The following is a 56,459-nucleotide window of genomic DNA, read 5'->3' on the forward strand; positions in this document are numbered from 1 at the left end:
TCCGCCAGAGCCGCCCGTCAGTCAGGATCCGCCAGAGCCGCCCGTCAGTCAGGAGCCGCCAGAGCCGCCCGTCAGTCAGGAGCCGCCAGAGCCGCCCGTCAGTCAGGAGCCGCCAGAGCCGCCCGTCAGTCAGGAGCCGCCAGAGCCGCCCGTCAGTCAGGAGCCGCCAGAGCCGCCCGTCAGTCAGGAGCCGCCAGAGCCGCCCGTCAGTCAGGAGCGGCCAGAGCCGCCCGTCAGTCAGGAGCCGCCAGAGAGCCGTCCGTCAGTCAGGAGCCGCCAGAGCCGCCCGTCAGTCAGGAGCCACCAGAGCCGCCCGTCAGTCAGGAGCCGCCAGAGCCGCCCGTCAGTCAGGAGCTGCCAGAGCCTCCCGTCAGTCAGGAACCACCTCCCGCCAGTCCGGAGCTGCCAGAGTCCCCTGCCTGTCCGGCGCCCGCCAGAGTCTCCCGCCTGTCCGGCGCTGCCAGAGCCTCCCGCCTGTCAGGCGCTGCCAGAGCCGCTCCCGCCTCACTCCGGCGCTGCCAGAGTCTCCCGCCTGTCCGGCGCTGCCAGAGTCTCCCGCCTGTCCGGCGCTGCCAGAGTCTCCCGCCTGTCCGGCGCTGCCAGAGTCTCCCGCCTGTCCGGCGCTGCCAGAGTCTCCCGCCTGTCCGGCGCTGCCAGAGTCTCCCGCCTGTCCGGCGCTGCCAGAGTCTCCCGCCTGTCCGGCGCTGCCAGAGTCTCCCGCCTGTCCGGCGCTGCCAGAGTCTCCCGCCTGTCCGGCGCTGCCAGAGTCTCCCGCCTGTCCGGCGCTGCCAGAGTCTCCCGCCTGTCCGGCGCTGCCAGAGTCTCCCGCCTGTCCGGCGCTGCCAGAGTCTCCCGCCTGTCCGGCGCTACCAGAGTCTCCCGCCTATTCGGGGCCCGCTATAAGGGTCCCCAGTCCGGGGTCGGCGGCAAGGGTCGCCGCTCCAAAGGCGCCACCTAAGTGGGCCAAGACTAAGGTGGAGTGGGGTCCACGTCCCGCGCCAGAGCCGCCACCGCGGACAGATGCCCACCCAGACCCTCTCCTATGTGTTTAGGTTTTGCGGCCGGAGTCCGCACCTTTTTTTTGGGGGGGGGGCTGGTGTGTTTGGCCTGGTTCCCAATCAGAGGCAGCTGGCAATCGTTGTCTCTGATTGAGAACTATACTTAGGTAGCCTGTTCCCACCTGGTGTTTGTGGGTAGTTGTTTTCTGTTTTGTGTATCGCACCTTGCAGATCTGTTCGTTTGTCGTTTTTTGTCCAAGTATTCGTATTGATTAAAAGGTATTATGAATACTTACCACGCTGCACCTTGGTCTTCTCCTTCTCCCGACGACATTCGTTACACACTCATCATTCATGATTATCTGTAATCATGGTAGCATCCGTATTAATGTAGAAGTGTTTCGAATCATATTCTATTTTTATTTACAATAAAAGTGGCTCCAAAATTACACAATACATTATTTACCATTAATTGCTATTGGGCACAATAATCTGAAACAATTTGTAGAGTTACAAGCTTGATGTAGTCATTGCATGCTGGGAATATGGGACCAAATACTAAACTTTTGACAACATTAATACACAAGTGAATTTGACCAAATACTTTCGGTTCCCTAAAAGTGGACTATGTGCAAAAAGTGCTGTAATTTCTAAACGGTTCAATCGATATGGATGAAAATACCCTCAAATTAAAGCTCAGTGTGCACTTTAACCTCGTAGTCATTGTATTATTTTAGAAGTGCTGGAGCACAGAGCTTAAACAACCAAAAATGTGTCAATGTCCAACAAACGTTTGGACTTCGCTGTAGGGGTGTTTTGTTGTTGAGAATACAGTGGGGCAAAAAAGTATTTAGTCAGCCACCAATTGTGCAAGTTCTCCCACTTAAAAAGATGAGAGAGGCCTGTAATTGTCATCATTGGTACACAAAATGAGACAAAAAAATCCAGGAAATCACATTGTAGGATTTTTAATTAATTTATTAGCAAATTATCATACCCTGACTCCAACATAACCCAGACTCAGCCAGCTGTCAATCACTCTGCTGCCTTCCTCTTTCTCACTGCAGATGACTCCCACCAAGGGAACTACAACTGTGTTTATGAGATGTATGTTTTTTCTCATAACTTCTCCTCCGAGAGTGATCTCCTCTCCCTCACTGTCACAGGTAACTGAACATGAACCATACTTGGAACTTTGACATTAACAGATTTTCCATAAATGAATCTGATGCTTGGCAATCCACTAATTAAATGTGTTTCTGCTGCAGCCTCTCCTCTGACGGCTTTCATCATCAGACTGGTTGTAGTACTTCAGATGTCACTGACAGCCAACACTGCCATCTATCTGTACATCAAGGTAAAGACATTAAAAAGTGACAAGTCAGGGGAACAAAATTAATATTTTAGAAGTCTTGGTTTAGTCACTGAAAAAATCAGTTGGATTGTATTTTACCTGGGATTTATTTTATATCACTGACTCTTGGTGTGTGTTTTCTTAGACCACCAGGAGGCGAGGGGAAGGGGTGAATTTGGAGATGGTTTCTCTGAGGACCAGAGCTGAAGCCGGACCTGGAGAGAGCAGCCCAGGTGACTGACTAGGGTGAAGTTGAAAAGTCTAAGTGTGGTCCATGGGACATCCAACTCTGACCTCACCCCATTGAAGTTGAAATGTAAAATGTTTGAAATGCAGTTGAAGTCATTTCAAATGTATTAAGGTTAGGATAATGGTTAGGGTAGGGTTTAGGGTAGGGTAAGCGTCCCAAGATTCCCCGATAGCACGAACTAAAGTGACCGTAGAGACGCTGAAGGTCCGTTTTTTGTTTTCCAGATACCATGGGACTGGTGTAGACTTGATGGGATTTTAATCCAAACCCAATCAAATGAAATGAGTGTTAAGTTTCTATTGGTTGTGCTATGGCTGCACTTCCTTGCTCTTTATTTTATTATTATCATCATGTTTTAACGGCGTTATGTGATTCTTCTTGTGTTATTTCATAAACAAATGCTCACTACAGTACTATTATTGTTTGCCTAGAGAGTGCTATTGGTGCAAAATAGAATAATACATTTCATATATAAAGGTTTTGTGTCACTCCAACTGCATTGTTGTCATAATTGGTGCCAGATGTACGAGTTGGCAAGAGCACAGTTAGCATTAGCCTAGCTTAGCTGAGCCATGTGATCATTATGTCAGTGTCGGGCTAGGTTGCCCCGAGGTGCTGCTCTAATATCGGCCATCAGCTGTCTCCACTGCTCCCCTCTAAGCCCCACTCGACTTGAGTGGTCGCTTGTGCTTAACCCTGGGTAGCCAACTGACCCGTTCAAGATACAATACCTAAATCCGAATCTTAGTCAGGTTACATCTGTGTTACTGTAGATATCCGTCTTAGTGTGCCTGTTTTGAATTCAACTCTTCAGATGAATAACAAACACACTTAATTGTATTCGTGTAAAGCATTTTGATTCCATTCATATATAGCTACTAATCAAAAAAACAGAAAAAGTCACATCAACTAATTTGATAAGTGTTTATTTAAGTGAAAGACTTGATAATACATGTAACATGGAAGCTCATAGTTACGAACACAGCATTTATTACAGGACTTGTTTTGAATAACGGGCATTACTTTCCTGTGCTCACTCAAAACTTCCACTCCTTCAGCCTGGGTTAGACCCACATATCGCAGCCAATCTCTCTTCAGGAAATATTAGTGGCTTCATTGACACCAGCTCAGAGCAGCGAAGAGTGAAGAGAAAACCCTCACAAAACGAGTGGTAGAAAGCCCATCAGAGGACACATTCTGTCCACAGAATCCAATCATGGCTTCAGAGAGCTCAATAACCATGGTGATAGTGACTTAACAACTGTGTGTGTGAGTGAGCGAGTAAGTGAGAGAGAGCATTGTGCCCCCGTGTTCCTGTGATTTTTTTGCTATTACAAGCAAAATGTGGTCAATAAGCATCTGCATTCAGAAATTGTGTTATTTGTGTGGGTCAGTGCAAATAGTAAATGTGTGGGTGGGGTTGAATTCGTGTGTGTGTGTGTTCTGTAGTGTTTGCGCGTACATCTCTGTGTGTGTGCGCGGGGGTGTGTGTGAAAGCTCTGCGTTGAGGATTAGCCCCAGTGTGTGTCCACCCGTGATTAGCCTGGTCAGTGGGCCTGTTGTGCATTCACTCAGGCCATTAGCATATTAATGCTGCCTCCCTCTTGATCTCTCTCACTCTCTGCCTCTCTCTTTCCCCCTCGCTCTTTCTCTTTTCTTTCTATACATATTGCCCCGAGTCTCACTCGAACTTCCTCCCTGACCATTTTTCTCTCAACTTCATTATTTTGCACTCTCCCTCTCTCTATGCACTCTTAGAAAAAAAGGTGCTATCTAGAACCAAAAAGGATTCCTGAGCTGTCCCCATAGGAGAATCCTTTGAAGATCCCCTGTTGGTTTCAGGTAGAACCCTTTTTGGTTCCATGTACAACCCTTTCCACAGAGGGTTCAACATGGAACCCAAAAGAGTTCTACCTGGAACCAAAAATAGTTATTGTTTGGGGACAGCTGTAGACCCGTTTTGAACCCTATTTTCTAAGAGTGTGCACTGGGTCTGGGCCTGTCGCGACTTTATCATTTTTTTTCTCTTTCTCTAGTCTTTCCCTCCAAAAAATGTCATCTTGCCCTCTATTCCTCCTTCTTCTTTCTCTTCCGAAATCTCTCCCTCCCTGATAATCCCCCTCTCTCGCCCCAAGCCCCCTCTCTCCCCACCTTCTCCAAATCCTTTACTTTTGCTCTCGTTTTCCCTATTCTTCCGTAGCCTGACCCCTGAACTTTTTCAAACACAGGCAAATGCAAATACACACACACACACACACACACACACACACACACTTCAATTCATTCAATCAAATTTCCTCTCACTCTCTCCCCGTTCCTGCTAGAAGTGCGTATCTTTTTAGGACCTTGTCTAAATAGCTGTGAAAGAAAAAGCAACCTAGAAAACAAGGACCGAAGTGCAAACCGGACACATTCAACTGTACTTAACATGATAAGTGCTATTCATCTCTCCATCTCATGACTTCAGCCTCCAAGTAGACTCAACCTCTTGTTCTGGCTCTTAGCCGCCACCGTGAGCCACATTTAGAAGCTGGAGGATGGTAGAGGTGAAAATAAGTATGCAGAAAAAGCCCAGTGTGGTAAAAAAAAAAATAACACATTGGCCATTTACACCAATGTTTCCTTCTGTCCCTTCCATGTCTGCATTACCGGAGATTTCCGGAGGTCAGGGGCGTGATGTCCATCCACAACTCCTGGTTTCATGGAGGCAGACACAAGAATTGCGTTTGGACAATCAGCTCCGGACCCCCCCTGGGTCAGCACATAGCAGGGATGGATGGGCGGACGTTTGGATAGACACAGAGAAAAGTGTAGGGAAGTTCAGGCCTCTGAACCCCTAACTCATCCACCCTTTCCGTGTGTACGTGACATAATGATGAACGCAGGGCGGCATCCCAAGGCAGCAGTAACGTGACCAATACAAAAGCAGTCCCCATTGTCACACGGATCAAAGAGACAAAAGCTCCCTATGATAACTTAGTGCAGCCGAGTGTTAACACATGAGCAGCCAAGGTAAGAGCCGGAAACAAAAGTGAGAATTTGAAACAAAAGTAGCCCCCAAACTGAATTACTCAATGCAACGTTTGTCTCTCTATGTGAGCCGTCTCAAAACGAATAATATGGGCGGCTTTCGAAAGCCCTCAGTCATTCATTGATGCTCCATGTGCTGCTCACAACTGAAGAGCAGCGCAGCATGCCCCACAAAGAGAATTCAAGTATTTAATATACTTAAACTTTACATTTATTTGTTTGACTAGATACTATTGAACTAAAAAGTCATCTTTAAAAGTCTTATAAAGACTTGTTTTTCTTTTGAATTGAGAAAAAGCCCTTTCATTTTGACATTTGATTCTAGAAAACGGCGGTTAGCCTCTTATCTTTAGACATATCAAGAAGGAAATCAGTACCTTTACAGTTACTTTTTTCCCCACAGAGGATGTTTAGAAGGTTCAATAAAGTTTGTTTCCTTTCCTGAACATCAGCCACTATTGGAAAATATAAGCTAGTCACCCATTTTCACCCATTCATCTTGAGAGGTCTCTTCAAAGTGGTAGTTAGCTGTTGAGTAGCAGGTAGGTTGTTCCACTGTCCCGGCAAGGAATCCAATGAGTCCAACTGCTGCATCTGGTCTATGAAGGGGCTCCATGCCACAGATACGACCTCTAGCCCTGAATTCAACCTTAACTACTGCTCTTGTATCACAACAGGTCATAACAGGTCACTGTAGACCACCTCAAGCATGGTTGCGTTCACATTGGTACAACAATGAAAGTGTACCGATGTGTCCAAGCTATGTTGAGATACATGAATGTACCTTAAAGACAAAAAAAAGCAACAAGACCTAGTTGAGGCCTAGAAACCTTGAAAAGTTTTTTTATTAACTAAAAAAACATTGAAATAAAACCCTGTTGCTCAAAGGCGTAGAAATTCGTCCTGAAATATTTTTTTCTCTTGTCTCCCTCAGATGTGTTCTTGCTTTAGCTGTGTTGCCTTTGACGTCTGGCACACTTGTCCTACTTTAGCATCTTAACTCTTGCCTTCTCTGCTCTTGCATCCTTCTCCCTCGCGTTCTCCAACCCTTTCTGCCGTTCCTCCTTCTGTCTGTCGATTTCCTTCACTCTCCCCCTCCTCCCTCTCCTTCTCCCTCCCCCATCTCTTTATCTCTGTTGCTCTCTCTCTCTCTCTCTCCTCATTTCATGCAGCACTGGGGTTACCTAAGAGACTGGGCCTCAATGAAGAAAATCTCTTTTGGTACAATGAACTGGGCGAGAGGCAGGGGGAGAAGGGGGGGCAGGGTGGAGGGAGGGGTGGAATGAGAGGGGAAGATAGTGATGCAGATGCGGGACAGAGGAATACAAAATCCAAAATGGAATAAGTGGCTGCGCTTGTGTGATTTCACCTCAATGGTCCATTTTTCGAGGGTCACCATTGGCGCCCCTTGGTCAGCCTGTTGGGCTGAGCTGTGCTGGAAACATCTCCCACTTTTGAATGTTATGCTGTATATTTAACTAACCTCTTCCTATATCAGTGTTTGAAAAATATATCTATATATAAAACGCATATAAATAATATAATAATATAAAACTGAGAGAGAATTTCGTTTTTCATAGTGTTGTTTTCGTCTAGGTCTATATGGCGGCATTTATACAGGTGTCCCAATTCTGATCTTTTTTCATTAATTGGTCTTTTGACCAATCAGGTCTGCTCTGAAAAATATCTGACACACAAAGATCTGAGGTGATTGGTCAAAAGACCAATTAGTGGAAAGAATATCAGAATTGGGCTGTCTGTGTAGATGCAGCCTATGAGATTTACTTTCACAAACCTAATTGTACAGATTTGTGAAATATGATGGTTTTGGAGGGATTCGACAGTTTCAATAGGAGTCATTTTGTTTGTTTGTTTACTCTGAGTGTGAGGTAAAACTGCACTGACGATCAGACTGCTTTATTCGTCAACATCAACATGGTCACAGGCCCATTCAACACAACTTAACACATTTGCCCTAGAATTAAGTGAATTTGTCCAGTACATTTAAAAAAAAATTAGTGATGCTTAATTTTCTGCAAGCACCTTATTGGTGATGTTAATGATACTATTGTTCTTTCCATTTGTTTTGGACTAGCATACAAATCCCTATTGCTCCAGTCTGTCTATTTACAACTCTCCTTAAAGCCACCCTTTGCAGAATGTGAGAAAACAATATGGCTAATCAAAGTTGTTTAGCTAATAATTACAACGAACTGTTGAAGTTAGTTACCACTCCCACTCCCGACCATAAATAGCAGCACTGTGAAATAGGATGTTTGCGTATGTAGTTAGTCCCTATTGCGGCTTACTGCATTGACAACATGCTCTTCTTATTCCTATGTGTATTTTCTGTGCACATGCCAGGATAAATCGGAGATTGCCGCGGTAATGCATTTATCTGATCGCATGACCAGAAGCCCTGCATTGAAATAAATCGAAGGAGTTGCGGGGCGAGGAGTGCAGGGGTGGAGTGTGTGTGTGTGTGGATTTGGGGTGTGTGTGGGGGGGTACACAAGTCTGATTTTCAGCAGCTCAAATGAAGTTATTTCCAGAAGCCTGTCCATCTGTTACCGTAGCAGCAGTGACCACGGCGTTGCCATGGCGAGGTCCACACAAAAGGGTGTGGCGTGGGAACGGGTCCAAGGGTCAGGAGTGAGGGTCTCCGGGTCAGAGGTCACAGCCAGCTGGACAGCACACAAGAGGAGGCGAGGGTGAGAAAAGAGGGAAGGAACGGTTTTGCGCGGGAGCTGGCTGACTGGACACTGCTGGACATTAACATTGAACTGAGTGGTGAGACAAAAGGGGAGGGGACAAGGGAGGGGGCGAGGAGGGTGAGGGGTTCAGTGAGGGGGCCCACTGTCCAGGCTCTATAGGAGGCTCGGCGCATTAGGCCCAATATCCACTGATGCCTAATCGTGCATATCATTTGACAGGCAATTGACTCTGGCCAATGTCCACGCAAATGTGGCTATTGAGAGCCACAGAGGGCTGTGTGTGCCAGATCTGTGCCTAGATAAGTGATGCTCAGGGAAAACAATTGGGTATTTGCGACATTTCATTCAGGTCGCGTTTGAATCAAAAATCCTCACAGACAATAGAAAAGAATGAGAAGGCCAATTTATCACCATTTGCTCAACGTAGCAAAGAGTTCCAGGTGTTTCCAACCTGGAACACATGGACTGCATGGAACTGGTTTGAACACCAGACCACCACAGCAAAGCTCGAATCTCCATTCCCCCACAGGCCTTAAGATTCATTCATTTCATATCAACTGCTTCTAAATCTGCAGTTACGTTATCAGGCCAAGCTAAACGTTCAAGTGTTCAAAATGGCACAGATCTCAAGTGCCAAATTTGAAATGTTAATTCAGTCTAAACTAACATGGTGAGAAAAAGATAGAAAATTACCCACTGGCCCAAATAGCAAACCAATTCAGCACTATGATCCAAACGGCAGATTATAACTGAATCAGAGGACAACACATTATGACACAGGGATGGGGTGAATAGCTTACAATGCAATTAAAGCTACACCAACACCCCAATCGTAAACAGCACAGCCCAAAGACCCTAATGAGGAGGGGATGAAAGGCCATGATCCATGCGTCATGGCCGACAGTAATTGGATTAAAGGCAGCCATGGGAGATCATGGCAGACCAGTGTCCAATGCCCCCGTTTGACACCTTTTGTGAATCGCCAGAAACTCTGTTCAGAGCAAGAAGATGAGGGACCAAAGCGTTTACCGTTGCGTTGTAGCTACAGATATGCCCAAAGAGAGAGTGGTGGCTAAGATACGCAACGGACACATTTTTATCAAGAGATTTGATAACTCAATCTTAGATTTCTGTTAGTGTTCGGCTATATCCCATAATTTACAGAATAAATAAGGAAATATGGGAAAGTGTGGATGCATCTTTAACGAAATGTCTTAGTGTAGTTTGATCATTCAATGAACTTGATTTGTTAGAGATAGATTGTGTCACAGATTTTTGTTTCATTATACCAGAATGTGCATCTCCATTCCAATGATTACCATTTGAACGAGTAAAATGTTCAAGTATACCTTTTCAAAATGCTAAAAAAGGTAGGTAATAAAACACACAGTACAACATTTTTGGTGTTAATAACATTAATAATAATAGGAGACCAAGTGAACATTTGACAAGAGTGGAAGTTGGGATTGCCCTTTTACTGACCTTTGTTCATGCTAGATGCAGCAATGCCATGACCACATAAATTGTGCCACTTCCACTTGCTCTTTTGAGTTTCCAGACGTAAAGAGAAGAGTGGTATGTCTCTAGGAAATGGTAAATTCCCTGGGTTCAATCTCTTTAAATCTCTACCCATGTTGATGTGACCCGGAGAGCCATTCTGCCCCTCCGTCCTCTCCCCCAGTGCAGGCTGGGAGAAGGACCAAAAATGGTCATTTTACACCAATGTGATAGTCACTTCCTGCCAAGATACATAGGGACAGAGTTCAAAGTATTCGGTACACAAATATATTTTAGGCCTGCATTTTCAGAGCCCATTTAATGTCTCTGTAGCCAGGAGGATCACTGAGCTGGAGTTGAGTCTCACCTATAGCTTCTAAACATGCTGGCCAGCATCCCGGAGTTGCCTCTTCACTGTTGACGTTGAGACTGTTGTTTTGCTTGTACTTTTAATGAAGCTGCCAGTTGAAGACTTGTGAGGCATCTGTTTCTCAAACTAGAAGCTCTAATGTACTTGTCCTCTTGCTCAGTTGTGCATCGGGGCCTCCCACTCCTCTTTCTATTCTGGTTAGAGCCCGTTTGCACTGTTCTGTGAAGGAAGTAGTACACAGCATTGCTCCAGATACGCAACTAGTCTGTACGAGATCTTCAGTTTCTTGGCAATTTATCGCATGGAATAGCCTTCATTTCTCAGAACAAGACTAGACTGATGAGTTTCAGAACAAAATTATTTGCTTCTGGCCATTTCGAGCCTGTAATGGAACCCACAAATGCTGATGCTCCAGATACTCAACTAGTCTAAAGAAGGTAAGTTTTATTTCTTCTTTAATCAGGACAACAGTTTGCCGCTGTGCTAACATAATTGCAAAAGGGTTTTCTAATGATCAATTAGCCTTTTAAAATGATAAACTTGGGTTAGCCAACACAACGTGCCATTGGAACACAGGAGTGATGGTTGCTGATAATGGGCCTCTGTACGCCTATGTACTGTAGATATTCCATAAAAATCTGCCATTTCCAGCTACAATAGTCATTTACAACATTAACAATGTCTACACTGTATTTCTGATCAATTTGATGTTATTTTAATGGACAGAAAATGTGCTTTTCTTTAAAAAACAAGGACACTTCTAAGTGACCCCAAACTTTTGAACGGTAGTGTACATACAAACTTAGTGTGTGAAATGTATGTGAAAACGATGTTTCTATTATCTGTGGTTAAAAAGACAAGGTCCTAAAAAATCACAGGGTAGGTTTCAATGTAAAAGAAAAATTCAAAACGAGCTTCTAGCCAGAGGGCAGAGGTGGATAGTAATGAGCTTGGATGAACTAGTACTACTCTCTGTAGTTACTCTCTGGGAGCTGTACTTGTACTCTAAAGAAAGTCATTTCTGAAAGAAGTCACTTACTTTTTACTCAGTTACATTTGACCAAATCACTTCAGTTACATAGATTTATATTGTTCAATTGTTGCTCTCAGAGGAAAACCTTGTAACTCCAAATGTGGTGATTATATATATTTTTTTTACATGAATAGTTTCACGACCCCTTGGCTAATGAAGTGGATTCAAAATACACTATATATACAAAAGTATGCAGACATCCCATCATATTATTGTCTGACAGGTGTATAACATCGAGCACACAGCCACACAATCACCATAAACAAACATTGGCAGTAGGATGGCCTTACTGAAGAGCTCCCTGACTTTCAACATGGCACCGTCAGAGGATGCCACCTTTCCAACAAGTCAGTATGTCAAATTTATGTCCTGCTAGAGCTGCCCGGTCAACTGTTAAGTGCTGTTATTGTGAAGTGGAAACATCTAGAAGCAACAACGGCTCAGCCACGAAGTGTTAGGCCACACAAGTTCATAGAACAGGACCATTGAAAGCTGAAGCTCATAGTGCGTAAAAAATTTCTGTCCTTGGTTGCAACACTCACTACCGAGTTCCAAACTGCCTCTGAAAGCAACATCAGCCGAATAACTTTTCTTTGGGAGCTTCATGAAATGGGGTTCCATTGTCTAGCAGCCACACACAAGCCGAAGTTCATCATATGCAATGCGTCGGCTGGAGTAGTGGAAATGGGTTCTCTCTGGAGTGATGAATCACGCTTCACCATCTGGCAGTCCGACGGACAAATCTGTGTCTGGCAGATGCCAGGATACCGCTAACTGCCGCAGTGCATAGTGCCAACTGTAAAGTTTGGTGGAGGAGGAATAATGGTCTTGGGCTGTTTTTCATGGTTCGGGCTTGGCCCCCTGGTTCCAGTGAAGGGAAATCTTAACGCTACAGCATATAATGACATTCTAGATGATTTTGTGCTTCCAATTTTGTGGCAACAGTTTGGGGAAGGCCATTTCCTGTTTAAGCATGACAATGCCCCCGTGCATAAAGACATGTTTTGTTGAGATCAGTGTGGAAGAACTTGACTGGCCTGCACAGAGCCCTGACCTCAGCCCCATCGAACACCTTTGGGATGAATTGGAACGCCGACTGCGAGCCAGGCCTTTGCCCAACATCAATGCCCGGCCTCACTAATGCTCTTGTGGCTGAATGGAAGCAAGTCCCCGCAGCAATGTTCCAACATCTAGTGAAAAGCCTTCCAAGAAGAGTGGAGGCTGTTATAGCAGCAAAGGTGGGACCAACTCCATATTAATGCCCATGATTTTGGAATGAGATGTTCAACAAGCAGGTTTCCACATACTTTTGGTCATATAGTGTATCTGCATTCCCAGTCATGTGAAATCCATAGATTAGGGCCTAATGAATTTATTTCAGTTGACTGATTTCCTTATATGAACTGTAACTAAGTAAAATCTTTGAAATTGTTGCATGTTGCATTTATATTTTTGTTAAGTGTATGTTCAATGTTGTTGATCCATCCTCAGTTTACTTCTATCATAGCCATTAAGCTCTGTAACTGGCTTCCTGGTGAAATCTTTCCTCTCCATCAACTGAGTTAGGAAGGACGCCTGTATCTTTGTAGTGACTGGGTGTATTAATGCACCATCCAAAGTGTAATTAATAACTTCAACATGCTCAAAGGGACATTCAATGTCTGATTTTTTTTACCCATCTGACAACAGATGCACTTCTTTGCAAGGCATTGGAAAATCTCCAAGGTCTTTGAGGCTGAATTTGTGTTTGAAATTCACTTCTCGACTGAGGAACCTTACTGATAATTGTATGTGTGGGGTACAGAGATCAGGTAGTCATTAAAAAATCATGTTAAACACTATTATTGCACAGTGAGTCTATGCAACTTATTATGTGACTTGTTAAGCACATTTTTACTCCTGAACTTATGTAGGCTTGCCGTAACAAAGGGGTTGAACACTTATTGACTCAAGACATTTTCATTCAATTAATTATTTGTAAAAATCTAAAAACATAATTCCACTTTGACATTATGGGGTGTTGTGTGTAGGCCAGTGTAGGCCAGTGACAAAACATATAAATTTAATAAGGGGTGTGAATACTTTCTAAAGGCATTGCATTTGAGTAAAAAGTATCTTTGGGAATGTAGTGGAGTAAAAGTAAAAGTTGTCAAAAATTTGTAATAGTAAAGTCAAGTACAGATACCCTCAAAAATACTTAAGTAGTACTTCAAAGTATTTTACTTTGTTACTTTACACCCCTGCATCCATGAAGTTATACAAAATATTTATTCAAGAGGGAGACTCTCACAGAGACTCTCCTGAACTTGCTTGGAACGCACACTATTATTTTAGGATTTCTTCTTCATCCCAGCCTACTAATACAAAGACGAGGTACTTACATAAGCTGGGTAACTCTGGAGAAAAAATAAAATAATTTGTGGAATTTTAATGCGTTTGAGCCAATCATTTGTGTTGTGGCAAGGTAGGGGTGGTATACAGAAGATATCCCTATTTGGTAAAAGACAAAGTCCATATTATGGCAACAACAGCTCAAATAAGCAAAGACAAACGACAGACCATCATTACTTTAAGACATGAAGGTCAGTCAATCCGGAAAATTTCAAGAACTTTTCAAGTTTCTTCAAATGCAGTCGCAAGAACCATCAAGTGCTATGATGAAACTGGCTCTCGTGAGGACCGCACAGGAAAGGAAGACCCAGAGTTACCTCTGCTGCAGAGGATAAATTCATTAGAGTTAACAGCACCTCAGATTACAGCCCAAATAAATGCTTCACAGAGTTCAAATAACAGACACATCTCAACATCAACTGTTCAGAGGAGACTGTGTGAATCAAGCCTTCATGGTCGAATGTCTGCAAAGAAACCATTACTAAAGGACACCAATAAGAAGAAGAGACTTGCTTGGGCCAAGAAACACGAGCAATGGAGATTAGACCGGTGGAAATCTGTCCAAATTTGAGATTTTTGTTTCCAACCGCCGTGTCTTTGTGAGATGCCTAGTAGGTGAATGGAAGATCTCCGCATGTGTGGTTCTCACTGTGAAGCATGGAGGAGGAGGTGTGGGGGTGCTTTGCTGGTAACACTGTCAGTGATTTATTTAGAATTCAAGGCACACTTAAAACCAGCATGGCTACCACAGCATTATGCAGCAAATGAGCCATCACATCTGGTTTGCACTTAGTGGGACTGTCATTTGTTTTTCAACAGGACAATGACCCAAAATGCACCTCCAGGCTGTGTAAGGGCTATTTGACAAAGGAGAGTGATGGAGTGCTGCATCAGATGACCTGGCCTCCACAATCTCCTGACCTCAACCCAATTGAGATGGTTTGGGATGAGTTGGACTGCAGAGTGAAAAAAAAGCAGCCAACAAGTGCTCAGCATATGTGGGAACTCCTTCAAGACTGTTGGAAAAGCATTCCTCATGAAGCTGGTTGAGAGAATTCCAAGAGTGTGCAAAGCTGTCATCAAGGCAAAGGCTGGCTTTTTTGAAGAATCTAAAATCTACAATATATTTAGATTTGTTTAACACTTGTTTGGTTACTGCATGATTCCATATCTATTATTTCATAGTTTTGATGTCGTCACTATTATTCTACAATGTAGAAAATAGTAAAAATAAAGAAAAAACCTTGAATGACTAGGTGTTTCCAAACTTTTGACTGGTACTGTATATATATTTTTAAAAATCCCACCACTTGAATATTGATTCTCCTATTAACAGCTATTAAAACTGAAGAGATTACCATACAAATCATGTATTAAATTAGTATATTAGACTAGTGTTTGTGAGTAATTGCGTTAACCTTTAAGATGTGAAGGTAGAATTTTAGGTGCATGATGCTGTCAAGTTTTGAAAACGAGTTACAAAAAAAAAGAACTAAACGCCAGCTAGTTTTTCCTGCTTTGTTAAAATAAATTACCATTGCTACCTACAGGTTATTCCTAAGAAATAGAAAAGCTATGTGATCTGCTGTCACTAGCACAAACCATGTATCATTTGTGTAATGTCTTAAAATGTATAAAGGTTTTACATACTGCGTGAATATGTTTTTAGGGTTGTTTTTACCACTTATGCTGTGTGTTGTATGTTGCTTTAAACTTTTGACACACTTTTGTATCATTCCCACCATTGAAAAGCAATCTGTGGGGTCCAAATTAGAAAAGGAAAACGTTTCAGTGAAATGACTGAAAAGCTTCATTTTCAAGACAGTCAAATCTAGTCCAATGGGTGACAACTGTGAGAAAGTGAAAAGAGCGGTGCATATGATTATGGGCAAGGGCAGGACTGGGCAGGCTGCAGACGGACAGAGAAAATAACATTTACCTTGAACTCCGGCTGCTCTGTCTCTAGGGCGGGGTCAACAATTGTGCAAGGGTCTGACAGGGTCAGGGGGAGGGAGGAACCAGGGACCGAGGCTGCCCTGAGGTCGTGGGGGCTACCCGGGGGTGTGGGGGGAGGGGGGGGTATTGGCAGATTTAGGAGGCAGATGCTCAATATGCAGATGTCTAATCGAATTATGGGATGTTAAATTGGTACCACTGATTTGCATCAATACAATAGGCCTCCCATCCCGCCTTGGGTTTAGGGGTCAACCGAGTTCCCTTGCATGGAATAAGCAGCATCTGAAAAGGTGTGAACTTCATAAAGCAAGCAGACTGCTGCTTGGTGGGAAGACACAGAATTAAATATATATGGGATATACTTCCTATAAATGCAATATCTGTCGCTCTTATTTTAAATGTATCTCTATTCCTATAAGCTTGTATTATATCAGATTAAGAGATATTGTATTCAGTGGTTAAAGGCCCAGAGCAGTCAAAAACTAGATTTTTCCATGTTTTATATATATATTTCCACACTATGAGGTTGGAATAATACTGTGTAATTGTGAAAATTATGATAATGGCCTTTTAGTGTCAGTGCTGTTTGAAAAGACCACCTGAAATGTCAACCTGTTTTGACGAGATAGAGTTTTGGCCTGTCTCGTGACATCACCAGGCAGTAAATTAGTAAATTAGACCAATAAGACAAAGAGTTCCAAACCTCTCTGTCAATAATTGTACGTTTTCTCCACCCCACTCAGACCACTCCCAGACCACTCCCAGACCACTCCCAGACCACTCCCAGACAGTCCTATCTAAATTCTTTCTTGAGAAATTGCTCTTTTGCTATGAAGCTATTTTTGTTTCTTTTTGGCCATTTTAATTGAAAACAATCACAGTAAGGTACTCAGAAATAATTTGATATTGAGATTTTTTCAAATCTGTCTGCAATTTGACTTTTAAATTGAACTGGGGCTGGGCCATTCCACCAATTCGATGCCTTTTGAGAAGTGTAACTTCATGAAAAAATGCTGGATTTCACACATTTTTGTAATTCTGTCATAAAGAGCACGTGTTCAACTGATAAAAAAAGATGTTTTCCCATTTAAAAAAAATGCTATAGTAAGTGCCTATTAAGTGCCAAATATAGTAACAGGTTGACTGTAACATGGTTGACGATTTCATCTTAAATCAGCTACAAATCAAATTCATATAGAAAATAAATGTGATTTATTTAATTCCCCAATGTGGTCTATATTAAAGGGCACTTAATTTAACATAGCAGGCTTTTAAAATGCAATATTGGGGCACAATTTCTACTTGAAATATCAAAGGGATGCAAAAGGCACTATTGTCAATGGGAGAGCCAGGCAGAGCTGAGCTCTCGAAACTTGGAAAAGTAGGATAAAAGTATGACAAACTAAGATTAGGGTTAGGGTTGAACATAAGGCTGGGCTAAGGTTAGGGTTATTGCTAGGGTTCGGGTTGAGCCAGGGTGTGGACCACAGGAGGTTGGTGGCAGCTTAATTGGAGAGAACGGGCTCGTGGTAATGGCTGGAGCGGCATTAGTGGAATGGTATCAAATACATCCAACACATGGTTTCCATTCCATATGCGCCGTTCTGTTATTATGAGCTGTTCTCCCCTCATCAGCCACCTGTGGTGTGAACATGAAGGCATGGTTAGGGTTATGGCTGGGGTCAGGGTTGAGCCAAGGTATGGACATGGGACAAGAGTAAAGTGTGCAGAGACATGGCAGATGAATGTAAACATGGCTCAACTGTAATCCTAATCCTTTTTTTCTCAGTCCCTGAATAGAATGATACAGTATTTCCATTCCATCTCAATATAAGTTTTGTTAATTGGAATTCCATTGCTTTTCATAGGGAAACTTCAACATCAAATGCGGTATTCCTGTCCTGATATTGTGAAATATTCCCATTTCTAATAGTACAAGTGTAGAAGGGTAGCCTAGAATGCTTCATTTAATTAGGCCTACATTTTTTCCAGTCTTCATGTGGAATCTCAGAGAGCAATACATGTAAACTGTAATACAACACACTCTCAGTTGAAAGTTAACCTCCCCTAAATAAGATCATTCCATTATTGGTCGTTGTCTTTTCCAAAGTTAACTTTGCAATAATTTCCCTGAAAATAGTAGTCAGAGAGATACAGAAGAGGTTCATACACAGTCAATCAACTAAGCAAAACAGAACCGACTGCTTAATGCACTGGTGCCTATGGGAGAGCTACTCCCTTAAGCAGACCAGTACTGTGACAAAAAAATCACTGGTAAACGGCTTGAGTGGGACGCCTTCATTCATCCACCATATTTGAGTCCGCATCCTGCTTCTATGCAGGATGAGATTACAAAAATATAAGTCTCGCGATATTATGACACGTACTCTTTAGTTACACCAGCGAATGAAATCACGCGAGGTTTCTATTCATTTGACTAAATGCCACGTCTGAGAACGAATAGACACTTGAGATCTTCTGTTGGGAATAATTTATCTGATAAATCGTTATCACTGACCCGCAACATTGCAGACTGCCTATCCGTGCATAATTACAGCAGACAGGTGAGTTTAGGGCAATTCGTTTATACTGCAACATTGTCATTACCGCTAACAACTCCAATTACCTAAGTTAAGTAGGTAACGTTTACCCATTGTTTGCTATTGTACAATGCTAGTTAAGTATCCCGCCAACTGATTTTGCATGCAAATCTAAACTGCGACATCTGCATTCGGTTAATCGCATTCATAGGCAGCTATTGTTAATGTGGCTAACTTAGCTGTTAGCCAAACAGTTAGTGGCTAACTTGCTAGGCGTTAGGTACAACAACAATTAACATACAGTATGTTTCAAACCATCACTTTAATAACACGGCCTAGCTAAGTTAGTTACTCAGCTAGGCTACTAACCCCATTTGGGACCCTGGCCCTCTTCCTTAGTGTTTGACTCCTCATACGCCCCCTGTACGCCTATTGCCTTAGCAGAGGGCCGTTATGCTGTTAGGTATAGCAGATGGGATGTTGATAATGTTAATTGTTGTCTAACTAGCTAGTTAGCCTAATATTTGTTCCATAACTAGCTAGCTAAAGTCATCCACTGTAACTACCCACAATCTAAAAACAATAAGATGTTGCTGTATGAAGCTAGTATTGCTGTACTATAGCAGCCTGTTGTAACCATAGATCTTCCCTTTGGGTGTCTGTCCCAGGTGAGATGATGACCCATCGACGTCTGCTAGCACTGTTCACAGGAGCGGTGCTGTTGCTAGCCGCCCAGCTAACTGTTGCTCACAGTCACTCTCATGACCATGGGCATGCACATTCGCATGGGGGTGGCGGTTGCCATGGTCATTCCCATGGCGGTCAGAAGCTGCACCAGGGGGCGAGCAAGTGGAGTGCTGAGGCCAACCTGCCCCCAGCAGAGGAGTCGCACCACGGTCACGCACATGACCACGGACATGATCACTCACATGACCACGCCCATGACCATGGTCATGCTCACGGACATGACCACGCCCATGACCATGGTCATGCTCATGAGCACAAGGAGGAGAGTGGACACGGGCACACCCAAGGAGGGGAGAGGGTGAAGAGGCAGGTGGAGGGAGAGAAGAGGGACATAGTGGAGCTCTGGATGCAGGTATTGTCAGTGGAGACCTTGGAGCCATACATGAATGGACATGGAATGTGTTCTGGATATTTGATACGTTATTATTGTCCAGAACCTGTGCTACATTTAGATGCCCGTTAGTGGTCATAGCCTACCTTCAATCAAATCATATGCAAAATGTCATATCTTTGTCTGTCGGTATCCCTCCTGTTCGTTCCAACAACCTGACTTTCCCTGTGCAAACATAGGTAGCCTATCTCTCCAGATTCAACGGATCACTGCTGTAGGTACAAAAGCAAACAAAGTTACTGCTTTCACTTTTCAACAGACATTTCCCTTTTGCCAGTGAGTCTGTTGCTAAGTTTGATGTCGAGTTCTATTGACTAGTTTGGCTTTGACAACTGGACTAGAGAACCTCAGCAGTGTACTACCATTAACTTTCTGTTGGTTTTGACTGCAGAGCGAGATGTCTCTGTTATGAAGTTTACATTTTTATTTGCTATGTTCAACAGGATTAGGTTTCTTAGACACCGTTTTACCATTATTTAAATGTGCTGGTCAGCACAACTCAGGTGGTCAACTATTTAGGTACTGTCAATTGAATTGGACTGAAACTGGAATGTATATATTCGGCATTCAATTATTGAAAGGCTTGGAATCCAAGCACTTTTGTAGACAGGAAATAGCTTTTCCTTATTTGATGAAGTTCATTAGATTGGTATGAGACCCTTGGAAACTCGGCACAGCCATCCTTATCAAGTGTGAGATTATTTTACCACACACCAAGCACCCTGTTAAAGTGGTCCTTTATGACCTGCTGTCTATGTTTCTCTCTTATTGTTAGGCCATCGGTGCCACTCTGCTGATCAGTGCTGCTCCCTTCCTCATCCTTTTCCTGATCCCGGTCCAGTCCAATACAGACCAGCACCAGAACCTCTTGAAGGTGCTGCTGAGCTTCGCCTCTGGTGGCCTGCTGGGAGACGCCTTTCTGCACCTCATCCCTCACGCCCTGGGTTAGTGAACCTATCGCAAGTATCGCCACGGTACATTTCTTAATTAAGTGAAAATAATTGATTGCCTATCTATTCTATTGAATATGTTTAAGTATGATTCTGGGATTTCATCTTTACGCAATAATCAGTGAAGCAAATTTAAGCTCTAACATGAGCAACATTTTATTTATTGGTTTGTAGTTAAAAGGATGTAGTCATGCCAGTCTGTTTCTTTGTCTGTTTTTTTCTTTCTCTCATTTTCATTCTCTCTTGCTTGTTTTCACAGAGCCTCACTCTAACCATGGAGACGAGGGACAAGGCCACTCTGACAGTGAAGAATCACAGTATCATGGCCACTCACATGGTATAGCTCCATCGTGATCTCTACATTTACCATCACCATACTATCCAGCATATCCATTACATACCAGTATTTAGCATGCGTCAGAATGACACTGACCCACTCTCTTCTACTCTTTATTATTTATTTATTTTATTGAGTCTGGACCCATTTTGGCAAACAGCATGTCCCTGACGGTGTTCCTTATCACACCTGTAGGTGCTGCCCATGGTCACATGATGTCAGTAGGGCTGTGGGTTCTCGGTGGAATCGTGGCCTTCCTGGTGGTGGAGAAATTTGTTCGCCTGCTGAAGGGTGGACACGGACACTCCCACTCTCAGGGTAGGTAATACATTTTGATTTGAGTTTGTAGTACGGGCAAAAACAGAACAACAATTTGAAATGATTCATGTGCCCCTGCTATTTCAAGGCTACATCCATTCAATAAGAGCTTTCTTTACCATAACTCACATGCCTTGAAATGATCCCTCTGTTATGCAATGCATTTTTTTGCCTATTGCCCACTTCTGCCCTTGTCTATATATATCTATGTAATGCATGTCAATTGTTATGGAATAGTTACATTTACGTCATTTAGCAGATGCTCTTATCCAGAGTGACTTACAGGAGCAATAAGGGTTAAGTGCCTTAAGGGCACATTTACAGATTTTTCACCTCATCGGCTCGGGGATTTGAACCAGCGACCTTTTTGTTACTGGTCCAACGCTCTTAACCAATGCTCCTAGATTAGGTTTTAGTAGCATAATTACACTACACTACCACCCTCCACCCCCGGGGGGCAGCAGCTGGTTGGTTAACCTCTCTAGGGTATGTGGGATGCTAGCGTCCCACCTGGCCAACATTCAGTGAGATTGCAGAGTGCCAAATACAGAAATACTCATTATAAAAAAAATCCGAAAAGATACAACTGTTTTACGTTGGTTTAAAGATTAACTTCTTGTGAATCCAACCACTATCAGATTTCAAAAATTCTTTACGGCGAAAGCATACCTTACGATTATTTGAGAACATAGCCCAGCAGACAAATCATCACAAACAGTAACCAGCCAAGTAGAAGAGTAACACAAGTCAGAAATAGAGATACAATTAATCCCTTACCTTCGATGACCTTCATATGGTGGCACTCAGAAGACATTTATTGAATAAATTAATGTTCCTTTTCGATAAAGTCTCTCTCTATATCCGAAAACCTCAGTTTTCTTCAGTAATCCACAGGCTCAAACGCAGCCACAACAGGCAGACAAAAAAATCCAAATTGTATCCGTAAAGTTCATAGAAACATGTCAAACGATGTTTATATTCAATCCTCAGGTTGTTTTTAGCCTAAATAATCTATAATATTTCAACCGGACTATAACGTTGTCAATATAAAAGGTAAGCAAGAAAGGCACTCTCTGGTCACGCGCATGAAACACAGCAGGGTCCACTCATTCCGACTGCTCTTACTCCCTCATTTTTCAGAATTCCAACCTGAAACAATTTCTAAAGACTGTTGTCATCTAGTGGAAGGCATAGGAACTGCAATTTGAGTCCTAAGTCAATGGATACTGTAATGGCATTGAATAGAAAACTACAACAAACAAAAAAAATCCTACTTCCTGAATGGATTTTTCTCAGATTTTCGTCTGCCAAATCAGTTCTGTTATACTCAGACATTATTTTAACAGTCTTGGAAACTTGAGTGTTTTCTATCCAAATCTACTAATCATGCATATCCTTACTAATTATGCATATCCTATCTTCTGGGCCTGAGTAGAAAGCTGTTTAATTTGGGCATGCTTGTCATCTAAAATTCCAAATGCTGCCCCCTACCATAGAGAAGTTAAGTGCTCTGCCAAGAAAGTGAAGTCTTGTGAAGCCTCGATAAGAAGGATCTGCAATCAGTGATTTTTTTTGGTTGTTGTTATCCTTAGTTTTGGTTCAGGCCTTTTTGTACTGTTTTTGTATATATTTATTTTATCACCATGAACAAATGATAATCCGCTTGGGCTGGCCGACTCAGGTGTCAGGACGGAGCTGGCCCTGAAAACAGGTAAAGTGTCTGTCTCCTGGGCACATGCATATAACATGGTCCTCTCACATAAATGTGCACATTAAATCAGGTTGCAGACCATTTAGCTAGGCCTAGGACCCCTAGACCTAGTGAATGCAGCCAAATCATTAGGCTAGCAAGTTGGTTTCGTAACCCGACCTCTGGGTCCATTTTGAAATCTGGCCATTGATGAGATTTTCCTCTAGCCGAGTGCTGCTGTATGGTTGGGTGATTTGATGCTACTCTTCTACTTTTGGAATAAGGCAGGGTCAGTAAATCAAAGAGTTATGCGCAACATTTTTTTATTTTCTTTCCTATTTTCTCGTCTCCTATTTTCAGCTGCTCCTAAGGCAAAGGAGAGTGACGGGGAGAAAAAGGAGGGTGAGAAAGATTTAAAAGAAAACAAAGATGAGAAGACTCTAAAAGAAGTGGAGGAGAAAACTACAGGTAAGATAGTTTAATAATTGTCACTTAAGTTGTTAGTGGGCAGTTTGCCTTCACTGAAATGGCTCTTTTAAAATCTCAAAACCACTTTTGCTCCATGAGAATATTTACTTTATGACAACATTTCAGTTACCAGTGTCCCATCAAGCCAGTTTCTCTGTTGTATGTAACTATTGCAATGTTGTGATCATTGTCCACTCTCCCTTCTCAATATTAAGCAGGGCAAACTCTTTTTGGTGATTTCTGGTCTGGTACATCAAATTAAATCGATCACAGCATGTTTTTGGACTCATTCAGAGGTTTTTAACCTCATTTAAGTGCAATACCTTTGCAAATGTATGTAGAAAGGTCAATTTATATTCCTAAAACTTCAATTTAAAATGATGCTGTCGTGGCTTCCTGTTGACAAGACATTTTGATAAATATCCCAATGTCAAAACGGTTCATGTGTCCAAATCAATAAGTAATGATTCAACAGTTCCTGATATATTGAAAACATAAACAGTTTAAATAAAACATACTAAAAAAGAACATGTGCAAGAATATTAATCAGATTACTTGTATTTTTTTTAAACGAGCACTTTATAAACTGCACACATGAGAATAATTTTTACATCACTGGTTAGAAGAGAATTTGTTGCGTCATCTAAATTCTAGAATGCCGGCTCGAAATTCTGGGAGTCTGCTGGAACGGGGCAGAAACAAATAATTTGCTTCAACTTCAACGAATCACGACCTTGCATAGGATATCAATAGTGCTGAGCAATTAACCGAAATGGCAATTATTTTGTTTCATTATTTTATTTTTTACTCCCTTTTTCTCCACAATTTTCGATCTTGTCTCATTGCTGCAACTCCCCAACGGCCTCGAGAGAGAGGCGAAGGTGGAATCATGCGTCCTCTGAAACATGACCGTGCCAAACCGTGCTTCTTAACACCTGCCGGCTTAACCCAGAAGCCATCGACACCAATGAGTCGGAGGAAACACTGGCAACCGGGGTCAGCCTTGCAGGCACCCGGCCCATCAAAAGGAGATGCTAGAGCGCGATGACCCTCTTTTTTTTTTTTTTTTTTTTTTTTTTTGGCCCCACCGGCCAAACTCTCCTCTAACCCGGACGACGCTGCGGCCAATTGTGCGCTGGCCTAATGGACTCCCGGCCACGGCTGGTTGTGGCACAGCCCAGGAATTAACCCGGGTCTGTAGTGTTCTATATAATTATCATGTTTTCCAAGCTAAACTAACTACAATGACCACAATCCACTGCACGGCTAAATTAGTCCGGTCTGTGTTTCTTTTACATAGAGAGCAGTTTCTTTGCGAGGTATCTCTACCTGAAAATACATCATCTAAGTGATTGATAGTTGTCATTCTGCAGTCAAAAGTATGCCTTATTTACTTTGAAGAACTACAAAATAGTGTTTTATCAGACAGCACAGGCGGCAGCAGCTCTATAGAGGTGAGATGATGACTTGGAATAAAATAGTGATCAAATAAAACAAGTAATATAAGTAACTGAAATATTTGAAGTAATGTGAATAAATGCGGGTTAATAAATGATAAGCAGTCCTGGGCAGTCACTACCATCATGGGACTTGTATTGTTTTCTGTGTTACAACATGCAACCCACACAATGCATAGTGCATTTCATGTTTTGTTTTTTTAATAATCGAAACCGTAAATTGTGATTTAAAAAAAAAAATAATAATAATAATTTTTTTATCGAACAGACCTAAAAGCAGTAATAGCTCTAGATATCAACACGGACAATTGGGGTAAGGCCATCAACTTTACTTTTTTTTCCCACCCCCTTTTTTCCCCCCCAATTTCGTGGTATCCAATTGGTAGTAGTTAGTCTTGTCTCATTGCTGCAACCCCCGTACGGACTCAGGAGAGGCGAAGGTCGAGAGCCATGCGTCCTCCGAAACACAACCCAACCAAGCCGCATTGCTCCTTGACACAATGCCCATCCAACTCGGAAGCCAGCCGCACCAATGTGTCGGTGGAAACGCTGTGTCAGCGTGCACTGTGCCTGGCCCGCCACAGGAGTCGCTAGTGCATGATGAGACAAGGATAACCCGGACGACGCTGGGCCAATTATGGGCCCCCCTGGTCGCGGCCGGCTGCGACAGAGCCTGGACTCAAACCCAGAATCTCTAGTGGCACAACTAGCACTGCGATGCAGTGCCTTAGAACACTGCGCCACTCGGGAGGCCCTGCCATCAACTTTTATACAGAGAGCGCCCCAAATTGTCTGCCATTTGAGCTTAAAAATCCTGCGACGGACAGGCACATGTAATAAAATCAACGGTACCAAACTAAATATATGAAACTTTTTCTAAAGCAATGACTAAACTTTTATACAATAGTAAATGTAGCACACTCAGACATTTTTACAACAATTACATGTATTTATTTGTACTTCAACCATGGAGAGAGTTAACAAATGCTCCTTAGCACAATTTAACCAGGTGCTCTAGACTAGAGTCCATAGGGTCTGTGCAGCAGGATGAGTGTTTGACGTCCCTATCAATATAGACATCAAGGTGTCGGGCTACCTGAACCTGGCTGCTGACTTCACACACAATTTCACTGACGGGCTGGCCATCGGGGCATCGTTCCTGGTGGGCCCAGCAGTAGGCACAGTCACCACGCTCACCATCCTGCTGCACGAGGTGCCCCACGAGATTGGCGACTTTGCCATCCTGGTCCAGTCTGGCTGCACCAAGAAGAAGGTAATGCACAAGCTTCAGCTTTTCACAATGATTGATGTTACACATACTGATGTCAGACAGGAAACGGAAATGTTCTTGACTATGTACTGAAACATGCTCGGTACAACATCTGTCATGACGACGACACAAAGCCTATTGACACATAGTGGCAGCAGTAGGATTCGTGTCTTTTCGGTTCCAACAGCCTGTATGAGAGTCTCTGTAGGTAGAAATGTCCATTGACAACTTCCTCTTTCCCATCAGGCTATGTGTCTACAGCTGCTGACAGCCTTGGGGGCTCTTGCCGGCACAGCCTGCTCCCTATTGGCTGAGGGGGTGGGTGCGGCCGCCACAGCCTGGATCCTACCATTCACTGCGGGTGGCTTTGTGTACATTGCCACAGTGACGGTTCTGCCTGAGCTGCTGGTTGGCCGCTCCAGTCTGGGCCAATCAGTGATGGAGATCCTAGCGATGCTGGTTGGAATTTACATGATGGTGCTAATCGCAGAGTATGAGTAAGACAGCGAGTCATCAAAAAGTAAGGGCGGTAGAGGGAGGGAGGGATTTAGAGGAGGAGCAGAAACCGAATGTGAGAGATGGATTTATACGATTGGAGGGAAAGATACTGATGGAGTTTAAAGGAGAGGGTGAGAAGATAAGTGACAGGCATGGACTAGGTTCCAAAGGGGACTTGAATGGGGAGTAGCATTTCAACACAAACCATCTGCAGGATGATGAGCAATAAGATATGTACTGTACAAAGTCCTCATCAGCATGTCTAAGTCAGATAGATCATCAAACCGAGACAAGCTGCGCAGATGACTTGGAAGTTGTAGTTCATCGTCCATTTATAATTGCAGAGTTTATTCCCTTTTGGTCATAAAAAGGCTAACCAAAACAGTGTCCATTTAAGTTGCCGTGAACTATAGTTAAAATTAAAATCAAGAATTGCAATCATACCAATATGTTTAATGCTTACTTTTGCCTTTAATTGTACTTGCAGAGATCACAGATTGAACACTATAGAACTAGACAGTAAAGTGGTTAGGGCATTTTCCTGGGTTTAAATTCAGGGTTTATTTGGATCAGAGTATGTTAGTCTACAACTGGAACATTCCAATGAAATGAAAAGGGCATAATATTATAATGTATAGTCCATAAACCAGGTCCCCAAACAGCAGCCATCTTAGATACTTGACATATATGAGGCCAAGAGGCTCCTGAAATGTCATCAGCTTCCGGAATGTGACTTATTGGGAAACATGAATAAGCTGCTTTAGATGTCTACAGCACATGGCAGTTACTGACCAAGCCACTTGTTTGTAACTGTTTTCATAACTGTTGGATGCTTTCGAGTTGCATGAAAATCATGAGTTGTAACAGTATGTGACAATATCTATTAATTTAATTATTACTCAATGGGTAAGTGATGTAAGCTGTGCTTAGAGGACCATTGGAGTATGATTAGCTTTATAGTGAATAAATTTGTTTAAATGTGCCCGTCACATAAATTACCTTCATAATGTGGAAATACAGTAAATTCATGTATTTAGGGTGGACGAGCCATTTGGAAACTGAACCGATTATCCAGTGACAGGAATTGGGGAAATAGATACAGTCCATCAAAACAAAAATGTATTCCACCCTAATTCATCTTAATGTGTCTGGAAGGAATGTTTGACCTACCTTTGAACAACTGAATGATGAATCCTCTTCTACTTTTGTTTAGTGTTAATAAGCCGCGGCAGCAGGTTTTGTTGAATTGTAACATTTATTCATTTTTATTCACGTGTACTATTCTTTTTTTTTCTTGAATGGGTGTCTGCTTTCCCTCCACTCTTGAATAATACAGTAGGCCTTATGTGTCATAAAGACAATCAATGCTGTAGCTGTAATGTGGTTAGAAAGAGCTCCTTCACCCTAAACCATTCTGTATGTACACGACTGCATCTCTGGGCTGATTCCAAACCAACCCCACGCTGCTATCCCCATTTACCTTGTTGACTTTTTTGTTATGTATCTGAGATGGTTTGTATTGTCAATATTGTATAGTAAGCTGCTTTACCTAGGCATTTGAAATAAGTAGGTTGTTTCCATCCAATGTATTCCTTTACATTGCCAGTCTTATCAGATGCCTTAAGTTGTCAACATTGGCTTATAGTTGGGTGCAATGGCTTGATTTGGAATCAGAGCTTTTAATCAGAGGGACCAAGTAAAAAGGACTAATGTTAGTGGTGGGTGGGAGATTTAGTAAGAGAGTATGGTGGAATTTGTGTTACTTTGTTTTCTTGACTTTTCATTAAACAATTAAGATTCCCTTATAGTGTAAACATTGTATTTTACTGGGTCCGTGTTTCTCATTAGATAATGCAAGAGAACATGAAAAATACAAGCAATTCAATACTTGATTAGTTTATAATCCAACCTAGGCTAGATATGGGGGGGATTAACAACCGATCACAAACACAAGATGCAGGCTAAGTGTGACCGTAGTCTTCTATATAATATACATACGCTAAGTGTACAAAACAGTAGGAACACATTCCTAATATTGAGTTGCACACCCGGTTTGCACTCAGAACCACCTCAATTCTACAAGGTGTCGGAAGCGGTCTACAGGGATCCTGGCCCATGTTGACTCCAATGATTCCCACATTCGTGTCAAGTTGGCTGGATGTCCTTTGGGTGGTGGAAAATTCTTGATACACATGATACACAACTGTTGAGTGTGAAAATCCCATCAGCGGTGCAGTTCTTGACAGACTCAAACCGGTGCACATGGCATCTAATACTATATATACCCCATTCAAAGGCACTTGACTTTTGTCTTGCCAATTCACCCTCTGAATGGCACAGATACACAATCCATGTTTCATGGCTTAAAAAGCCTTCTTTAACCTGTCTTCTCCCCTTCATCTACACCGATTGAAGTGGATTTAGCAAATTACATCAATAAGGGAGCACCGCTTTCACCTGGATTCACCTGTCAGTCTGTCATGGAAAGAGCAGGTGTTCCTAATGTTTTGTGCACTGTGTATGTAACTGCTCTGCTTGAAATATCATAGTTAAACTTTCACGTTTACCACAAAAATAATGTTAAAGAATTAAAGCAAGCCCGCATCTTTACTTGTAAAGTCATTCTCTAGTTTGATCTTGTTCTTGATACCATGTATTATTTTGAGGTGCTTTCACTGTCACGCCTATGCTAATATTGTTCAAATTCGCTAGCTAGCTATCCAACAACTGTAACGATGTGTTTGAGACAAGTGCTCATTGTGCAAATGTATGTTTTCAATAAACATTGTAGACGAAATATAGGTACATGTCAACAATCTAAGCCAACCCCGTCTGTTTTGTTGCTAAACAGCCAACCTGTCTATTGGAGAAGCAGTTTGTGCCCAGAGCCATATACGCTGAACAGAAATATAAACGCAAAATGTAAAGTGTTTGTCCCATATTTCACGAGCTGAAATAAAAGATCCCAGAAATGTTACAAACTCACAAAAATATTATTTCTCTAAAATGTTGTGCATAAATGTGTTTACATCCCTGTTAGTGACCATTTCCCTTTTGCCAATAATCCATCCACATGACAGGTGTAGCATATCAAGACGCTGTACGCTGTTTAAACAGCATGATCATTACACAGGTGCACATTGTGCCACTCTAAAATGTGCAGTTTTGTCACACAACACAATGTCTCAAGTTTTGAGGGAGTGTGCAATTGGCATACCGACTGCAGGAATGTCTACCAGAGCTGTTGCCAGAGAATTGAATGTTAATTTCTCTGCCATAAGCCGTTCCAACTCTTTTTAGAGAATTTGGCAGTAAGTCCAACCGCAGACCACGTGTAACCACACCAGCCCAGGACCTCCAGATCCGCCTTCTTCACCTGTGGGATCGTCTGAGACTAGCCACCCGGACAGCTGATGAGACTGTGGGTTTGCACAACCAAAGAATTTCTGTACAAACTGTCAGAAACCGTCTCGGGGAAGTTCATCTGCATGCTCATCTTCCTCACAAGAGTCTTGACCTGACTTCAGATTGACGACGTAACTGACTTCAGTAGGCAAATGCTCACCTTCAATGGCCACTGGCACGCTTGAGAAGTGTGCTCTTCACAGATGAATCCCGGTTTCAAAGGTGTATGTTGTCTTGTGGGCAAGCGGTTTGCTGAACATGGTGGCGGTGGGGTGAGCACACGGTGGGGTTATGGTATAGCCAGGCATAAGCTACGGACAATGAACACAATTGCATTTTATCAATGGCAATTTGAACGCACAGAGATATCATGACGAGATCCTGAGGCCCATTGTCATGCCATTCATCTGCCGCCATCACCTCATGTTTCAGCATTATAATGCACAGTCCTTGTTGCAAGGATCTGTACACAATTCCTGGAAGCTGAAAATGTCCCAGTTGTTCCATGGCCTGCATACTCACCAGACATGTCACCCATTGAGCATGTTTGGGATGCTCTGGATCGACGTTTATGACAGCATGATCCAGTTCCCGCAACTTCGCACAGCCATTGAAGAGGAGTGGGACAACATTCCACAGGCCACAATCAAAAGCATGATCAACTCTATGGGAAGTAGATGTGTTACACTGCATGAGGCAAATGGTGGTCACACCAGATACTGACTGGTATGCTGATCCACGCCCCTCCTTTTTAAGGCATTTTGTGACTAACAGATGCATATCTGTATTCCCAGTCGTGAAATCCATAGATTAGGGACTAATGAATTTATTTCAAATGACTGATTTCCTTATATGAACTTTAACATCTTGAAAATTGTTGCATGTTGTGTTTTATATTTGGGTTCTGTGTATTTAGAGTTGGGCCAACTTTTAGAATTTGGGATATTGTTCTAATTCAAGACATTCAGTGACATAACATTGTTTAAATATTCCCCATGTAATGTTAATGGGGAACATGGCTGCATGTGGTAGTGTCATGTAAATGCATCATACTGCTCATTACAGACATTCAGTTGTATAGTATTTATTTTATTTTATATTCCCCATGTAATGTTAATCAGGAGCTAACATGGCTGCCATAGAATGTTGAAGTGGCATGTAAATGCATCGTAATGCAGAAACCTCTTCAAACGGTACTGTTTTTGGTACGGTAGCTACTCCGTCAGCCACAGGCAGAAGGGCTGTACAGGGAAAGGGAGGGCTGACGGCGAGGCAAAGTGGGGAGAGAGGAGAGGAAGAACTTGGGGTCTGACCACCACATCTTTTCATGCGAACTCGGGGCCTGACCACCACATCTTTTCATGCGAAGAAACTGCACTGTCAAAAACGTTAGTAATTAGGTATAATTATTGTTGATGCATAGCATAGTTTGTTTTAGCGTTAACGTTATATCTTACTGTTGGGGTAATGTATAGCTAGAATGTTGAATTGTTTACAAACCAACTAACTTATCACTTGCGAGTTTTCTCTGGTCGGTTGTTGCACTACGATAGATAGCTAGGTTGCTAACTGCACAACGGATACAAATCGTCCTTCTACTTTCTGTGGCTGCACTGTCTATAGGCCACAATTTGGTTGACTCCGCGTTTGTAGCTAGTCATTTTAGATATATAACGTCAGCTAGCTAGGTAGTTTACGACATGCTTCTTGGCCAAAATGAACACACATAAAAAAACAAAACAAATGAGAATGGATGCTTATGCCTCATGTTATGAAAACCGTGCCTGATTCCAAATGTTGACGTTTGCGTCTGTTATTTAAGGAATTTCTCCCTCCCCCATTTTTTTCAGTCCTGTTTTTGGTCATCCGAAAACGACTCTGGCCCGGGCCCCAGTCCGCGGTCTTGAGTTAGATAGCGGAGTGTGATTGAAGCACGTCTATCCGTGTCCCAGCACGTCTTTTCCACCAAGGAGGTAATAATGGGTGACAGCAGAGGTAAGAGAATGCCACTGGTGTTTTCGAATGAATTTCGCTAGCTATCAAGACACTTCAGTATTTTGTTTTTTATGTTCCAGCTACAGTGGTCAACTATAGTTGGTGCATTAGAGATGCTTGTTGACAATATTTGCAATGGCTCAAGGCATAACACGTTACTAAGCTACCAAACTGAATAGCCTAGTTGGCTATAGCTACAAGGATGCACTCACAAATTACACCAAAAAACCATATCACCCCAGTTTTTAGTCTGATTACTACACACTTATTGGTATATACAGCTTGAAATGAATTGTGTAAATGTTCTTTACAAGCCAGAATGTTTAATACAATTATTTGAAATGACTCTACCAGTTAGTTTTCTGTGGTGTTGGACTTTCAGGTTGAAATTTGACCCAAAATATCCACAGAAAGTATTGTTTACTCAACTGTTTAGAGTGGCGGTACTGAAGTTGACATTTCTATCACCTGGCACATGCTCAAAACCATGTCAACACCTGCTGACACCAGTACATCACTGGGACCTATCCAGGACATCTACTCAAAATGGTGCCTGAGGAAGGCCTGCAGCGGTCATCACACCCCAAACACGAGCTGTTCCCTCCCCTACTGTCGGGCAGATGGTATCGGAGCATGAGGTCTGATATCAAAAGGCTCAGACAGTTTCCATCCATCATCAGACTACTGAACACTTGAACTGGACTGACCACATGCACTGACTCTCCGCACCTTGGCACACATACACACACACACACACACACACACACACACACACACATCACAACTGCTGCTACCCGACTCTTATTATGATTGCTAGATACTGTATTATAATTATGCTAAAATGTTTATTCTACTCTACTGAGCCATTTACTTTTTTCATATTGTTATATTTTATTTCTTATTGTTATATTGTTAAGAAGTAAGCATTTAGTTGGACGTGTATCCCATACATATGACTAAAACTTGACTTCAGTTAGTTTGCCTGCGTTGCGTGCATGTACTTCCGTCTTGTGCACGTGCCTTTCGGTCATGAGCAAACACGCGATGCATGCATACTGAAGTCAGCAGGTATTTACATGGTTCTGCGCATGTGTGATGACAGAAACTTCAGTACAGGCGCTCTAAAAAGTCAGCTAAACAATACTTTGCTGTGGATAATTTGTTTCACATTTTGACCAACATGGTGTTGGGCAACCGGTAAGTAAGTAAGTAAGTAGCCTTGGCTTGTGCGATCCGGAACAGCTCATTAGGGTAGGAACCTATCTCTTGTTTCTGTAGCGCAAGGCAGCTTGATGTACAAGTACACGCCCTGGACAAGACGTTAGTCTATCGCAGGGCCTTACAAGGAACCCAAACCGGCGGCGCCATTGGGCATCAATTTATTTTGTCCCCCCACACCAAACACGATCACGACACTCAGGTTAAAATATCAAAACAAACTCTGAACCAATTACATTAATTTGGGGACAGGTCAAAAAGCATTAAACATGTATGGCAATTTAGCTAGCTAGCTTGCACATGCTAGCTAATTTGGCCTATTTAGCTAGCTTGCTGTTGCTAGCTAATTTGTCCTGGGATATAAACATTGAGTTATTTTACCTGAAATGCACAAGGTCCTCTACTCCGACAATTAATGCACACATAAAACAGTCAACCGAATCGTTTCTAGTCATCTCTCCTCCTTCCAGGCCTTTTCATCTTTGAACTTTTATGGTGATTGTCATTTAAACTTTCATAGTATTACCACGACGACCGGCAAAACAGTTCGTCTTTCAATCACCCATGTGGGTATAACCAATGAGGAGATGGGAGAGGCAGGACTTGCAGCGCGATCTGCGTCAGAAATAGGAATGACTTCTATTTTAGCACTTAGCAATGCAGATGCGAGCGGTGTGGTCAGCCTGTTACTCCAAATCCCCTTAATGCTGAGTGCCAAACGGAGACGCATCAGATCCCATTTTTACAGTCTTTGGTATTACTTGACCAGAGATTGAACTCACAACCTTCCAATCTCAGTGCGGACACTCTAACCACAAGGCCACTGAGTTGGTTATGGACAACGGGTAGAGTAAAATCAAATGTCATTTTATTAAACTTTCTGGCTTGTAAGGAACATTTACATGATTTTGCAGTCATTAGTTTCAGGCTGTATATTCTAGGTCGACCGATTAATCAGATTGGCCGATTAATTAGGGCAGAGGTCAAGTTTTTATAACAATCGGTAATCTGTATTTTTGGACACCGATCATGGCCGATTGCACTCCACGAGGAGACTGTGTGGCAGGCTGACAACCTGTTATGCGAGTGCAGCAAGGAGCCAAGGTAAGGTGCTAGCTAGCATTTAAACGTATCTTATAAAAAACAATCAATCTTAACATAATCACTAGCTAACTTCACATGGTTGCTGATATTACTAGTTTATCTAGCTTGTCCTGCGTTGCATGTAATCGATGCGGTGCCTGTTAATTTATCATTGAATCATAGCCTACTTTGCCAAACGGGTGATTTAACAAGCGCATTCGTGAAAAAAGCACTGTCGTTGCCCCAATGTGTACCTAACCATAAACATCAATGCCTTTCTTAAAATCAATACACAAGTATATATTTTTAAACCTGCATATTTAGTTAACATTGCCTGCTAACATTAATTTCTTTTAACTAGGAAAATTGTGTCACTTCTCTTGCATTCTGTGCAACAGAGTCAGGGTATATGCAGCAGTTTGGGCCGCCTGGCTCGTTGTGAATTGTGTGAAGACCATTTCTTACTGACAAAGACATCCAACTTCTCCAAACGGGATGATTTAACAAAAGCGCATTTGCAAAAAAAAGACACAATCGTTGCATGAATGTATCTAACCATAAACATCAATGCCTTTCTTAAAATCAATACACAGAAGTATATATTTCTAAATCTGCATATTTAGTTAAAAGAAATCCAGGTTAGCAGGCAATATTAAACTAGGGAAATTGTCACTTCTCTTGCGTTCATTGCACGCAGAGTCAGTATATGCAACAGTTTAGGCCCCCTGGCTCGTTGCGAACTAATTTGCCAGAATTTTACGTAATTATGACAACTCAAATCAAATTTTATTTGTCACATACACATGGTTAGCAGATGTTAATGCGAGTGTAGCGAAATGCTTGTGCTTCTAATTCCGACAATGCAGTAATATCCAACGAGTAATCTAACCTAACAATTTCACAACTACCTTATACACACAAGTGTAAAGGAATGAATATGTACATATATATGAATGAGTGATGGTATAGAACAGCATAGGCAAGATGCAGTGGATGGTATAGAGTTAGTACAGTATATACATATGAGATGAGTAATGTAGGGTATGTAAACATTATATGAAGTGGCATTGTTTAAAGTGGCTAGTGATACATTTATTACATCAATATTTCCATTATTAAAGTGGCTGGAGTTGAGTCAGTATGTTGGCAGCAGCCACTCAATGTTAGTGATGGCTGTTTCAGTCTGATGGCCTTGAGATAGAAGCTGTTTTTCAGTCTCTCCGTCCCTGCTTTGATGCACCTGTACTGACCTCGCCTTCTGATGATAGCGGGGTGAACAGGCAGTGGCTCGGGTGGTTGTTGTCCTTTGATCTTTTTGGCCTTCCTGTGACATTGGGTGGTGTAGGTGTCCTGGAGGGCAGGTAGTTTGCCCCCGGTGATGCGTAGCATTGAAGGTTGTGCAATGTAACAGGAATATTTAGACTTCTGGATGCCACCCGTTAGATAAAATACGGAACGGTTCCGTATTTCACTGAAAGAATAAACGTTTTGTTTTCGAAATGATCATTTCCGGATTTGACCATATTAATGACTTAAGGCTCGTATTTCTGTGTGTTATTATGTTATAATTAAGTCTATGATTTGATAGAGCAGTCTGACTGAGCAGTGGTAGGCAGCAAAAGGCTTGCTGTGCTTCAAGCATTGAGCTGTTTATGACTTCAAGCCTATCAACTCCCGAGATTAGGCTGGTGTAACCGACGTGAAAGGGCTAGCTAGTTAGCGGGGTGCGCGCTAATAGCGTTTCAATGATATCACTCGCTCTGAGACCTTGGAGTAGTTGTTTCCCTTGCTCTGCAAGGGCCGCGGCTTTTGTGGAGCCATGGGTAACGATGCTTCGAGGGTGGCTGTTGTCGATGTGTTCCTTGTTTGAGCCCAGGCAGGGTCGAGGAGAGGGGCGGAAGCTATACTGTTACACTGGCAATACTAAAGTGCCTATAAGAACATCCAATAGTCAAAGGTATATGAAATACAAATGGTATAGAGAGAAATAGTCCTATAATTTCTATGATAACTACAACCTAAAACTTCTTACCTGGGAATATTGATAACTCGTGTTAAAAGGAACCACCTGATTTTTTTTTTTCATGTTCTCATGTTCTGAGCAAGGAACTTAAACGTTAGCTTTTTTACATGGCACATATTGCACTTTGACTTTTTTCTCCAACACTTTGTTTTTGCATTATTTATACCAAATTGAGCATGTTTCATTATTTATTTGAGGCTAAATTGATTTTATTGATGTATTATATTAAGTTAAAACAAGTGTACATTCAGTATTGTTGTAATTGTCATTATTAGAAAGAAATAAATAAATCCAAATAGCCGATTTTAATCGGTATCGGCGTTGAAAAATCATAATCGGTCGACCTCTAGTATATTCCAATTAATTGCTTATTACAGCCTGATTAATCAGACTACCCTACTTCATTCAACCCCCATCAAATGTAAAATTATTGCTGCTCACTTTTAAGGCCCTTAAGGATGATTCACCTAAGTTACAAACCTGTGCAGCATGGGTGACCTACACATGTCAAGGAGACAGCTTGAATTTCCTTGTTTAAAACAGAACTAAAGACCTACCCTTTCAAGCTAGCTTTTAATGTTTGATCGCCTAGTCTGCTTAAAGTCTATGTTTTGTATTAGTATGTAATGGTTTGATGTATGGTGATTTGATTTGAAGTTTTCTTTCCTCTACTTTTTGATGTATTGTGAACAGCCAGAATTGTTTTCTTTTCTGCCTGGCATTGCCTTCAGAAAGTATCCCCCCTTGACTTTTTCCACATTTTGTGTTACAGCCTGAATTTTAAAAATTGATTTAAATTTAGATTTTGTGTCACTGATCTACACACAATAACCTATAATGTCAGTGGAATTTTGTATTTAGAAATGTTTACAAGTTAATACAAAATGAAAATCTGAAATGTCTTGAGTCAAGTATTCAACCCTTTTGTTATGGCAAGCCTAAATAAGAGCAAAAATGTGCTTAACAAGTCAAATAAGTTGCATGGACTCACTCTGTGTGAATTAATAGTGTTTAAGATGATTTTTAAATGACTACCCCATCTCTGTACTCCACAAATACAATGATCTGTCGAGTAGTGAATTTCAAGCACAGATTCAACCACAAAGACCAGGGAGGTTTTTCAATGCCTTACAAAGAAGGGCTCCTATTGGTAGATGGGGTATATAAAAAAACAGACATTGAAGGGCTCTTTTGATTCTGGTGCAGTTATTAATTTCACTTTGGATGGTGTATCATTAAATCAAATGTATTTATATAGCCCTTCGTACATCAGCTGATATCTCAAAGTGCTGTACAGAAACCCAGCCTAAAAACCCCAAACAGCAAGCAATGCAGGTGTAGAAGCACGGTGGCTAGGAAAAACTCCCTAGAAAGGCCAAAACCTAGGAAGAAACCTAGAGATGAACCAGGCTATGTGGGGTGGCCAGTCCTCTTCTGGCTGTGCCGGGTGGAGATTATAACAGAACATGGCCAAGATGTTCAAATGTTCATAAATGACCAGCATGGTCGTATAATAATAAGGCAGAACAGTTGAAACTGGAGCAGCAGCACGGCCAGGTGGACTGGGGACAGCAAGGAGTCATCATGTCAGATAGTCCTGGGGCATGGTCCTAGGGCTCAGGTCCTCCGAGAGAGAGAAAGAGAGAATTAGAGAACACACACTTAGATTCACACAGGACACCGAATAGGACAGGAGAGGTACTCCAGATATAACAAACTGACCCTAGCCCCCCGACACATTAACTACTGCAGCATAAATACTGGAGGCTGAGACGGGAGGGGTCAGGAGACACTGTGGCCCCATCCGAGGACACCCCCAGACAGGGCCAAACAGGAAGGATATAACCCCACCCACTTTGCCAAAGCACAGCCCCCACACCACTAGAGGGATATCTTCAACCACCAACTTACCATCCTGAGAAAAGGCTGAGTATAGCCCACAAAGAACTCCGCCATGGCACAACCCAAGGGGGGGCGCCATCCCAGACAGGATGACCACATCAGTGAATCAACCCACTCAGGTGACGCACCCCTTCCAGGGACGGCAAGAGAGAGCCCCAGTAAGCCAGTGACTCAGCCCCTGTAATAGGGTTAGAGGCAGAGAATCCCAGTGGGAAGAGGGGAACCGGCCAGGCAGAGACAGCAAGGGCGGTTCATTGCTCCAGAGCCTTTCCGTTCACCTTCCCACTCCTGGGCCAGACTACACTCAATCATATGACCCACTGAAGAGATAAGTCTTCAGTAAGGACTTAAAGGTTGAGACCGAGTTTGCGTCTCTGACATGGGTAGGCAGACCGTTCCATAAAAATGGAGCTCTATAGGAGAAAGCCCTGCCTCCAGCTGTTTGCTTAGATATTCTAGGGACAATTAGGAGGCCTGCGTCTTGTGACCGTAGCGTACGTGTAGGTATGTACGGCAGGACCAAATCAGAGAGATAGGTAGGAGCAAGCCCATGTAATGCTTTGTAGGTTAGCAGTAAAACCTTGAAATCAGCCCTTGCTTTGACAGGAAGCCAGTGTAGAGAGGCTAGCACTGGAGTAATATGATAAAAAAATTTGGTTCTAGTCAGAATTCGAGCAGCCGTATTTAGTACTAACTGAAGTTTATTTAGTGCTTTATCCGGGTAGCCGGAAAGTAGAGCATTGCAGTAGTCTAACCTAGAAGTGACAAAAGCATGGATTAATTTTTCTGCATCATTTTTGGACAGAAAGTTTCTGATTTTTGCAATGTTACGTAGATGGAAAAAAGCTGTCCTTGAAATGGTCTTGATATGTTCTTCAAAAGAGAGATCAGGGTCCAGAGTAACGCCGAGGTCCTTCACAGTTTTATTTGAGACGACTGTACAACCATTAAGATTAATTGTCAGATTCAACAGAAGATCTCTTTGTTTCTTGGGACCTAGAACAAGCATCTCTGTTTTGTCCGAGTTTAAAAGTAGAAAGTTTGCAGCCATCCACTTCCTTATGTCTGAAACACATGCTTCTAGCAAGGGCAATTTTGGGGCTTCACCATGTTTCATTGAAATGTACAGCTGTGTGTCATCCGCATAGCAGTGAAAGTTAACATTATGTTTTCGAATAACATCCCCAAGAGGTAAAATATATAGTGAAAACAATAGTGGTCCCAAAACGGAACCTTGAGGAACACCGAAATTTACAGTTGATTTACATTACACCCAGCCACTAGGTATATACAGGCTCCCTTCCTAACTCAGTTGCCAGAGAGGAATACAACCGCTCAGGGATTTCACCATGAGGCCAACAATGATTTTTAAATCAGTTACAAAGTTGAATGGCTATGATAGGAGAAAGGAGGTTTGATCAACAACATTGTAGTTACGCCACAATACTAACAAATGACAGTGAAAAAAGGGTAGCCTTTACAGAATAAAAATGGTCCAAAACATGCATCCTGTTTGCAACAAGGAACTAAAGTAATACTGAAACAAAAAAAACAACCATTGTGTACAACTCTACATATTTTCAAGCATGGTGGTGGCTGCAGCATGGGGCGGCAGGTGGCCTAGTGGTTAGAGCGTTGGACTAGTAACCGAAAAGGTTGCAAGATAAAATCCCAGAGCTGACAGGGTAAAAAATCTGTCGTTCTGCCCCTGAACAAGGCAGTTAACCCAGTGTTCCTAGGCCGTCATTGAAAATAAGAATTTGTTCTGAACTGACTTGCCTAGTAAAATAAAATAAAAAATATTATGGTTATGTTTTTCATCAGCAAGGACTAGGTCGTTTTTTAGAATAAATAATAAATCCTAGAGGAAAACCTGGTTCAGTCTGCTTTCCACCAGACACTGGGAGACAAATTCACCTTTCAGCAGGACAATTGCCTAAAACACGAGGTTAAATATATAGACTGGAGTTGCTTACCAAGACGACATGGAATGTTGCTGAGTGGCCAAGTTACATTTTTGACTTAAATCGGCTTAAATCTATGGCAAGACTTGAAAATGGTTGTCTAGTAATGATTAACAATCAACTTGACACAGCCTGATTTTTTTTTTTTTAAGAATAATGGCCGAATATTGTACAGTCCAGGTGTGCAAAGCCTTTAGACTTACCCAGAAAGACTCACAGCTGTAATTGCTGGCAAAGGTGATTCTAGCATGTATCGGCATAGTGTTGAATACTTATCTAATCAAGATGTAATGTTTTATTTTATTTATATTAATACATTTTTCTAAATTTTTCTTATACTTTGACATTAGAGTCTTTTGTGTAGATTGTTTACAAAAAATGACAATTATAGATTTCAATCCCACTTTGTAACAAGAAAATGTGGAAAAAGTCAACGAGTGTGAATGCTTTCTGAAGGTGTGCATTGAACTTTTGGAAATATACTTTACAAATGAATTATTATTGCTTATACATAATTATTCCAAGTGCTATATAAGGGGTCATTTACTGCATTTCTACATAGTTTAAAAACTCTAAATGCAATTTTAAACAACAAAAACAACCAAAATTGTCTCTAGCCATTATCACCTTGGCTGCTGTAACTTCATTCACCTTAGTAGATAGGGGAGGGGACATTCTACAAACACTTGTCTTACAACAATTAGCAGCTACACACTAGCTCAACCAGGTTAAAAAAAACTCCAGTTTCATCTTATGTCAAACAGCTGTTTTGAGAAAAAAGTTGCTCTGTTCACTGCGGAGCTGCATTGATGCCCTGTCCCAAAGCCAGCCAGCCAGCCGCGAAAAGAATCCTTAGGGGCAACCCCCGGTTCTGAGCCGTCTGCATGATCCTAAAGCCAGCTCTCTGATACCGCTACACTGTATTTGCCTTTTAATCGGGATTAGAATGATTTTAGTGGCCTATTTGTAAGTTGGTGTTGATCTAGGGTTGCAACTGCCATACTCTGCCATACCCAATTGACACCCCTGGGCATGACCCTTGTAATAGGTAAGCACACACAAAACTAACTTCATTGTAGCTAGGGGAAATATCATTCATTTTTTTCTTAAATTTGAGTTGTTTGTACGGTGTCATCACTTTCTGGTATATAATCCCTGTTGTTTCTCACCAGATTCCCGCAGCCCAGACAGCTCCTCTGTGTCCTCCCCTCCCTCGGGCCAGCGCTCGCCACCCCTGACCCCCACAGCTGCTGCCATGACTTCTCTGCCGCCCGTCACTTCGGCCGTCAACAGCCCCATCAGCAGCATGGGCTCGCCCTTCTCTGTCATCAGCTCCTCCCTGGGGTCACCCTGCCTGCCCGGGACACCCTCGGTGGGCTACGGCCCCATCAGCAGCCCCCAGGTGAGACCCGAGTTCCAGACAGGTAGCTAACACTGTTCTGTTCTACCACTCTTCTCCTGCCTCATCTTTCACCATTCAGAGATGAGAAGTTGGCGCCATGGTCAATAAATTCTGCTTTACAGTAGTGGCCAGTGTGAACCAAGTGTGACTTCATAGGCTGCAGTCAACATGCGTGTATCTGCCAGTATCATCAGACTCAAGTGATTGGTTGAGAAGAGTATCACTTGTTGAGCTCACTTTTATTCTAAATAAACAATTGGCTGCTATTTTACGACCCCTAAAATGTGCAATATACTGTGATGTAGGTTATTGTTAAATGGTGATAGGTGAAAAATGAATAGTTAAATATAGGGATATAATTGTTGACGGTTAACATCGTTTGGGCAATATCGCAATATTATTTTTGAGCTAGCTCTACCTGCATCAAAACTCTAGTATTTTTCCTTCAAAGCTCGTTTTCCATATCATTTTTAAATAGGGAGCCATGGTGAGCAATATGTTTGGAACATCGAATTGCAATAAAATCACAGTATCGAATCACAATACATATAGAATCGTGAGAATCACAATACATATCATATTGGCACCTAAGCCTCGTGATAATATCGTATTGTGAGGTCTCTGGCAATTCCCAGCCTTATAGGTCAAGTGAAATTGTGGATAACTACCAAAGGCAAACGTGAAACCATACATATCTAAATATTGTAAATCATTGATTCTTAAAAGTAGCACATTTTTTATCTGTGAAATCAACCACGAAACAGCATTATTTGGGTACTTTTTTAAACATGTTGCCCTTTTTTCTTTGAATGCGTTCTGACTTTAACAACCTCACAAAATATTAAATTAATTGAGTAATGATTAAATTATGACATTTTAGATCAAGGATGCCAGTGGATGAATCATTGGTTGCCCTCAAAACAACACATCAAAAGATCCAACCCCCCCTGTCCCATTCCTGCGTATGACTAGAAAATAGGGAACACATTCTGCAATATTTCCATGAAAGATATACAGTACCAGTCAAGGTTGGACACAACTACTCATTCAAAGGTTTTTCTTTACTGTAGATTGTAGAATAATAGTGAAAATATCAAAACTACGAAATAACACGTGGTATCCGAAAATCATGTAGTATCCAAAAAAGTGTTAAACAAATCAACATGTGTTTTATATTCTTCAAATAGCCACGCTTTGCCTTGATGACAGCTTTGCACACTCTTGGCATTCTCTCAACCAGCTTCATGAGGTAGTCACCTGGAATGCATTACAATTAACAGGTGTGTCTTGTTAATTTGATTTTTTTTTTCTTCTTAATGTGTTTGAGCCAATCCGTTATGTTGTGACAAACTAGGGTTGGTATACAGAAGACAGCCCTAGTTTTGATGTCTTCGCTATTATTTTAAAATAGTAAAACAAAAGAAAAACCCTGGAATGAGTAGGTGTGTCCAAACTTTTGACTAGTACTGTACATAAAATCCATAAATTCACATGCACAAAGTACAGTTTTTAAATCTCCATTTAATTGATCTGCTTTTGCGAACATTTTATGTAGATTTTTCTTCTTCTTCCAGGCATAAAATTATTGGTCCAAGGGGCTCGTAGTGGCAGCATAGTAGTGAATATCCAAACAAATACCCGTACTGTCCGTCCCTGAGTATGCCCACCCATCCCTCTTTCTTTCCTCCCCTGCCCTCTACTTCAGCCCTTTTACTTCACAGATCAATATGTATACCAGGAGTGCAGAGGTAAGAACCCCCCCTATTACCACCTCTACCTTTCTCCATATTGGTTGTTTCATTTCCTTTATCTCCTCTCACATCAGATGGTCATTTTCAGTGTTATTTCTCCTCCTCCCCCCCTTGCGTTTTCTCTTTCTCCTCCCTCCATTTCACTTTTTGCCTCTGATTCCCCTCAAACGTCCCCATGAATTAATCCGGCTATGAGGATGCCTTGAGACTTAACCTGCTTGAACTGGTGAGGGCGAGAAGTGCTCTGTAACCTCTATTGCCTTGAAATATGAAAGCTCTGCAACTATGACTCCAAATAATCAAACTAAGGAGTGATGCGCTGTCAGTTCATAACACATCCTCCCCTCTCACTCCTGCCCATATCCCCTTGCCGCCTTTCTCTCTGTCTCCAGATCAACTCCACAGTGTCCATGTCGGGGCTGCACGCGGTCAGCAGCTCGGATGACGTGAAGCCTCCGTTCGGACTGGGAGGCCACAGCCCAGGGGGCCCCATGCTCTCCCAAAAGCGCCTGTGTGCCATCTGTGGTGACCGCTCCTCCGGTAAATCTAGGCCCAATCCCAAACTGGCCCCTAGACCCTATGCTCTTGTGAAGATCAGAGATTAATTGAATGGCGTATGCAATATGGCCAAAACCCCACCCTGTCTGTAAGAAGGCAAGTTTAACTATATACTCTTCCATCTATAGGACAGACTGGGGTTTGATTTAGGGTCTGTGTCGGGGGGGGAGGGGGACTGAGAGAGAAGCAGTAGTGCAATATGCTTTTGTTTATTAAAGGATAGTTCTGTCCAAAATTCTACAGGCGTTGAATGAAATTTAGTTAGGTGGTGTGGATGTTTCTCATGAATTTGGGATTGACCCCCATAGATTTCCGCTGTACATAGTGGGATCTACACAACATGGCATTGGCTACACGAACCTATAGCCTTTATGGTATGGAAACGTCATATAACCCTAGATTTGGGGATACCTTTCCGTAGTGAAGAAAATTGTTTTAAAGAAAGCTGCATAAAATGTTTAAAGCACAGTAAGGAATTGTTTTTCATCTCTCCCTTGTCTGTACCAGTTCAGTTTCTCCTAAAAGGGACCGAAACACTTCCATGTATTTTCATTACCATCGCACCTGAAGAACTATGCACTCTAGGCTTAGTGCCTGAAGGATTGAAAGGGGTTCGTTACTGATGTAACCTTCCCTCCTTTTCCTATCCCCCTATTCCCTCTCTATTGTTGTCAATTTGCATTCCTCTTTCTTGTCATTCTCTCTCTCTGTAGGTAAGCACTACGGAGTGCACAGCTGCGAGGGCTGCAAGGGTTTCTTCAAGCGCACGGTGCGCAAGGACCTGAGCTACACCTGCCGGGACAACAAGGACTGCCTGGTGGACAAGCGCCAGCGCAACCGCTGCCAGTACTGCCGCTACCAGAAGTGCCTGGCCTGTGGCATGAAGAGGGAAGGTAAGGGGAAGCCTAGCAGTCTGCTGTCCTCAACTAGCATTCAATATGGCTCATTAAAAGGGCAATGCTATCACCAGGTAAGGCTTGAAATGGAGGGAGAGGCCGAGAGGGATGCAATTGGTGATATAAGGAGCGAGACCGCGACAAGACAGAAAGAGTGAGGGAGAGCTAGGATCCTTATTGAATTTGGGTCTGACTTTTGCTACAGTAAGAATGTAGAAGTAAGAGGGATGGGGCCCCTTGTGTCCCCTAACCCAAAGACCCCCACTCACCAACCGTCCTGTTGCCCTGCTGAAATAACACTGTTTGACATTGTTGCCGAAAAGATTGTATAGCCTACTTGCTATAAAACTATTTCCAATTGCTGTTTTTAAATCCACTGAAATAATCTATGTATAATAAAGATGTCTAAGAGCATTTAAGATTTTTTGAATATTGTAATATGAATTTCTAAGGGGAGAGTATTGATTGTACTCAAAGGGGATGGAAAGAACGAGAAAGAGGTAGAGAGAGGGGGATGGAGAGCCTTGTAAACACTAACCCCTGCCCCCCTCTCTCTCCCCTCTTGTTTCCTCTCGTTTTCTCTCTCCCATCTTCTGTAGTGGTCCAAGATGAACGACAGAGATGTAAGGAGAATGGCATTTAATTAGTTGGTGGGGAATAGTGCAGAGTACTTGTTATCTGGTTTTATGTAAATGCTCAGAAATGGACCATCATACCACACGGAAGACAGCGCTCTCTTGCCTACAACACATTGAAACAATCATCCTTTTTCTAATGTTTGTGCATTTTTTGAATGTTTTATTTGGTCAAGAGGTAAAACAACAATATTTTGTTGTGATGGTCCATTTTTGGGTGAGGTATGTTGCAGAATGTATTGGTATGAAACTCTAATTACCAGGCGCAATGTAAGTCTTAAGGCCCTGATATACTATAGCCATCGGGCGTACGGCATTGCCATCAGCCGTTGAGGAAATGCATCCTTTGAAATCAATGAAAGCTGCTCGCGACCCTTGTTGCGCTCGCGTTGCGTCAAGTCCAATGGCAGCGCCCAAGCTCAAGAATCGCAGAGGTTCAATTCTTGACGCCGCGTTCATTCCGTCTTGTACATTGGAATAATGAGAAATAAAGTTGATTTTGGTTGCATATAGCCTCCGCTATACACCACTGGTTATTTTACTTAGATTTCTGAAGTCAAGAAGCTACTACTTCTAGCTAGCTAGCTAGCTACGTTGACTAGCTAGGTTCACAATGTAAACAAAGGCAACTTGTGTAATTAGAGGATCATTTAGTACAACCACTACCAACAATTTAATGAGTACTTTAATGAAAACTGGACCAAAGCTTTTGTACTTACGCATAATTTATGAATATGGTAAGGTACAGTAGGAGAAAATCCAGGAAAGATGTTCTTCCCCTCTGTTCCTCTCCGCTCTCAAAACAACATGCTCTGTGTAGCAGGTAGAACATCACATTGACACAACGCTAATAGCAATGTAACCCTTATCGTGGAGTTAGTGTTGCTGTTCTCAGTATCGCTGACATTGTGTAAAATCGTATTACTGTGGTGTCAGGGGCTGATTCCAGATATTTCCCTGAATTCGCTGATTGTGGTGCACAGATGATAGGTATTGTGCCATTTTATGTGGTTTGGGGTGAACCTTATTGCCATAGGAATAAACCTTATTGTGGGGTGATTCTAATAGGAAAATTCTCTTGATGGTTGATGGGAATCAGATATCAGCCCCTAGGCCTTGAGTTTGAGACCCCTGGTGTGAAAGGTTAAAACATCTTTGTCGTTTGAACTAACTGGGAAATGTACATATCTGTGTATCTCCTTTTCCTCTACCTGTGTCATTCTTTACTTTCCTCATTTCACACTCCTCTCTTTCTCAACTTTCTTCTTTCTCTTTTCTTTTTTTATTTCCCCTCCTTTTCTCTCTCACCTTTCTCTTTTTTTCTTCACTTTTGCTTCCCATTTGCTCTCTCTCCATCTCACTTCCCTGTCCTGCTCTTTCTTTATCTTTCCCCCTCCATCCTTCTCCCTCTGCTGCTCCCTACTTTCCCCTCTCCTCCTCCCCTCCTGTGCCTCTTTCCTTCTCGCTCCCCGACTCTCTCGTCCCCTCCTTCCCTCTCTCCTTCCCTCTGCCCTTCCTGTGCCCCTGCAGCCGTGCAGGAAGAGCGCCAGAGGAACAAGGAGCGGGAGAGCGAGGTGGAGTCGACCAGTGCCATCAACGAGGAGATGCCTGTGGAAAAGATCCTAGAGGCAGAGATGGCCGTGGAACAGAAGACCGACCTGCATGCCGATGGGAGCTCCGGGGACAGCTCGGTAAATGTGTGTGTGTGACCCACCGTCTGTCCCAGCGACGCACACATACCAACTTCTCTTACTCCACTGTCTGTTATTATTTCTAGAGATTTGATTGTGCGACTGAGCCAACAATTTATTGTGATACAATATATTCTGAGGTAACAGACCCGCTTAGTTTAAATGTGATCCTAAGGTCTCCAGTCTCTATTTTGTGCCCTATGTTGAAGCCAGTCTCTTTCCCTCTGTTTCTCTTTCCAGCCCAACGACCCGGTCACCAACATCTGCCAGGCTGCAGACAAGCAGCTGTTTACCCTGGTGGAGTGGGCCAAGAGGGTCCCCCACTTCTCTGAGCTGGCCCTGGACGACCAGGTCATCCTGCTACGTGCTGGTACGCTCAAAAAGCCTTCGCCTTTTCATGTTCATCAGCCCCAAATGGAAGAAAGCTAACTGAAACAGGGAGGGACTACCTGGACATATCCAATAAAACTTTTTTTTTTTTTTTTGATGGAAAAAGTTTTTTTGTCTTACACCCTAATGAACACAGCCCTGCTCAGCTTTGACCTCATTAAATCCAAGCCGTTCACAGCCCTACATGGATAGGCTGATGACCCTGTCTCTCTCCAGGTTGGAACGAGCTGCTGATCGCTTCCTTTTCTCACCGCTCCATCAGTGTGAAGGACGGCATCCTATTGGCCACCGGCCTACACGTGCACAGGAACAGCGCCCACAGTGCCGGCGTGGGAGCCATCTTCGACAGGTAACACCCGCATATGCGATGGACCTCGGTGAAGCACATAGAAGCAACCTTTTACATGTTAATTTTCATCGAAAAGCTTATAAACTGCAGGGAGAAAGATTGATAAAAAGGTGCCCCTGAATGATTTAAGCATTCTGCATTGTTTTTTCCATAAACAGTCAACACTTAATGTCTAGTGTTTTTGTAATGGCAGTTTATTTAATTTAACCATACACGCCGTCATATAAACACTTTACCATACATGTGTTTGTAGAACATAATTTTCAGTCATGGTCATGCCTGTTACAGTTATTATTCATTAAATGGCCATTTCTCTTTGGAGTCCAGATGAGTTTTTTGAAATGAGCTGAATAATTTTTCCGACTAAAGGGAGAATGGAGCACTTTCGGGTAGAGTTTGTGCATATATTATGATTACATTTTGTGACGTTTTTGTTCATTTTGGACTATGGTGAGGATTTTTTGGGGGGCTGTTCGAGCACCCAGCATTTTTTCTGGAGGCAAGCTGAAGTTCGGAGACAAAGTCTACGCCCTTTCATTGGTCAACAGTAGGGATTCTTCAGTAAAGTCTTTGTTGTCATTCAACAAGAGACGACTTGTTTTCATGTAAATTTTTCCATTGAAAATGCACCAAACATCTTAGTTAGATGTAAAATTGCGCGACTAACATCTATTCGGGCAAAAACGTCTAAATTAATGACAGATTTCTTGAGTTAACTTAGATTAATTTGGACTATTTTGAGGAAGTATACTAGCTATGGCGTCTCAAAATGGACAAACTGTACTATTGCACGCTTTTTTCTCGTTTTTCAAGCAAAGGTAGTTTATTAAGGGAGTATACGAGCGCACTCGTTCGGTTCGGCAGCATGCCAGAACGCTGGGGGCTAATGCTTAATGTACTGTAGACGTCACTGTTGACTTCACTAGGATTACCCCCCCCCCAACACAGCCACACACACACGGGGCACACTCATCTATTCCATTTTACATTGGCAGATGTCAGTATTTTATTCAGTAGTGTAAAATAGCCTTTAATCAAGCGGCATGGCACCTGTCTCGAGTAAAATCCTGCGCTCATCGCAGCTCTCAAGGAACATGTGTGCCCACCCCAACTCAATAGGGTCGCCACATCACATGGTGTGAATTCATTGTTTATTACACAGTAATTACATTGTTATTAATAGTTTATCAACTGCAAGACTCCCAATTCCCACAGGAACTGAAGCATCTCTTGGATTAACTGGTTGCAGGCTTTTGTTTCAGATGCATCGTAATCTAGACATCCTTCCGTAAATGTGGTCCGCTGAATGTTTTTTTGTGTGTGTGTGACATCTTTCAATTCTCATTTTGTATCCTCATGTGTTTTTGTTTTTTTCCTACAAAAAAAATAATTTTTCTTTCATTCATTTATGATTTATGCCAAATCGATTTGATTAAGATATTAAATAATATTACTGCATTGTTCCTTTGACTATTTATTACGCTCCTCTATTGGCTTATGCTTCTCTGCTCTACTGTCATTGGCCCGTGCCAATACCCATAACCCTTTTGTGCTGATTTGGTTAAACCATTTACATGAAGGATTTTTTTTAAATGATCCGTACTTACCCAGGAAGTTTTATATGCTAATTATCGAGAGTACAATGAAGTATGCCTAAAACACTACGGTAGTGAAGATAAGCAGAGGTCTTGGGTAATACTGTATAGAACTAGTTAAGTAAAGGTTCATAAAAAAAATAAAAAACCATTAAATTAAATAGAAAAATAACTATTTGCCCTATTTCAATCAGACCCAATATGAAAGTTTTCTCCTCTAAATCTTGTCTGTGCTCAAACGTCTCGGATCTATTTATTGCTGTGTTACATTGGCATATTTTTGTCATTCCTCAAGCTTTATTTCCCGTAGTTTTAATGCTATCTAAAACATTTTCATCAGGCCAAGTCTCCATCAACAAGAGCCTGTAGCTTGTTACTCCCAGAAGTGGAACTGGGCACCAAAATGCAATGTAGAGTCTAACCTACCTGTTCCTCTGGGCCCAAACCAACGCAGGGGGGGGACAATGTAATAACAATGTAACTGTGTAATAACATTGTAATAACACATTGTAATTGAATACACAGGGAGAGTGCGCACAATGCAGAGGTTGGAGCCATATTTGACAGGTAATGACATCACTACACGCCTACCTTCCCCTATCAACAACGTTACCTGACATCACTACACGCCTACCTTCCCCTATCAACAACGAACACAAAACAAAACAAACAACGCCACAAAATAAACGCTTTTCTTGGCCCAGTTGTTGAGTGAGAGAATCTGGCAAAGAAAGTGCTGTAATTAGACCAGGTAAAAGAGCGGGTCGTGTGTATCTTGTCCGCTCGTGTTTCAGTGAGTGTTGTGTTCTGTTTCTCCTCTTTTCTGTCGTAGCGCAGGCTCGACTGGTCGCTGGCGCAGCGTCGACAAAACACCAGCTGCTAATTTCCTTCCCTTCATCTTCTTTCTGTCCTTATTGAATTATTGCATTATGTGACATTTTGTGCGATGTGCAGTAGTTTGTAAATAAGAAAAGTGTGGTTTGGGCTTGGATGGAATTTATCGATTGTGTGGTTGTAGTGTAACGTTTAAATGCATAGTGTAAAGAGGATGTAGAACTTGTATCCCAGCCCCCCCCTGCCCTTCTGTTAATTTCTCTATTTAACTGCTGCATCGTTGAGTGGAAATGTTGTGAACCCTAGAGAAGATCCTAACTCATCTCCTCCCGCTCTCTCGTCCCTCTGTCACACCTCCCCCTCCTCAACCCTGGTTGTAGAGTTCTCACGGAGCTGGTCAGTAAGATGAGAGACATGCAGATGGACAAGACAGAGCTCGGCTGCCTCCGAGCCATCATCCTCTTCAACCCAGGTAAATGATTTCCGCTCAAATAACGATCTGAGACAAGATAACGATTTTAAGCCGTTTCAGACCAGATATGGCATGATGTCAGGAAGAATCACATGTTAATTATTGTCATGTGCTATAGTGCCTGTGTTTGTTCCTGCATTCAGATGCCAAGGGCCTGTCCAGCCCCAGTGAAGTGGAATTGCTGAGGGAGAAGGTGTACGCATCGCTGGAGTCCTATTGTAAACAGAGATACCCCGACCAGCAGGGCAGGTACAAGAGAAACACAGACATACAATAGCACCTATCCGCACAATACTCCCACGTCACCGCCATGATTGACCTCACTCGTTCTCCCCATCGCTCCAGGTTCGCTAAGCTCCTCCTCCGGCTGCCAGCGCTGCGCTCCATTGGCCTGAAGTGCCTGGAGCACCTGTTTTTCTTCAAGCTGATTGGCGACACCCCTATCGACACGTTCCTCATGGAGATGCTAGAGGCGCCCCACCAGCTGACCTAAGAACCAGGTTCTGCCCTGGTCCATTTTGCACCAGGGGTTCTAGTTCTGGCACCCTGGTTCTAGGGCTTCACCATGTCTGCTGGCTTTTATGTCCCGCTCACACCAACCCCACCCATAACCCCCCCATATGCTGTCAAACACACACATAATCAAATACTTTTTCACAGTAGGGGTTAAGACGCATTGAAATATCTCCTTTTTAACTGCATATACAAGTTTTATCATGAGTTATCCTTCAGCTTTAAGTGTCAACGCATCTGCGAATCAAGGTAGACCTCTCAGCTTCTTGTGGGGTTCGTAGGTTATTCAGATACATTGCTGTGCGCATAGATATGACGAGTGGCTTACTCTGTCTTAGGCTTTACTCTTGGGTTTAACCCAAACACGTCATGATCAGGTGCGAAATATTTCAATCAACTGTCACCCAACTTCTATTGGTCGGGACACAGCCAATAGAGGCAGACACGCCCCTCTGTGTTCACCAATCCGAATGGGATTTGAATACTATTGAATACTATGCTTTATTCATGCTTAAATGCTCTGAATTCATTCTGAAGTACTGTACTCTTAAAATGAGACCTTTTTAAGGCATTGAAATCCAAGGAGGGGGCACTTTGGTTGGCCCTTAAAGCTCACACCAGGCTTTCAAAGAGAGAAACTGACTTGTAAGATGTGTTCTTTATTGCATTTTGCTGTTTGTTCTCTTTAAGTCCAAACAAGAGCCATTGGGCACAGGAAGTGCAACCTTGTTCAAGAGCACTGCGTTCATTGGTGCTGTTGTAGATGTTTCTTTTGTTTGACACCCTCTACTTTGCTAATGGTCATTTTTGCACTCTGTGAAACATTACTGTGTAAGTAAACATTTGTTGCAGAAAATCTTGCCCGTCTTTAAGAAACTGGGGCAACCACAAAGAATCTCTCCAGCTCTCATCATATGTCTTCTGAAGAGCCACGGTGTTAATGGCCGTGCTTCATTCTGTGAAATGGCCATCCGGTCTAAGAAAGCCTTGATATCATTCGATATCTTGTTCCAGTGGTCTACTGTACCCCTACAATTCTCCTTCTGAATCCTCCGTTTGTGTCATTCAAGTGCTTGCAGCCTCTTTCCGTTAACTTTTTAACAATATGTAAATACGATGACACATCTACTCCTTCACTAGAGCACGACTGGGCAATCCCAATATGTGCATACAGTAGGGAAAACACAGGGGTTAGCAAGCATGTTAGCACACAACAAAAAGTATTCCCCGATAGCAATATGAACAGATATTGTACACTTTCAATATGTACTGTAAAAAAAAAATATATATATATATATATATATATAATCGTAAAGGGTGTTACCCATAGACTGGATCTTAAGCTTGAAAAACCCACCTCGTTGTGACTGACTATTAGGTCTAGTTGTGCTAGTAGTTTCGTCACTCTTGACGCGAATGTTATTCTATAGGGCTGCTGTGTCACGGGCAGGGCGATAGACCCCACACCCTTAGCCTGCCCAGCCTGTGACAATACTTCGTGTTTTATTGTGGAGCTGATTGGAAGGCTTCAGCCGATGACCCTGCCAGCCATCTACCGCGACTCTATTGTGTGGTCTGCTTACACAAACCTAAACAATAGGGGCCGATTCAGCTCCCTCATAACAGAACTAGCTGTCAACACATTACAAACTTTGAACTGAAATATTAAAAGAGCATCATTACACACAACGTGAGCAATATTGGCAGATGCATAACGATTGAGACCATATTGTGTGCATAGAAGGATTTAGATGTGTGGGTCATTTTATGAAGTATCTGGAGATTGGTATTATTTACCATTCAGAACAGAAATTAGGATGTAGAATAGAGAATGCTGTATCGCTTACTGGACAGAAGTTCAACTGTCCTAAAGTTGGGTGCTACACGACTCATGTGGTCTTACAATTATAGATGTGCTTGTTTACACCAGTGGAGGCTGGTGGTAGGTGCTATAGGAGGATGGGCTCATTGTAATGGCTGGAATGGAATTTATATTTGAGTCATTTTAGAAGACGCACTTAAACAGATCGACTTAGAGGAGCAATTAGGGTTAAGTGCCTTGCTCAAGGGCACATCGACAGATTTTTTCACCTAGTCTGCTCAGGGATTAGAACCAGCGACCTTTCGGTTACTGTCTTAACCGCTAAGCTACCTGCCGCCCGTTCAATAGAATGCTGTCAAACACGTTGTTTCCTTGTGTTTGGTACCATTCCATTCCCTCCATTACAATGAGCCCGTCCTCCTATAGCTCCTCCCACCAATGCAAACACAGTACACAAACAAAACGCCAAGAGTGTGCAAGTACACACCCTCCACCTTTTTTCCCCTCTTGAAACCGAGGTCTACTTATAATAGGATTCCCACTCGGCCGTACTCTTTTCAGCCGATCTCCTACATTGACTTGCAGTCAGGCCTTTCTGGCAGGAGAGGAACACCTCCCCCATGTAATGTGGATATGGAGGATGATACCTGTCTAACAGGGTGTCCTACTCCAAGCCTGTGAACAGGCCGTGGGGGCACTGTAGACCATTTACATGCCTGTCGGGTTTATGTACGTCTATACATGTGAACATGAATCAGTCGCTGCAGAATAAAAATGAACGAGTAGAACTCGAGATCAGTCTTAAGGAATTTAGTCCCACAGGGTAGAGTATGTGTATCCCCAGTGTGAACCACAATCTTGTCACGATGTTGGCAACAACCCCTCGTGTAATTCCCTTGTTTTTTGTTGTTGAATGTGAACACATTTCAATCTCCCATTTCTTAACAGTAGAAAAGCCTGACCTTGAGGGACCCCACTTCAAGCCAAAATGAGTCTTTGACTCCAACAGTCTAATAAATTTATTTCATATATGATATTGGAAAAATAATATTTTGCTTTTGTTTTTGAAGGTCTTAGATAACAGAATGCCAAAAAAAAGCATTGTTTCGAAGAACAAAATAGCATTTTTATTAGTTTGTTACTGTAGGCTATTTTGTTTTCTCATGCTCAAGTGTAGAGCTCGTGGAACAGAGGTAATTATTGGAAAAGTGATATTTAGAAATCAGTCTTACCTGCATGTGACTCTGTAGGAGGATTTGAAAAAGTCACTTGTTCGCTCCGCAAAAAAATATATCCTCTTTAAAACTGCTTATAACACAAAATGCTAACATGCATGTGTTAAATAGACGTATTTAGGAAAAGTCAGACTGAGGGAGGCATGACTTTAAAAATGGCAGAGATATTTCAATTTCATATTTAGTCAAAATGACTCACTTGCCTCTTCTAGTGCTGTAACAGTGCATTTTAAAGCGAATCCCTTGTTATGTTGTGTCTTGTCCTATAAAATTCAGTTTAGCTGTGAGCAGAGATACAGTATATGTATAACAGCCCTATAAGAATTCTACAGGTTCTATAAGCTAAGCATTTTCAGGTTGTTCAGGCAGACAGTTTATCAGAATTGTTTTTGTTTCTTAAAAAAAAAAAACTGCCTGTACACTATGTTTATGTGCCTGTGTTGATTATGTCCACTGTGTACAATGAGGTCTTGGTCTGGTTATCCCAGCAAGCTCGGGTGTGCTGCAGCATGGAGAGAGGTTTACAACAACACAGAAAGATGCACAGAAGAGCAGGGCGCACATTTGCATACACGTTGCCCGGGCCCTTCTCTTCCCTTGCCAATCGAGTGCAGTGTCCCTTTGGTATTACTTGATGGCAGTGCTGCGGCGGTCTTCGCACTTGGAGACAGACCGCCGGCGTGCAGCCCAAAGATGCGTGTCCCTCGTGACCGCGTGCACTCAAGGCAGACGCCTGGACCTTTTGATTTCGTTCATTTATATTCAACTTACTATTGAAAACACTTGCTTAAAAAAAACACAAAAACGCTTAAACTTTTGCATCCTGTGAAGCTGTCATGTGTTTGTATCTAGCGGGATGCAATACTTATTTAATAGACACCCTGGTGCAAAGGTCAACTCTATGATGATCAAAACACCCCATGCGGTTGGTTGGTGCCACCCCTGTGATGACGTAACACTGCCGAACAGGTGTGAAGGCCAGCGTTGATGCTGTGCCACGCTGAGGTCGGGTGGATGACTGTTGAGTATTCAGTGTTGTGCTTTGTCACTAAACAACTCCCCTTTATAAGAAAGGTGCCACAGCAAGGGGGAGGGCACTAGTCGGGGTGGTCCTTATGGTGATTTATACTGTGCATTGGTGCTTTTTTTTGTGGCCAAGAGGGCAGAGTTACAAGCTAGGAACGTGCACTGATAATTTGACTATTTGGATCACGGTTTTGTCTTCCGTGTCTAGCGCAAACAGGAGTGTGTTTACGTAGAAAAATATGCATTGGACACTGCCAGCAAAACTTGGCTTAAGCTGAGAAAAGAATTGGAGCCAATGCATAGTGCGCGCTGAAGTCACGCCTCTGGATAGTGTCCCATTACGCGGATGAACTTGAGGGGAGGGCCAGCTCAACATGCTCAGAGGAGGAGAATGCGTTTAAAGTGGGATAAGTGCTTAGGGTGGTAGACTCACTTGATCAGATGATGTTTTGTTGATCAAGAAAAGCTGTTTTCGTTAGATCTGGAGATTTCCTGTCGTTGATTCCCGCCCATATACACTGCTTCTCTGTTGTGCTTGACTCTTTCCTTTGACCGCGCGATTCATCTGTATTCAGGACTATTAAACGCACGCAGGAACTGATATATCACATGGGATTTTCAATTTCCTTTTTCTCATGTCTAGTTTTTTTGTCATTATTTTATCTCTGACTCCAACATACATGTGGAAATGATTGACTGTTTTGGGGAAGGAAAGGCTTTTTTTTTGTCATTTAATTTGGAATCTGTTTCTGTTGTATCATGTCCGAGTAAAGGTTTTAATACTGTACCATTTTTGTCTTTGGTGGATTTTGTCTGTCCATGCTTCTCAGTGTGCGTTTCAAAATAAGCATTCAAAGAACAATGTGGAACATTTGACTTGTTGGAAGCTTGACAACCATGGGCTATTGGATTCAACATTTTGATTTACAGTTGAAGTCGGAAGTTTACATACACTTAGGTTGGAGTCATTAACTTGTTTTTCAACCACTCCACAAATGTCTTGTTAACAAACTATAGCTTTGGCAAGTCGGTTAGGACATCTACTTTGTGCATGACACAAGTCATTTTTCCAACAATTGTTTGCAGACAGATTATTTCACTTAGAATTCACTATATCACAATTCCAGTGGGTCAGAAGTTTACATACACTAAGTTGTGCCTTTAAACAGCTTGGAAAATTGCTGAAAATTATGTAATGGCTTTAGAAGCTTCTGATAGGCTAATTGACATCATTTGAGTCAATTGGAGGTGTACCTATGGATGTACAGTGGGGCAAAAGAATATTGAGTCAGCCACCAATTGTGCAAGTTCTCCCACTTAAAAAGATGAGAGGCCTGTAATTTTCATCATAGGTACACTTCAACTAACAGACAAAATGAAAAGAAAATTCCAGAAAATCACATTGTAGGATTTTTAATGAATTTATTTGCAAATTATGGTG

At 42.4% G+C, this 56,459-nt stretch overlaps 2 protein-coding genes across 10 annotated transcripts; both read left to right on the forward strand.

The window, feature by feature from the left end:
* Positions 1 to 18,011: 18,011 nt before the first annotated feature.
* slc39a7 (solute carrier family 39 member 7) lies at positions 18,012 to 28,064 on the forward strand. Its single transcript, XM_024441613.2, has 8 exons — positions 18,012 to 18,157; positions 18,802 to 19,232; positions 20,047 to 20,215; positions 20,481 to 20,558; positions 20,754 to 20,876; positions 22,927 to 23,034; positions 25,568 to 25,764; positions 26,008 to 28,064. The coding sequence occupies exons 2-8, from the start codon at positions 18,807 to 18,809 to the stop codon at positions 26,260 to 26,262; spliced, it is 1,356 nt and encodes a 451-aa protein (XP_024297381.1). The 5' UTR covers positions 18,012 to 18,157; positions 18,802 to 18,806; the 3' UTR covers positions 26,263 to 28,064.
* Positions 28,065 to 30,739: 2,675 nt separating this feature from the next.
* On the forward strand, positions 30,740 to 55,805 carry LOC112264782 (retinoic acid receptor RXR-beta-A). 9 transcript variants are annotated; one of them, XM_042295591.1, is made up of 13 exons: positions 30,752 to 31,064; positions 31,515 to 31,659; positions 41,022 to 41,251; positions 43,395 to 43,542; positions 44,274 to 44,453; positions 45,056 to 45,079; positions 46,622 to 46,788; positions 47,023 to 47,152; positions 47,389 to 47,521; positions 49,642 to 49,683; positions 50,331 to 50,422; positions 50,566 to 50,671; positions 50,768 to 55,805. In XM_042295591.1, the coding sequence occupies exons 2-13, from the start codon at positions 31,644 to 31,646 to the stop codon at positions 50,913 to 50,915; spliced, it is 1,416 nt and encodes a 471-aa protein (XP_042151525.1). In that variant the 5' UTR covers positions 30,752 to 31,064; positions 31,515 to 31,643; the 3' UTR covers positions 50,916 to 55,805. The 9 variants fall into 9 exon arrangements, with proteins under 9 accessions (XP_024297388.1, XP_024297384.1, XP_024297386.1 ...); XM_024441614.2 differs by having other exon boundaries at positions 30,753 to 31,052; XM_024441615.2 differs by having other exon boundaries at positions 30,761 to 31,052; positions 46,622 to 46,782.
* The last annotated feature ends 654 nt before the right edge of the window (positions 55,806 to 56,459 follow it).

The sequence above is a fragment of the Oncorhynchus tshawytscha genome, linkage group LG13, assembly GCF_018296145.1.
Source record: "Oncorhynchus tshawytscha isolate Ot180627B linkage group LG13, Otsh_v2.0, whole genome shotgun sequence".
Classification (NCBI taxonomy): domain Eukaryota; kingdom Metazoa; phylum Chordata; class Actinopteri; order Salmoniformes; family Salmonidae; genus Oncorhynchus; species Oncorhynchus tshawytscha.

Coding starts and splice junctions, on each gene's coding strand:
- slc39a7 (XM_024441613.2), top strand. CDS start 18,807: ATGATGACCCATCGACGTCTGCTAGCACTGTTCACAGGAGCGGTGCTG. Junction 23,035..25,567: donor AGTGGAGGAGAAAACTACAG/GTAAGATAGTTT, acceptor CTATCAATATAG/ACATCAAGGTGTCGGGCTAC. Junction 25,765..26,007: donor CTGGCTGCACCAAGAAGAAG/GTAATGCACAAG, acceptor CTTTCCCATCAG/GCTATGTGTCTACAGCTGCT.
- LOC112264782 (XM_042295591.1), top strand. Junction 47,522..49,641: donor GTGGGAGCCATCTTCGACAG/GTAACACCCGCA, acceptor TTGAATACACAG/GGAGAGTGCGCACAATGCAG. Junction 49,684..50,330: donor GTTGGAGCCATATTTGACAG/GTAATGACATCA, acceptor CCCTGGTTGTAG/AGTTCTCACGGAGCTGGTCA.